The sequence below is a fragment of the Capricornis sumatraensis genome, chromosome 2, assembly GCF_032405125.1.
Source record: "Capricornis sumatraensis isolate serow.1 chromosome 2, serow.2, whole genome shotgun sequence".
NCBI lineage: Eukaryota > Metazoa > Chordata > Mammalia > Artiodactyla > Bovidae > Capricornis > Capricornis sumatraensis.
Window position 1 is genome coordinate 204,000,204 of NC_091070.1, and position 67,215 is coordinate 204,067,418.

General features: G+C 43.3%; 3 protein-coding genes and 1 pseudogene across 4 annotated transcripts in view; 1 reads left to right on the forward strand and 3 right to left on the reverse strand.

Moving 5' to 3' along the window:
• Positions 1 to 21,494: 21,494 nt before the first annotated feature.
• ZNF691 (zinc finger protein 691) lies at positions 21,495 to 22,996 on the reverse strand. Its single transcript, XM_068965981.1, has one exon. The coding sequence runs from the start codon at positions 22,905 to 22,907 to the stop codon at positions 22,059 to 22,061; it is 849 nt and encodes a 282-aa protein (XP_068822082.1). The 5' UTR covers positions 22,908 to 22,996; the 3' UTR covers positions 21,495 to 22,058.
• A 6,651-nt stretch (positions 22,997 to 29,647) lies between these two features.
• Positions 29,648 to 40,143, reverse strand: ERMAP (erythroblast membrane associated protein (Scianna blood group)). Its single transcript, XM_068961855.1, has 9 exons — positions 40,059 to 40,143; positions 37,683 to 37,835; positions 36,993 to 37,025; positions 35,970 to 36,002; positions 33,276 to 33,296; positions 32,509 to 32,529; positions 32,387 to 32,413; positions 32,234 to 32,260; positions 29,648 to 30,372 (listed from the first exon to the last, which is right to left on the reverse strand). The coding sequence occupies exons 1-9, from the start codon at positions 40,141 to 40,143 to the stop codon at positions 29,648 to 29,650; spliced, it is 1,125 nt and encodes a 374-aa protein (XP_068817956.1).
• A 3,352-nt stretch (positions 40,144 to 43,495) lies between these two features.
• LOC138070572 (peroxiredoxin-1 pseudogene) lies at positions 43,496 to 44,449 on the reverse strand (annotated as a pseudogene).
• Positions 44,450 to 62,419: 17,970 nt separating this feature from the next.
• Positions 62,420 to 67,215, forward strand: part of SVBP (small vasohibin binding protein) — a 6,272-nt gene continuing 1,476 nt past the window's right edge. The window contains exons 1-2 of one of the 2 annotated variants that reach the window (XM_068966035.1): positions 62,420 to 62,454; positions 63,129 to 63,278. In XM_068966035.1, the coding sequence (XP_068822136.1) occupies positions 63,165 to 63,278 (114 nt within the window). In that variant the 5' untranslated portion in view covers positions 62,420 to 62,454; positions 63,129 to 63,164. Of the gene's footprint in view, positions 62,455 to 62,615; positions 62,816 to 63,128; positions 63,279 to 67,215 lie in introns of those variants that run through there. The other variant, XM_068966034.1, reaches the window with a different exon arrangement.

Here is a 67,215-nt window from a genome sequence, read left to right on the forward strand (position 1 = left end):
GGCGATGTTATTAGAGGAGATGAAATAAGTTAGAGATGTTAACTCTACCTTGGGGGGAGATCTGGGGAGGCACCTACAGGGGATTTATGTAGAGACATGAGGTCCTGAAAGAAAACATAATCTTGAGCCTTTACACCCAGGAGAGCTTCTGGGTTCTGGATCCATAAGGCAGGTGTTTTTCCTGTTAACTTCAACCTAGTCAGTTTAAGCTAACAAGTCGTGCAGTTGCACATCTGTGTTATCTGTATGTTGAAATCATTAGCCTTGCTGTATGAATGAACCCCAGACATTCATTTTGTCATCCTCCATATAATTTGGTCTGAATCACAGTAAGTGTAGTGACCTACGGCTTGGATTGTTCTCCTTGCTTGTGCCATTTATTGCCTACAAAGTCATGGGACTAGGTTAGGGAGTCAAAAGCACTGATAGTCTCTAATTTTCAGAAATCCTTATATTTCTAGATTATGCTGTATTCTGATTCTGGTACATTATTTTGAAATTTACTGCTGGATTTAAATTTTAATATTTTATTTAAAATTTACACACCCATGTTTACAAATGAGATTGCCCTTAAATGGTCTTGGTATCTGTATTATATTAACCTCTTAAAAATAAGTTGGATAATTTCTCCCAATGAGCTGGATGATTTCACATGGAATAACAAGTAAAAGATAAGAATTATCTGTTCCTTTGAAAACTTAGTAAAGATTCATCAGTAAAACCGTCTGGCTTTAGTGCTTTTAATGAAGAGAGTAGTTAAATAAGTTGTGGCGTTCCCTAATACAATAGTATTCATACAGTACAGTGGTGAAAATCAAATACAGCTTCATGGAATAACATAGAAAAATCTTAAAACTATGAAGCCATCAGTTTTGTTATTATAGGCAATGCAGCTCTCAACACTCCTGTACGTGTCTCTTGGTGCCAAGCTGCAAGAGCTTCTCTAGGAAATATACCTCAGAGTAGAATTCCTAACTTGCAGAGGATATGCATGGTTCAGCTTATTAAGGTAATAACAGACTATTTCCCTAGGGAACTGCTCCAGTTTGCACCATTATCAGCAACATGTAAAAGTTCCCATTACTCCATATTCTAGCTAACATTTGGTATTATCTAACTTTTGCATTTAGTGGCTGTGTAATTGGATTTTATTACGATTTCAACTTACACTTCTCTGATATCAAATGAACCAGAAAATTTTTTCATATGTTTATGGATTATTTATGCTTTCTCCTAAGTGAAAATACCATTCATTTCTTTGTCCATTTTACTGATTGAACTGTCTTTTCTTATTGATGTATAGAAGTAATTTATATAGTCTAGATATTAAATCTTACTCAGTTTTATATGTTACACTTATTCTTTCAGTTTGTGGCCTATCTTTTCACTTTATGTGAATCTAAATGCTTAATATAAATGTAGTCAAGTTTATTGATTTTCTTCCTTTTGAACATTTTTTCATTTGAACATTAGGTTTTTTTCTTTTTGAACATTAGAGAATATTTTCCTATCTTGCAGTCACAAAGACAATTTCCGTATTTCTTCTCTGATAATTTTCTGTTCAGGTTAAGGCCTTTCATATTCTAGGCATTGACTTTTATGTATATTGTAAGATAGGGATCCAATTTTATTTCCTCCCTAAATATGATCAGTTGTTGAAGCACCATTTATTTTACAATGTCTGTGGGGTTTTTTTAAAAAATAATTTTAGATTCACAGATAGTTGCAAAAATAGTACAGAGGCCCCTTATACTCTTCACCCAGTTCCCCCGAATGGTTACTGAGTTAGAAAAACCCGGTCTTCCTCGTGTGTTTCCCTTTACTCTCCCACCACCGTCACACACGCCGTCTCACACTCACAACACTTCTGACACCAGATGTGGGGGTCAGGAGGTTCCTCACAAGCAGTTCTCTGCAACACCAGCTAGTGTCCTACAACCTAAGTCCATTTTAATACAATCTTCCTGGAGGAAGTATCAGATCCCAGAGGTTAAGGGATCAGTCCCACGACGCTTCCCCCCGACCGCACACACACAAGCCAATAGCAAACAGTAGGACCCAGATTAGCCGCAGCTTCTGTCCAACTTGGTTCCCATGACCTCCTCTCCCTTCAGTTATTTGCTAGAACAGCTCATAGAACTCAGGGGAACACTGACTGATGTTTAACAGTTAACAAAAAGATATGATGAATGACATAAATGAATAGCCAGATGAGCAGATAGATACAGACGGTGAGGGCTGGGAGGGTCCCAATTACAGGGGCTTCTAACCCTGTGAAGTCGGGTTGCATCACCCTCCCAGAATGTGGACATGTTCACCAACCTGGAAGCTCTGCAGATCCCTTCTGCTAAGATTTTTATGGAGGCTTCCTCAAGTTGGCATCATCAGTTATTAACTCCATTTTCAACCTCTCTGATGGGGGAGGGGTTATGCAGAGTGGAAGGGAGAATTCCAAGCTTCTAATCATGGCTTGGTCCTTCTGATGACCAGCCTCTATCTAAGAGCTATCCAGGAGTCCACCCGGAGTCACTTCATTAAAACAAAAGACCCTCCTATCACCTAGGAAATTCCAAGGGACTTAGCACCTTGTATCAGGGATGGTGTCAAAGGCCAGATACTGAAACCAAAGATGTTCTGAGTGCTCTAATCACTTTGGAAATTGCAAAGGTTTTAGGCGCTCTGTGCCAGGAATCAGGGGCAGAGACTAATATATATATTTTCTATTATCTAGCATTATATAATTATGATATACTATCAAAACCAGGAATATAACATTGATACTGTGTTATGTATTATTTATAATATGTACAATATTTGTGTAACCACACCACTATGAAGTTACAAAACTATTTCATTACCACAAAGATCTCCCTTGTTCTACCGTTTATAGTCGCACAACCCACCCGCACTGGTGTTTTTATTCTCTTAACAGTGTCTTCCAAAGGTTAGAAGTTTGGGGTTGAAAAAGAAAACAAAAAACCCAATGAAAAATGGGCAAATATTTGAAGAGACACTTCACCAAAGATGATAAATGGGTGACGAATAAGCTCATAAAAAGATTTTCAATATTATTAGTTATTGTGGAAACGAAAATTAAAACCACAATAGTACACTTTGTAAAACAGTTCAGCAGTTTCTTCAAAAGGTAGATAAATATATGTCTATCATCTGATCCAGCCATTCCTAGGGGGAAATGAAAAGCATGTGTCTACACAAAGAATTCTACAGGAATGTTCAGATAGCTTCATCTGTAATAGGCAAAAACTGGAAACAATCAAAATGTCCATTAATAGGTGAATGGACCCTTATGGCAGAAAGCGAAGAAGAACTAAAGAGCCTCTTGATGAAATTGAGAGTGAAAAAGCTGGCTTAAAACTCAACGTCCAGAAAACTCAGATCATGGCATCTGATCTCAATATTTCATGGCAAATGGGGAAACAGTGGAAACAGTGACAGACTTTATCTTTTGGGGCTCTAAAATCACTGCAGATGGTGACTGCTGCCATGAAATTAAAAGACACTTGCTCCTTGGAAGAAAAGCTATGACCAACCTAGACAGCAAATTAAAAAGCAGAGACATTACTTTGCCAACAAAGGTTCGTCTAGTCAAAGCTATGGTTTTTCCAGTAGTCATGTATGGATGTGAGAGTTGGACTATAAAGAAAGCTGAATGCTGAAAAATTGATGCTTTTGAACTGTGGTGTTGGAAAAGACTCTTGAGAGTCCCTTGGACTGCAAGGAGATCCAACCAGTCCATCCTAAAGGAAATCAGTCCTGAATATTCACTTGAAGGACTGATGCTGAAGCTGAAACTCCAATACTTTGGCCACCTGATGTGAAGAACTGAGTCATTTGAAAAGACCCTGATGCTGAGAAAGATTGAAGGTGGGAGGAGAAGGGGATGACAGAGGATGAGATGGTTGGATGGCATCACCGGCTCAATGGACATGAGTAAGCTCTGGGAGTTGGTGATGGACAGGGAGGCCTGTTGTGCTGCAGTCCATGGGGTCTCAAAGATTTGGACACGACTGAGTGACTGAACTGAACTGAGGTGAATGGATAAATATATAAATGTACAGCTATATGATGGGCTACAACTCAACAATAAGAATAGATGAACTATTTATGAACTCTTCATCATACGTGAATTTCAAAATAATTATGCCAAGTGAAAGACAAACAAAACAAGAGTACATAAAATAAAATAAAAATAAAAAATAAAATACAAAGTGCAAGTGATCTACAATGACCAAAGCAGATCCAGTGGTCACCTGGAACAAGCAAAGGCTGAAGATGAGAGGGAGGATCACACGGGACCTAAGGAAATTTGGGGATGACGTATGCATTCAGTATCTCGATTGTGGTGATGGCTTTACAGGTGCATATCTGTGTCAAAATTTAACAAACTATAGACTTAACTATGTGTAATTCATTGCATGTTTTTTAATATTTCCTTTTTTAATGTTTATTTTTATTTATTTATTTGATTGTTCCAGGTCTTAGCTGCAGCACCATTGCGTGTTGACTATACCTCAATAAAGCTGTCAAAAACAAACAGCCCAGGGACTTCCCTAATCCACCTGCCAATGTTCTGTCCCTGATACAGGAAGATTCTACACGCCATGGCGCAACTAAGCCCGTGCACCACAACTGTTGTGGCCACCTGATGAGAAGAGCTGACTCACTGGAAAAGACCCTGATGCTGGGAAAGATTGAGGGCAGGAGGAGAGCAGGGGTGTCAGAGGATGAGATGGTTGGATGGCATCACTGACTCAATGGACATATGTTTGAGCAAGCTCTGGGAAATAGTGAAAGACAGGGAAGCCTGGCGTGCTGCAGTCCATGGGGTCTCAAAGAGTCGGACACAACTTAGCAACTGAACAACAGCAACTAGAGCCCGCAAGTGGCAACTGCTGAAGCCTGCACACCCTAGCGCCCGTACTCCACAACAAGGGAAGCCAGCAGAGTGAGAAGCCTACACACGACACCTAGAGTGGTCTGCACTTGCTGCAACTAGAGAAAACCCACTGCTGCTGCTGCTGAGTCGCTTCAGTCGTGTCCGACTCTGTGCGGCCCCACAGACGGCAGCCCACGAGGCTCCCCCATCCCTGGGATTCTCCAGGCAAGAACACTGGAGTGGGTTGCCATTTTCTTCTCCAATGCATGAAAGTGAAAAGTGAAAGTGAAGTCGCTCAGTCGTCTCCGACTCTTAGCGACCCCATGGACTGCAGCCAGGCTCCTCCATCCATGGGATTTCCCAGGCAAGAGTATTGGAGTGGGGTGCCATTGCCTTCTCCGAGAGAAAACCCACAGGCAGCAGCAAGTACCCGGCGCAGCCAAAAACAACAAGAAGAGGAACACAAACAGCACAGGAAAGGGTTGCTGCTTAACTCATGCTCCGTGTGCATTGTGAACTGCTGGCCATGTTTTCATTTTCCTCACTCTGGGCCCCAGGCTGATGGAGAAGCTGCCGTCTGGACAGTCCTGATGGCCATGGTGGAGGGAACGCGCATGTGGCAACGCACATGCTAACTCTCAGAGCTTCCACCCGGGAGCAACAAGGCCACACCCAACTTCTGAGGTTCTACTAGATTCTTACAGCTTCAGGATCTTTATATGTTACTGATGAGTTACAGTTCATCATTATGTGACCCTTTTTAACCCTAGTAATGCATTTTCCCTTATAGTCTGGTTTCTTCATATTAAGGTAGCTACACACTGACTTACTTTTGATGAGTAATTGCCTGGGATATCTTTTAAATTCCTTTACTTTCTCTCTGTGTTCTTCAATCTTTATTTATGCATTTTTGATTATGGTAAGAAGATTTAACATGAGATTTACCCTCTTAAATTTTAAATGAACAGTGTTGTTCCTTTAAGCACTGTGTTTTACAGGTAACGCTATGTTGTACTATGGTTCCTATGGGCACTGTGTTGTCTTTAGAACTTGTTCATCTTGCAGGACTGAAACTTTATACTCATTGAACAGTACCTCCCATTTCCCTTGCACCTAGCAACCACCATTCTACTCTCTGTTTCTATGAGTGTGACTATTTTAGATAAGTGGAGTTATGCAATATTTGTCCTGCTGTGCCTGACTTATTTCACCTAGCATGTCTTCAAGTTTCATCCATATTATTGCACATGGCAAGATTTTCTTCTTTTTAAGGATGATCAGTATTTTAAGAATGATCAATATATATTGCATTTTCTTTATGTAGTCTACTTTAATGTATATTTACAAGAGGTTTCTGCATCTTGGCTATTATGAATAATGCTGCAGTGAACATGGAAGTGTAGAGTCTCTTTGAGCTCATTCTTTCAATTATTTTAGACATACGCCCAGAGATGGGATTGTTAATCATATGGTAGTTCAATTTTTAGTTTTTTGAGGAATCTCCATAGTACTTTCCATAGTGCCTGCACCAACTTATATTTCTACCAGCAGTGTACAAGGGTCCGATTTCTCTGCATCTCATCAACACTTGTTTTCTTTTTTTACAGTGGCCATTTTAACAGATGTGAGGTAACGTTTCACTATGGTTTTGATTTCCCTGATGATTTGTGCTCTTGAACACCTTTTCATATACCTGTTGGCCACTTGCATGTCTTCTTTGTAGAGATATCTATTCAAGTCTTACCCATTTTTTAATCAAATTTTTATTTTTTTAACTGGATTGTAGGGCTTTCTTGTTTATATATTGTGGATATTAACCCCTTAAGTATAATGTTCACAATATTTTCTTCCTACCAATAAGGGGTAAGTTACCTTTTATTTTGTTGATTGTGTCGTTTACTGTTCCAAAGCTTTTTAGTTTTATGTGCTTACAATTGTCTATTTTTGCTTTTGTTACCTGTGATTTTGGTGTCATATCCAAGAAATCACCAAGACCAATGCCAAGAAACTTTTCCCGTATTTTTTATTTTAGGAGTTTTACAGTTTCAGGTGTTATGTTTGAGTCTTCAGTTCATAAGGGTTCAATTTCATTATTTTTATATATGGATACCCAGTTTTCCAAAACCATTTGTTGAGGAAACTATCCTTCCCCCTGTGTATTCTTGGCTCTCTCTCTTTTTATTATTATCATTGACGTATAGTTGACTTATACAGTGTTGTTAGTTTCAGGTGCACAGCAGAGTGATTCATATACGTATTTATATCATATTCTTTTTCAGATTTTTCCCATTATAGGTTATTACAAGATACTGAACACAGTTCCCTGTGCAGTACAGTGGGACCTTGTTGCTTATCTCTTTTATATATAGTAGGGCATATCATTAATCTCAGACTCCTAATTCACCCCTCCCTCCTCCTGCCCTTTCCCCTTTGGTAACCGTGCCTTTGTCTTCAATGTCTGTGAGTCTATTCCTGTTTTATAAATAAGTTCATTTGTATCATTTCTTTATAAGTGGTATCATATGATATTTGCTGACATTTCACTTAGTGTGATCATCTCTAGGTCCATTGATGTTACTGTAATGGCATTATTTCATTTTTTATGGCTGAGTGATATTCCATCATGTATATCTATATCACGTCTTCTCTATCCATTCATCTGCTGGGGACATTAGGTTGCTTCCATGTCTTGGTATATAATAATACACCAAGTATATAATAATGGTACTGCTATGAGCATTGGGATACATGTATCTCTTCAAATTAGAGTTTTTGTCCTTTCCGGATACATACCCAGGAGTAGGATTGCCAGGTCATATGCTAACTCTATTTTTAGCTTTTTAAGGAACCTCCATACTGTTCTCCATAGTGGCTGCACAATTTACATTCCCACCAACACTGACGGAGGCTTTCCTTTCCCCCATATTCTCTCCAACATTTATTAGTTGTAGCCTTTTTGATGATGGCCATTTGGACTGGTATGAGGTGATAGAGCTACAATGATGTAGCTTTGATTTGCATTTCTCTAATAATTAGCAATGTTGAGCATCTTTTCATTGCCCATTGGCCATCTGTATGTTTTCTTTGAAAAAATGAAACATTGCTATTTAGGTCTTCCGCCCATTTTTTGATTGAATTGTTTTTTGTTTTTTTTGATATTAAGCTGTATAAGCTGTCTATATATTTTGGAAGTTAATCCCTTGTCTGATACATCATTTGCAAACATTTTCTCCTGCTGCGTAGGTATCTTTTTGTTTAGGTTTCCTTTGCTGTGCAAAATGAATTGTTTAATTATGTCCCATTTATTTTTGCTTTTATTTCCATCACAGTAAGTCTCCTACATTCACACCTTCAAGCTGCAAACTTTCAAAGAGGCAAATGTGCGTTTGCATGTCCATTCACCTTGTTAGTTCACATGTTTGACGTACATTGTTACATGAGTGCAAGTCGTGGAGAGTGATTCCTCCAGCTCTATTCTTCTTTCGCAAGATTATTTTGGCTATCTGGGGTCTTTTGCATTTCTGTACAGATTTTAAATTATTTGTTTTAATTATGTGAAAAATGCCATTCAGTTTGAAAAACCTGAATGAACTTTTTGGCTAACCCGATACCAACGGCATTTTCCACATAACTTAGATGTTATAGAAAACCCAAATGAACTTTTTGGCCAACCCAGTTATTTGATAGGATTGCATTGAATCCTAGATTGCCTTGGGTATGATTGCATTTTAATAATATTGATTATTCCAGTCCAAGAACATAGTAATTATCCTCCAATCTATTTCTGTTGCCTTCAGTTTCTTCCATCAGTACCTTAGAGTTTTGGGAGTAGTCTTTTGCCCACTTAGGTAGGTTTATTCCTTGGCATTTTATTCTTTTTGATACAATTGTAAATGGAATTGTTTCCTTAATTTCTCTTTCTGATATTGTTAGTGTATAGAAATGCAACAGATTTCTGTATATTAATTTTGTATTTGACAACTTTCCTGAATTCATTGATGAGTCTACTGGTAGTTTTCTGATGATGTCTTTAGGATTGTTTTTTAATTGAAGTATAGTTGATTTACAGTGTTGTGCCAATCTCTGCTATACAGCAAAGTGACTGAGTTATACATACATCCTTTTTTATATTCCCTTCCATCTGGTTTATCACAGGTTACTGAATATTGTTCCTTGTGCTATACATTAGGACCTTGTGATGGATCTATTCTATATGTAAGAGTTTGCCTCTGCCAACCCCCGAATCCCAGCCCCTCCCTCTCCCTCCCTCACCCCCCTTGGCCACCACAAGTCTGCTCTCTCTGTCCACGAATCTGTTTCTGTTTTGTAGGTAGGTTCATTTGCGCCACATTTTAGATTCCCCATATAGATGATGTCATATGGTATTTGCCTTTCCCTCTCTGACTGACTTCGCCTAGTATGATAATCTCTAGTTGCATTTAGGATTTTCTATGTACAGTATCATGTCATCTACAAAGAGTAACAATTTTACATCTTCCTTTTAAATTTGGATTCCTTCTATTTTCACCTCTGATTGCTGTGACTAAGACTTCCAAAACTCTGTAGAATAAAAGTGGTGAGTGTGGGCATCCTTGTCTTGTTCCTGATCTTAGAGGGAATGTTATCAGCTTTTCACCATTGAGAATGATGTTCGCTGTGGGTGTTATTGGCTCTCTTGTGAAAGATCAGGTGACTCTGTGTGTCAGTTTCTTTCTAGGCTCTTTATTCTGTTCCATTGTCCCATGTGTCTGTCTTTATACCGATACCTTACTATTTGATTACTGTAGCTTCATAATATAAAATATATTTTGAAATCAGAAAGTGTGATGCCTCCAGCTTTGTTCTTCTCTCTTAAGGTTGCTTTAAGAAACTTTGAGGGGGGAGCCTTTTGTGGTTCCGTGTGAATTTTAGGATTTTTTTCTATTTTTATTAATAATGTCAGGATATTGATGGGGATAGCATTGAAGAGTGAAGAAAGGCTAAGGGACCCAAGTTATACTTTGGGTAGTCTAGACATCTTTAAAGCACTGTCTCTCCAAGATGAACATGGGGTGCCTTTCCACTCATTTGCACCCAGTTTCTTTTATGTCTCTTGCCTCCTTGGTCAAGTTTATTCTTTCATATTTCATTCTTTTTGACGCTATTGTAAATGGGATTGTTTTCTTAATTTTCTTTTCAGCTAATTCATTATTAATATATAGGAGTGTTGTTAGAATGTGACTGATTTTTGTATGCTGATTTTTTTATTCTACAACTGTACTGAATTAGTTCTAACAGTTTTTTCATGAAGTCTTCGGGGTTTTCTACATGTAAGGTCAGTTCATTTGTAAATAGAGAAAAATTTACTTCTTCCGTTCCAGTGGATGCCTTTTATATCTTTATCTATCTACCTTTCTTATGCCACAGAAATAAGAAGACTCATAAGAGACTTCTGTGAAAAATTAAGTGCCAGCAAATTGGATAACCTAAAAGAAATGGATAAATTCTTGGAAACTTACAATATATCAAAGATGAATTACAAAGAAACAGAAAATCTGAACAGACCAATAACTCCTAAAGAAATTAAATCTGTAATCAAAATGCTCCCAACAACAAAAGGTCCAAGACCAGATGGCTTCATAGGAAAATTCTACCAAGTATTTAAAGAAGAATTAACACCAATCTTTCTCAGTTTGGGGAGATTTTTGACTATTATTTCTTCAAACATGCTGTCTGTCCTTTTCTCTCTCTTTTCTCTTTCTGGAACTCCCATAATGCATATATTGGTTTACTCTGTGTTATCCCATAAGTCCCTTAGCTTCTCTTCACTTTTCTTTTTTGTTGTTGATCCTCTGACTCTAAATAATTTCAGATGACCTTCTTTGAGTTTGCTGATTCTTTCTTCTGTTTGATCAAGTGTGCTGTTGAACCCCTCTAAAAAGATTTTAATTCGCTTAATTGCATTCTGTAGCTCTAGAACTTAGTTCTTTTTTTATAGTTTCTCTTTGTTGGTATCCTCCTTTTGTTCATGCATCATGTTCCTGATTTAATGGACTGGCTTCATTCAGGGGAAGACCTTTAATAGTTAGTCTCACTAGAGATTCTGGGGATCTCTGAAAACATTTTTGGTGGATACAACTTCTCTGAGCTTGTGTAGCAAATTTTCCAATTAGAAAGGGCTGCTGGTTTCTTTTTCATAATCTCTTGCTCCCTCTGGTGTCTGTCTGTGGCCACTGAAAGTTCTCTGGTGCTACAACATCAAGCCACCTCACCAAACGGGATCACGAAGTATGTTGATCCCTGAGTCAGGAAGATCCCCTGGAGAAGGGCATGGCAGGCCAATCCAGTATTCTTGCCTGGAGAATCCCATATACAGAGGAGCCTGGCAGGCTACAGTCCATAGGGTTGCAAAGAGTCGGACACAGCTAAAGCAACTTAGCACGCAGGCACATGCTGGTTTCTTTTCCAGTTTTTTCTTTTTTGCAATCTCTTGCTCCCTCTGGTGTCTGTCTGTGGTACTGAAAGTTCTCTGGTTCTACAGTCACAGCAGATGGTGACTGCAGCCATGAAATTAAAAGACGCTTGCTCCTTGGATGAAAAGTTATGACCAACCTAGACAGCATATTAAAAAGCAGAGACATTACTTTGCCAACAAAGATCCATCTAGTCAAAGCTATGCTTTTTCCAGTAGTCATGTATGGATGCGAGAGTTGGACTATAAAGATAAAGAAAGCTGAGCGCCGAAGAATTGATGTTGTGGTGTTGGAGAAGACTCTTGAGAGTCCCTTGGCCTGCAAGGACATCAAACCAGTCCATCCTAAAGGAGATCAGTCCTGGGTGTTCATTGGAATGACTGATGCTGAAGCGGAACCTCCAATACTTTGGCCACCTGATGTGAAGAACTGACTCATTGGAAAAGACACTGATGCTGGGAAAGATTGAAGGTGGGAGGAGAAGGGGACAACAGAGGATGAGATGGTTGGATGGCATCACTGACTCAAGGGACATGAGTTTTGAGTTAGCTCTGGGAGTTGGTGATGGACTGGGAGGCCCGGTGTGCTGCAGTCCATGGGGTCGCAGAGTCGGACACGACTGAGCGACTGAACTGAACTGAAGCCACCTCACCTAGCAGGGTCACAAAGTATGTTGTGCTCAGTGGCATCGCAAGTATTTTGGCTCCGCATCAGTATCACAAATCAAGGGAAACAGAAACTAGTCCCTTGGGCAACCCTCTGAAAAGCCAGAACATTGCATGCATATTCCACTCTTCTTCCCAGTCTCATCCCAACCCCAGAAAACCAACCCACGTTGAGCTGTGCTTGCTTGTGGGTTTCTGGAGTTCTCAAAAAAGGTATTTTGGTCTGTACATTGTTGTTAAGTTGGTGTTTCGGTTTAAGACTGATGCCTGGGACTTCCTATTCCACTATCTTGCTGAGATCATGGCCTCCTCTCTTTCTTATAATATGGTATTTTATCTAAAACATCCAATCAATTATTGGATGTATTTTAGCTTTAGAGATGCTAAAATGTGGAGGAGACATGACCAATGGCAAGAGTAAGACATCATACATAGTATGATGAGCCACAGTCTTATTATAGCAGAAACTCACCTGTAAATATCAGGATGAAAGATTAGGGTGCTGTAATAAAAGAGACCAAACAACACAGTGGTTTGGAGTACAAAAAAAAAAATGTGTTTCTGTCTCATTAACAGCTGTGAAATGTGCATCCAACTAAAAATGATACATTGTTTATCTGAAATTAAAATTTAACTTGGTGTCCTGTGCTTTATCTGGCAAATCCACACTAGGACATTGTACAGTCTGCAACCATCGAAGTTGGGTTCCTGCAGGTTACAGCTGGTGAAAAAGGGAAAGAAAATGATGTGAAGGCACGCCTGCTTTCCTGAGTGCCTTGGCTGAGGAACGTCCTGTATCATTTCTGCTCATTTTCCATTGGCAAGAACTTAAATGAGAGGATTACACCTAATGGCAAAGGAGACTGGGAAATGCTAGTTAAGTGCTCCAAACAAAATAGGTGGACAGATTTTGGAGAACAGTCAGCAGTCTTCATCATACGAAGCTGATCTTCTGTGTCACTTATTTCCTCTTTCCCTATCTCTGTATTTTTGCCTTACATTTTAGGGGCTTTTCTCGATGTTATCTTCCAAGTGGTTTCTTGAATATCTTATTTTATCTATCAAATGCTTAATACCCATAAGGGCTTCCCAGGTGGCGCTAGTGGTAAAGAACTCCTGCCAATGCAGGAGACATAAGAGACGCGGGTTTGATCTCAAGTTGGGAAGATCTCCTGCAGGAGAAAATGGAAATCCACCCCAGTATCTGCCTGGAGAATCCCTTGGACACAGCCTGGCAGGCTACAGTCCATGGGGTGCAAACAGTCAGACATGACCCAATCGACTTAACACACAATTTTAATATCCAAAAGCTGTTTCCGATTTCCAGTTGGTCTCTTTCCACTAGCAACCTTCTTGTTCTATAGAGGTAGTATCTTGCCAGACCTCCCTGAGGATATCTCTAGAGTTTTTAAAGATTCTATTGTGCCAGAGAGCCCAGAAATAAGCCCACACCTTTATGGTCAATTAAGTTCTAACAAAAGAAGTGAGGATATACAATAAGGGAAAGGCAGTCTCTTCAATAAGTGGTGCTGGGAAAACTGGACAGTAGCACGTAAAAGAATGAAATTAGCATATTTTCTTACATCATATGGAAAAGTAAACTCAAAATAAATTAAAGACCTAAATGTATAACCAGAAACCAAAAACTCCTAGAAGAAAGCATAAGCAGAAGTCACAGCAGTATTTTTTGGGATCTCCTAAGGCAAAGGAAATGAAAGAAAAAATAAAAGGGACCTAATTAAACTTAAAAGCTTTAGCACAGCAAAGGAAACCTCAACAAAAATGAAAAGTCAACCTAATGAATGGGCAAAAACATTGACAAATTATATGTCCAATAAGGGGTTAATATCCAAAATATATAAACAGCTCATACAACTCCACATCAAAACAATAAACAACTCAATTTCAAAATGTTCAGAAGAGTTAACACACTTTTCCAAAGAAAGTATAAAGATGGCCAATAGGCATATGAAAAGACGTTCAACACCACTAGTCATCAAAGAAATCAAAACCACAAGATATCACTTCATACCTGTCAGAATGGCTGTCATCAACAAGACCACAGATAACAAACGTTGGCGAGAATGTGGAGAATAAGGAAACTTGTACACTGTTGGTGGGAATGTAATTAGTGCTGCCACTATGGCAAACAGTAAGGTTTCTCAAAAAACTAAAAATAGAACTACCATATGACCCAGCAATTCTATCCTGGATATATAGCCAAAAAAAGACAAAAATACCAATTCAGAAAGATAAATGCATCTCAATGCTCATAGCAGCATTATTTACAATGGCCAAGATATGGAAACAAGTCAAGTGTCCCTCAACAGATGAATGAATAAAGAAGATGTGGTGTACATATATATATATATATATATATACACACACATGCACACACACACACATATATACATACAGTGGAATATTACTCAGCCATGAAAAGAATGAAATTTTACTATTTGCAATAACATGGATGGACCTGGAGGCATTATGCTTAGTGAAATGAATCAAATACTTTATGTTATCCCTTATATGTGAAATTTAAAAAGTAAAATGAATGAATATAACCAAACAGAAGCAGACTCACAGAAACAGAGAGCAAACTAGTGGTCACCAGTCGGGGAGAGGGAGGGACAAGATGGGGTTGGGGACTAAGTTACTAACTACTCTCTATAAAATGAAGTACAAGGATATATTGTACAGCACAGAGAATATAACCAATGTAATCATTTTAAATGGAGTATTAGTTATAAAAATTCCGAGTCACTATGTTGTATACCTGAAACCAACAGAGTATTACAAATGAACTATAATCAATTTTTTAAAAAATGATTCTACTGGACTTCCCTCGGGGCTCAGACGGTAAAGTGTCTGCCTACAATGCAGGAGACCCAGGTTCAATCCCTGAGTCGGGAAGATCTGGAGAAGGCAGTGGCACCCGACTCCAGTACTCTTGCCTGGAGAAGCCCATGGACGGAGAAGCCTGGTGGGCTGCAGCCCACGGGGTCACAGAGTCGGACACGGCTGAGCGACTCCACTCTGACTTTCACTGTCACTGTGCCATTATAACTTTGTTGTCTGGAGTCACCTACTCTGTTTACGTTGCCTCTCACGCTTCTAACTGCCTTTATAATTCTAGTGCTGCGGATTGTGTGTTCATAGAGTCACAGACCAACGATCTCAGTAATGGCGCTGGGTGCTCCTGTTGCTGTGTCCCTCCGCGGCCGTGTCTGCTTCCTGAGCAGGACCATGAAGGACGTTCAGCAGTAGAGTTTTCTGTCGGGAATTCCTACAGGGTGAGTGAGTGGGTGATTCTTGGTGGGGAAGGGTGGGGGGCTTATAAATGTCAGAATAACAAAAGTTTTATTCTGAGATGTCAACACCGCATTAAACACCCTAGATTTCTCCTAGGGACTCAGTGGATTTCCATAGAATGATTCTTGGTTTGGCTGTGTGTGTGTGTGTGTGTGGTGTGTTGCTTGTCTGAAAGTAAGTGCCAATCACTCTCCATTTTGAAGGTTGAGGGGTAGGGGACTGACTGGTACAAGCTTCTGCACAGAAAGAGCTCCTACCAGCGCCCTCATTTTTAGGTCCACTTTTCATGTCTGTCCTCGGACATGACATGAACTGGTTATGAACTCAGAGCCTCTGTGGGATCTTGCCAGGAAGACTGGCTGTCACGTCCATCACCTACCTTCTGGGCCATGGCTTCCTCCACTCTGCTGAACCACAAATGTGTTGGCATCCACTTCTAGAGAGGTGTTGACATTGCTTCACCTGCCACCCCCTCTCCCTGCCATTCTCTTTGCTATTAGGTGTTTATATTCTTATTCTGTCCTTTTAATGGGAGTCTCAGAAAGAAGTGGAAACCACTTGTGCTCACATGACCATCTTGAACCCTTAATATGTTCACGTGCTTTGCAAATCTTCCAGGATATTTGTCGTTTGGATTTTTTTTACAACTGCTTTTTGGAAAAGACTCTGATGCTGGGAGTGATTGGGGACAGGAGGAGAAGGGGACGACAGAGGATGAGATGGCTGGATGGCATCACTGACTCAATGGACGTGAGTCTGAGTGAACTCCGGGAGTTGGTGACGGACAGGGAGGCCTGGCGTGCTGCGATTCATGGGGTCGCAAAGAGTTGGACATGACTGAGCGACTGAACTGAACTGAATTGTACCACTGTCAAGAGTTGGACACAACTGAGCGACTGAACTGTACCACTGTTAAGTGGTGAGGCCTTTGTTCTGCTGAGTCCCTTGATGAGTTTGCATATACAAATTATCAGAAGTTGAGGACAGCTGAACAGCTTTTTTATAATAGAGTAAAATGACCTGGAGTTTCCACAGCAATCTGAGAGAGGAGTAAGGACAGTGATGGGAGGAAAGAAGAGCAAGTTAGTGCCACTCCCTGATGAGACCCCTCCGCAAGATTCCCAGTCTCTTGAAGGGATTCGAGCTGTACAAATGCCTAATATGACAGGACGTTCCAGGAACTCATAAAGGTGCTTAGTTCTGTGATTAAGCAAATGGAGACAAACAAGTGATGAAATAAAACTGATATTTTATGGTAAGACAAAATTTTAAATAAAATTTTTATTTCCTCCTCCTCTCTCCCCTTTACTGTGTTATGTGCCTGCACTGATCAGACCTCATTTGGAGATAACATTTCTTCTTAATCTCATCAAGGGTTATAACTTTCTGGGAGAAAACCCTTCTTCATCTTGGAAGGGGCCATGATGACCCATGGCCCACTGCTTGCTTTGTACACACAGATCTGGATTGTGTAAACTGTCAATAACACTTAATGTACAACCCTCTATCTCAAAAATTTATATAACTTTTCTTTGGCCTCTAATGGGTGGAACAGTTCTCAGAGCTTTCTGAGAGGCTGTTCCTGAGTCATAATCCTCAGTATGGCTCAAATAAAATTTTCCATTTCTTTCTTAGATCGCCTGATTAATTTTTTGTTGACACAGAGGATTACACAGACCACAGGAACCTCAGGCATGAATGTGATCATGCTATCTCTTGGCTTTAAAATTCTCTACCATCCACAACCTGAAATTCTTTATCCTGGCATCCAACATCCTTCAGAACCCAGTCTCCAACTACCTTACCAACCTCATCTTCTCACCCAGGACAACCTTCACTACCTCAAATATTTCACTGTTCCCTAAAACACTAAAGCCTCCCTTCCATCAGAAATAGCCTTCCTCTTCTTTAACTAGTAAACACTTACTTATTCTCCAAGACCAGATTCAATCCTCTCAGCCTTCTCCTCTCCTGTGAAGAGTTTAGGCATCCTGCCTGTGTTCCCCCAGCACCTTGTTCAGAAGGGAGTTTCCCTTCCTCTGAGTTCCCAGCAGGAAGGACTGTCCTATTCACTCCTGGGGGCCAGTGTCCAGTACAGGCCAGGTTAGGGCCCTCCCCGGGGCTGCTCCCACAGACCCCTGGGCACGACTGTGAATGACACCTATCATCCTGCCTTGGAACGCTGGGTTTAAGTGCCAGTCTCCCACAGTCAGAAGGAATGACTCAGAAAAACCGAGTAGGAATTACTTTTTTTGAAAGGCAAATTTACACTTATAAAGGAAATCTCTATTTGTGAGGGTGTCTCCCTCGCTGCACCAGGAGAAAACAACTAAATAGTAAGAGAATCTTATTGATGGGGAAGGCAGACACTTAATCCGCATAACAAACCTTAAGCTGTTTACCCTGCTCTTCCTGGCAACCTCCTGGAACTGGCTGGCTTCCTCACCCTCACCTTTATTTGTCTTTGGCTAAAGATGGTATTTAAACTGCTGGTTTAGGCCACGTAGGGCTTCCCAGGTGGCTCAGTGGTAAAGATCGCAGGAGATGTGAATTCGATCCCCGGGTTGGGAAGATCCCCTGGAGAAGGAAATGACAACCCACTCCAGTATTCTTGCCTGGGAAATCCCAGACATAGGAGCCTGGTGGGCTACATGGGGTGGCAGAGTTGGACACAACTGAACACATTAGACCACCTAGGTGAGTTCACTCATTTTCCCTGGGTGTCTCTCAGGTTTGTGAGATATACACATGAATAAACTTGTTTTTCTCCTGTTCATCTGTCTTTTGTGACATGGGTCTCAGGCAAGAACTCTGAAGGGTAAAGTGGTAGTTATTTTTCACCTCTTCCTGGAGGCTCCTCCCTCTCCCATCACTGGCCTGCTACTGCAGGTGAAGGAGCTCTGCAGGCTGTACCCTGGTCTGGTGTCTCACATTAGGGTTGGTGAAAACTAAACCCAGGGTGGGAGCCTCGGGGCAGTAAGCTGAGGCCCGGGGCAGTGTCCCAGAGCAGAGGAAAGAGTCAGTTTCTCAGTGTCCAATGAAGAGGAAGAGCAAGCCCTGGTTGTCCCAGGGTCCCAAATCACCCCGGGGACTAGAGCAAGATGTTGTGCTGCCCAGAAGACAACCTACTGGGGAGGGAGAACAAGGAGGAGCCTCACAGGGCTCCAGCTGATCCCTGTTCTTGTTCAGACCTCACCCGCAGCAGCCTGGCCTCAGCTCAGTACACCCCATCTTCTCCAGGAACATCGATCCCTAGGCCAGGCCAAATAACCATGACAGAGATGTGAAAGACCATCCTTCTGGGACAGGACCCCTCTAAGGAGTAGTGTCACCTGACAGGGAGTCAGGGTCCAGGGAGCAAGGCTCAATTACCATGTCATTAAGAAGGCCTTAGGATCAGGTCTGGGTTGGTTAAAATCCCAGGTGAGTCACCTAGTGGCCACAAGACCTTAAATGAGCAAATTACTTAATTGAACTGAACCTCAATTTCATCGTCGGCAAAATGGCAACAATAATTACCTTGCAGAACTATGAAGACTTAAAATTAGGATCAATAGTAAATGCTGTTATAATCACCATTTCCCAATACCCAAACCTGTGTAGGGCTGGTTCCAGGCCTATCTTCTGGGCTCCATCAAAAGCAATCCTGTAATTTGCCTGCACTATGGTGTTGTGAGACAGAATGGGAAAGAAGTATTGTTACCCAAATCGTAATGGGGTGACGTCTCTCTGTGGACTAGAGACCGGGAAAATGCCTTGATTCCAAGGAGTACTGGATGGTAGGTGGCAAGACCTGCAGGTAAAGGTACATGTGGGTCTCTCCTTTCATCTGGGATCTCATAGCAGAAGGAACCCAGAACTTTCAGAGCATAAGGAGACCAGGGGTGACTGCCTATCCCAACACAAGTCGGGACCCATGAGCTCTGGCTATGGCTGTGTTGATGTCCCTTAGATCTTTCCTATCATAGAGGAGAGTTCAGGGGTCAAGGTCCTCCAGTGCTGAAGGAAGAGAGAGAGGGCCTGTACATAGGCTATGTGTGCTCAGCTTTTCCCTTCTCCACACCTACCTACAACATCTCTTCCCTGCTCTGGATCCTCTCAGGAATCCAGTGAGAACTCCCTTAGGTGAGGCAGGGAGAATTCCCTGCTTCCTGACACGTAATAGCTGCTTCATAAATGTTGGTGGATGGAACTGAATTGCATGCATGCTGATGGGAGAGGAAGGGGCTTCATGTGAATTCAGTCCAGGGGCAGGGAGGCTGTGGGTGGCCACTACACGAGGATCAAGTGCCAGGTGTTGATGGGAGCCCCACCCTTCCAGGTTTGCCTGCTGTTGAAACCTAGCAGCCACCCCACACTAGAGAATACAGAAGCCATATCCTCACTGTCAGTACTCCTAGTAACTAGAAGGAAGCGAGAGGAACAGAATGGGGACGGAGGAGAGAAGGGGAAGGGAGAAGGAAGAGGAAAAAGGAATGAAGAAAAGGAAGTTAGCAAAAAAAAAAAAGAAATCAGAGAGTGAATGAATAGGCTAATCAGAACTCAATAGCCTGGACCAACACCAAAAGAAACGGGTAAATGAAATGGGCCAGCAAGCTCAAAGCAGGTCTTACTGGCAAGACTCCAAGTCATAGCAGTTGTCACTAAGGCTATGGGTCTGGAAGGTTAATGTTACCGAGCTCCCCAGACTGAGAGACCAGCAGACCTAGCTTGGTAATGAGCAAAAACGAAGAGCTGGCCTAACTGGAATCCTAGCTCAGCCATTAAGTCAGGTCATTCAAACCCTCAGAATTTCCTTATCTTCAAAATGGGAATACTGCTACTTTAAACACTAGTCATGCAAATCAGAAATAACTGGAGCTCAGTAGGTGTTAGATGGCAACTTCTAAGTTTTATTTTTGGCCACATGGCATGAGAGATTTTAGTTCCCCAGCCAGGATCAAACCCGCAGCCCCTGCAGTGGAAGCAGTCTTAAACCACTGTACAGCCAGGAAGTCCCTGGCAACTTCTATTATTAGGGAGCGTTATACATACAAGTTGGGTGACTGTATGTTTAAAATACTTTGTATGAAGATTTTCAAGGAGCAGTAAAATGTATACAAAACAAAAGTGCTTGGTAAACTAAAAAGGACCCTACAAATATCAGGGAATTGTTTGGAAATCATCTTTTATGGTTAGAAAAAATAAAGGCACATCCCCTCCTGGGTGGATGGCAGGATCCCGTTGTAGTCAGGTCATCAGCTGTGCCAGGCACATTCTGCCAGCTGGTGACAGATGAAGAAGGCCCCTCACTCTGGAAGAACAAAACCCGAGTGGCCAGAGACGGGGGTCTTTTGGATTTGTTGGAGGAAATCTGGGTGAACTCTATAAACTTTAATGCAGAAAACACTGAAAACTTGCCACATGGAGCCAAGCCTTCAAAAGGGCAGGAAGCCAGGCCTGACCTCTACCAAGCTGTCCCAACCTTAGGAACTAAACTGCTGCTACTAAGGGCAAAGACTAGGTTCATTTTGTCCCACCCCTCAGCCCCTATTCCAAGTTACTATCCTATTTCCTAGGCACAGAATAGTGTCAATCAACTATCAGTCTAAAGTTGAAAAGGTTCTCATGCTTGGCACTGACATCCCACAGAGCAAAGGGTCCGGGACTGTCTCAAGAGGCTGTGCGCTAGCTCCCGCTTCTAGGAAATCAGCTGGCCCCAGGCCAGCTCCCTGCGTGGCTCCTCCTTCGGAAGCCAGCAAGGTGAATGCAGTGAAAGAGCGTCAGCTCAGAAACAAGGGGGACCCAGGTGTGAACCCCGGCTCCACCAGCATTCCCATCCTGTGACCACAGCAGGCGATTTCGCCTCTCCTCACTCGTCTCCTGCACATGCGCCCCTGCAGCTGCTGCAGCACTAGATGAAGAATGGGAATGTGGCCTGTGGCCTCCAGGGCGCACAGCAGACGCGCAGTTACTACTACTCCCCCCTCTCCCCCTCCTCCTCACAGACCTCAGTCAGCTGCTTCCTTCCGCTTCTCAGAGCAGTGGCCCATTCTTTCTTGAAATTCAACTCCCTTCCAGAGTGGTGGCAGTGCGACCATCTCCCCACCTCTTTGATGCCCCCAAATAAGTACACAGGCCCTTTTCATTAAAGGGTTTTACTGCTAATCCTGGGGAAACAGATGCACGCTGGGCTGGGGTGACAAGTCACACACCGGAGGGAATGTGAAGGTGCCTGGATCATGGCTCCTTGAGGGTTTCCCTTTCATTCCTAAAGTAGGACCTCAGACCTCTTCTCCAGGCCTGGGAAGCCCCTTCCTCCCTGGCCAGCTGAGGCACAGTGGGCGCACCCCTGCAGTGCGCCCTAAGCTCAAGCAGTCCATATACAATACAGAGGCCCTCCAGACGGCGATGCTTATCGCACAGGAACTTCCTTAAAGGCCAGGGAAGGTCACCCTAAGGATATAAGCAAGTACTAAGCCTACCCTATTTCTCTTTCACCTCAAGGAGATGAAACTAAGATAGAGGCCTCTGACTATCTCTACCACAAGAAATTGGCCTGAAAAATGTAGATTTTTACTCAGAGTCCCTTCTCTGACTTCCTGGAGATCCTGGCTCAAGAGGCAACAGAAAACCCTTCTCCAAAGGGTTTGGGAGAAGGGCTTGAGGTCAAGCGGGCAGCAGCAGCTCCTAAAGACCCTTCTGCGCTAGGCTGGGGCCCCTTGCCCTGTCCTCGCTCCCTCGGCCTCTTCAGCTGGACTCTCTCCCGGCCTGCTCTCCCCGGTGTGTTTTCTGGTGGCGGATGAGGTTGGAGCTGCGGGAGAAGTGCTTCCCACACGCGGTGCACCGGTAGGGCTTCTCGCCCCTGTGGGTCCGCTGGTGCGCCCCGAAGTTGGAGATGTCGCTGAAGGTCCGCCCGCACTCGGAGCACTCGTAGGGCCGCTCACCCGTGTGGGTGCGGTGGTGCACGCCGAAGCTGGAGCTGTTGCTGAAGCTCTTCCCGCACTCGCAGCAGATGTAGGGCGCGGGCTCCAGGTGGGTCCGGTAGTGCACGGCCAGCGCCGCGCTCTGGCCGAAGCTCTTGCCACAGAGGTCGCAGCGGAAGGGCCGCCGGCCCAGGTGGTCCTGCTGGTGCGTGGTGAGGTCCGCGTGCCGCCGGAAGCTCTGCTCGCAGTTGGGGCACTTGTACTGCTTCTCCTCCAGGTGGATGCGCTCGTGCCGGATCCGGTTGGAGCTTCTGGAGAAGCTCTTACCACACTCGGAGCACTGGTAAGGCTTCTCGCCCGTGTGGATGCGCTGGTGTGTCCTCAGGTTGGAGGTGTTGTTGAAGGTTTTGCCACACTGGACACATACAAAGGGCTTCTCATCCACCTCGGGCCTCCGATGAGCAGAGAGGTCCTCTGGCTCTGCAGCAGAGACAGCGACTTCCTGCGTTGGCTCTTCTGGACGGGGCCCTTGTGGCCCCTCCGACGGGCTTGCTTGCCCAGGCTCTTTTTCCCCATCCAGTACCTTGGAGTCGTCCACTCTCCATGGCTTATTACCCCGTTCCCCTTCCTCGGGCAGGTGCTGTTCTGGGCTCTGCTCCTTCTCACTGCCCATCTCTGAACCCTGAGAATGAACACAAATGGCCAACACCTTTATTCCAAAGGTCAGGCCAGCCCCCAGCGAATCTTCTATCCTGGGTTGATTCTGTCCCAGTTCATGATCCCTATAGAAAGAACCATTTCATTCCATTAACTGGAATACTTGGAAGAATGCCTTTACTAACTTTCAAGTGACAAACCTCCACAGATACATAAAGTAACCCACCAGAGCAAAAGGAAGGCCCCCAGCTTTGTCTACCCCCAAAAGATGTTATTTGTAAAATTTGCATAATGTCACTTATCTTACTACCACACTAAACCAAGACAGTCTAGACTAATTCACCTGCAAGTACAGGACCTTCCATTAGGGGGTGAGTTTGATTTTTCGAACTAAGTTAACAGAAATTCCCATTCTGTTTAACCTTTTCTGGAAAACCTTCCTTACAAGTATCCCTCTATCTGCCTGCTTTCAAACTGAAAATAACAGAGCCTCTAAGTCCTGAGGCTCTCCTACCCACTCACAAGGCCCAGCTCTGCATCCTCTGAAGTGCTCTGCCACCCTCCCTTCCTCATCTCCCCACAGTCTAACGAATAAAGGGTGACATCTGGGTCCTCCAAGACCCCCTGCAGGGCCTGCACTGTGTCTGTTCTGCCTGGGCAGTGCCCACTTCCACTCACACACCCCAGAGAGCAGTGCCTACACACACAGTCTCACACCACACACACAGTCATACTCACCAAACACACACAGTCACTCTTACAACACACGTGCATATCATGCAGTCACACGTACACAGCCACACACGTACCAATCACACACACCATACACAGCCCTCCCATACACAGAACCACATACATGGCTACACAACCACACACCATACACACAGCCAGCTGTACTCTCACACCACACAGTCTCACAGGCACACACTGCCCCCTCTGCCCCCCTGCCCCCAACAAAGATGCTCGATAAGCCACACAGACTCCTTTAGAGTCCCTACAGGCACGGACGGCCAATGAGGGGGAGAAAGACTGACAAGAGGAGAGCGGTGTTTCCTCGGAACCTTGAGGAAATAACGGCACTTCAAAAGGCAGAGCGGACTGGTGGAAATACCGCAGAGTGACATGAGCAAGGGGATGAGGGAGGCGAGCCCAGGCTATGATGGGACACTGAGGACGGTGAGTGAAAGACTGGCAACTCTTCATCCTTTGTGGAAAACAACAACAAACAATAATGGAAGGGACACCAGCTACATTTAGGGCTGGATCCCAAAGGTGACATACACTGTCTTTACAACTCTGCAAATTACTCAACCACTCTGGGCCTCAACTCCTGTATCACTGAAATAGTGATGCCAACTGACACAGCAGGACTGTTAGAGGAAATGCCTATCATACGCTCAGTGTAAACTGTGGCACGTCCTAGTCATTCAGTACATGACAGCTGCGACTAACTGCTGAAGACACTATACGCTAGCCCTGTAAAGAAGGCAAGAATGAAAAAGATTCCTTACATGATCGTGTTAGGAAAGGAAAAAATTCAATTAAAAAATGGTACAGTGTATATAATCTAAAATGTGAAACATAGACAGTACATTAAATCTTTAAGGAGTGGGGTGGGGGGGGTGGTTAGTAAACTTTTTCTGTAAAGGACCAGCGAATATATATTTAGTAAATATTTGGGGTCATAGGATCTCTGTTGCAAATACTCGACTCTGCTGTTGTATCATAAAAGCAGGCATAGAAAATCCGTAAATGACTGGGTGTGGCTGTATCCTAACAAAACTTTATTTCAAACAAAAGAAAGCAAACTATAATCTACCAATCTGTTAAGAGTGTTTCTTTTTTCAAGAATCTAGATAAGTAATGTTTTTTTTTTTTAAAAAAAAGCTGCTTCACTTTCAAAACTGCAAAAAAAAAAGAATAAGAAAACTATTCCTTGATACTTAGTCACTATTTTCTGACCATCCCTTTAAAAATTACAACCCCTCCAAAACAAAAAGTTAAAAATAAAAATTACATGATCGTATTACACTCAGTTCCCCCTTGCCCGATAGCATTTCTCACCTTCTAATGATCTGTTCTTTATGTCTATTATTTAGTATAAGCCTCCCCCTGCAAAACATAAGTCCCATTAGGGCCAGGTTCTTTGCTTTATTCATTAATGTAAACCAAACTCCTAGAGCAGTGGCAGTCATACACAGAAGATCCTTAATAAATATTTGCTGAATAAACTGAATGAAGACCAGGCCTGTCTCCCAACCCATTTCATGCTTACTTGTGTCTATTCTCACCCACCATTCCTTAGCAATCTCTTAACTCCTGCTCACTTCCTCCTTTATGCACTCACAGAGTCTTGTACTGGCTTTTATGGTGTTTTGCAATTATCTGTTTACAAGTCTGTTCCCACTACTAGTTTATAAGCAATTTGTGGGCAGGGACTGGTCATTTTGGTAATGTCTCCAGCACAAGACCTTGTGCTCAAAATTTTTTAAGTATCAGTGAATGGATATGACCTTAATTTACCTCCTACTCCTGTCCATCCCAGCTAGGGCTCCAATATCTCTCTATGCAACAAGCTACACGGCCTCCACTCACTGCCAACCCTACTATACTGAGAATCCACAATATACCAAGCTCTGACTCTTCCCAGAGCTGAATGCTGGGTTGAATAAGAAGACTTAAGACTACAGTCACCACCCTAAAAGACTTTATGGTACAGTGCAGCGTCATGGGCCACTAACTCCAGAAACTCTCACACATGTGTAGAAGGTGAAGTTCCAGATGAAGCAGGAAACTTGTAGTTTGCCCAAGGGCAATGAGTGGCAGAACTGGGAGCCATGCCCATCGCTCCAAAGCCAGTGCTTTTAAGCGCTACACCAGTAATAAATACAGTCCCCTGGGAGTTCTGATGACACAGGCATATCTCCCTGAAGAGTTCAGGGATAAGCAGCTTCGTGGAAAAGGTCGTCTTTGACACAGGACTTGCAGGACGGATGAGCAAGGCTGACAGAGATGGAGAACCCACCATCTACTAAGACAGTGCCAGGTAAAGAAGCATTTCCGTATCACATTTCAGAGATTTGGGGAAAAAGGGACTAGGGGTTTGTCTTCCCAGGAGGTTCAGAGGTACAGGGACGGCCACAGGTGGAAGGGACTGAGACGGTGTGGAAAAGGATCCAGATCTAACAACCAAGAGCCAAGAAGATGGGGCTGGTGATCAGAGATGCTGAAGGCCAAGGGCCTGGGTTAGATGGAAGGGACCAAGCTGGAAAGTGGCCTGAGGAGCCTTTAGGGTCAAGTCAAGACTTGGAGGGAGCTTGAAAATATCAGGGGAAATGTGTGAAAGCACTGCGAACTGAACGGGGGTGAGGGGATGGATAAAGAGTCAGAGAGAGGAGAGGACCAAGAGAGTCAGAGGGTCCGAGGAGACTGGTCAGGGTGGGAACCCGACCCAAGAGGCTGGGTTGTGCGCAGCCGGGCGGAGTCTGAGGTTGGAGCGTTGTAGAGGAGCTAAGTTCAGAGCTGCCGGGCGGGCGTGGGGCCGGAGGGGTGGGAGAGAAGGAGAAGCTGACCCCGAAGATATGGTCAGTGGCAGCGGGACTGGGTACTCAAAGGCAAACAGAAGGGCGGGAAGGCAGGGGCTTGGAGCCAGACGCTGGCCGTGCAGGCCGGGGGAAGGGGCCAGGAGTTGGGACGAGGGACCACAGGGCCCCGTTTGTTCCCCAGTGGGTCCGCGGAACAAAGCCACAGCCCCAGCTGCCCGGTGTCAGGAAAGGGACTAAGCTGAGAGCTCCCCGCGAAACCACTAGCACCTCCCCACCGCGACCTCGGGCCCGACCCCAACCCACCTAGCTCCAGCGTCTCGCGGTCAGGAACAGTACCGCCTCACTGAGCCGGGGGGCGGAGCCGGAACCGGAACCCGGAAAGGATCCGCCCTACCTCTTCAGGATTGGTTCCTGAGGATTCCCTTTCCTTTCTACTGGCTGCCACAACGCTAGAATCCCTGGCGTGGCCTGCTGGGAGTTGTAGTCCTGTGGAAGATAGTAGGCTCGGAGAAAAAATTTGAGAAGTTTAGAATTTAGTGGTGGAGACTGGATTCCCTTTAAGGTCGAGGGCTTCCTGCTGCGCTCCGGCGTTAAAAGCCCAAAGTGCGGGCCACCAGTGTTGGAAGTAGTAGGCTACGTAGCGCTAACCTACCTGATCTGCTGCTGCTGCTGCTAGGTCGCTTCAGTTGTGTCCAACTCTATGCGATCCCATAGACGGTAGCCCACCAGGCACCCCCGTCCCTGGGATTCTCCAGGCAAGAACACTGGAGTGGGTTGCCATTTCCTTCTCCTAGGGGTCACGAATTCAGAATTTCTTCTTCATTCTAAATTTGACACCCTTGGCGGCCCTGTAGACATCCCCCGAACCCAGAATCCCGCGCCCCACTGGAGGTTTATAATTTAAAGTCAAAGGATTTGGGAACTGGAAAGGAGTCTATATATTTATTATGCAATATAGTTGGGGGCTTCCCTGGTGGCTCAGAGGTTAAAGCATCTGCCTGCAATGCGGGAGAGCTGGGTTCAATCCCTGGTTCGGGAAGATCGTCTAGAGATGGAAATGGCAACCCACTTCAGTATTCTTGCCTGGAGAATCCCAAGGACGGAGGAGCCATGGGCTACAGTCCACGGGGTCGCAAAGAGTCGGACACGACTGAGCGACTTCACCTTTCATAGTTGATTTACAATATTGTGTTAGTTTCAGGTGTGTAGCATAGTGATAAGGGGCTAGTTGTTGATTACAGATTATATTCCATGATAGGTTATTTCAAGACATTGTGTGTAATTGCCTGTGTGCTACAGTAAATACATGTTGCTTATCTATTTTATGGATACTAGTTTATATCTGTTAATTCCATACTCCTAATTTATGCCTCTCCCTGAAAGGGAGTTGAAAGATCAACTAATCCAATACCTTTATCGGAGAAGCTAAACATTCCCTGGCCAAGGAACCACCTCCAGTTTCCCGAAGTCCCTGCACAGAGATTTCTCTGAGTGCTACTTAGTTAAACTTGACTTTTGTTCATTGATTCAGACACAAGAAGACCACTATCCAGGATTAAGGGTTTTTTTCTTTCAGGTTTAATTTTTTTAAAATCTAATCAAATATGTAGGCTAAAATTCTACAAGCCTCTCACATCTTCAAGATATTTCAGGGCAAAGCGAAAAAAGAGTATTATCTTCAGAGACAGACACGCTAGATTTATAATCCCAGTTCTACCACCTTGCTTTATTTCCTTCCCCTGTAAAATCGCTGGCTGAATTACTGAAAGAATTAAATGACTTAACATATGTAATACTTTTGCCACCACAAACGTCAGTTCTCTTTCCGGTTGGTGAGTTTTCTTGGGTGCAACCAGTGTGAACAATGTGAATCCGTTTTAAGACTGGGATAGTCACAAATTACTTTTGAAACTAAATATGGATGAGTGAAATATAAATTGCCCACATACACTACAACTTTATAAATGGATATAAATGAAATACTGAGAAGGCAGACTCAGAAATAAAACTGTGGCTTTATTTTTAACTGTGGTTAAACTCGCATGGGTGGAATCAAGGCTCTTCAAAAGCAGTCCTGTAATGTGCCTTTTGCTTATCAGCCCAAAGCCTTTCCCCACAACTTCTCATTCCCAGTGAAAATAAGAGCATGCCAAATGACAAATACCAAGCTTTTATTTAAGGACTGTACAAAAGCAAACAAAAAATTCCTCTCTGAATCTCAGAGGGGATTCAAAAGGATCAGTGTAACACACGGCCTCACCCACAGCTGCCTTTTCAAGGCCACACACAGCTGGTCTACTCTGTATGAAGCCTTGCTTCCTATGTTCCTGATGGTGATCCTTAGGTTTTTCAAAATTAAGATTACGGCTACCATGTTTACAGTCCCCATACCTGGCTATCACCAAGTTAGCTTTGTAAACATTCTCTGGTGCTCAAATGGTAAAGAATCTGCCTGCAATGTGGGTGACCTAGGTTCCATCTCTGGATTGGGAAGATTTCCTGGAGGAGGTCATGGCAACCCACTCCAGTATTCTTGCCCGGAGAATCCCCATGGACGGAGGAGTCTGGTGGGCTGCAGTCTGTAGGGTCGCAAAGAGTCAGACACAACTGAGTGACTTAACACATCCACATATTAGTTCTGCATGTCACCAAACTATGTTGTAGATAGCGTCAAGGAAGTAGAAAACAGTGACTTTCTTTTTTTAAATCCCTCTGGCCCTCTGCTCTATATTCCAGAAGAAAGAAGGAAGAGTATGTGATCCAAAAAAGTTTACTTTTAAAAAGCTGTCCTTGGGGGTTAGAGGCCTGAACTGAGAAAAGGAGAAAAGCAATTCTTGATGTGATAAATAAGTCAGGACTGGGCATCCTAACTTCATAACTACAAGCCTGAGTGCAGGATGAGGCAGGATGAAGGCTTTTAAGAAGCCCCTTGAGTAGAGAGTCCCTATATCTCAGTGGCACACACTCCACACCATCACCTAAACCTAATCTGATTGTTCATCTGGTTTTCAAGAATTCTTCCAGGGCAATGGAAACTTCAAGTTCCCAGAAATTCTAAAACTGAGCCCTAGGAGAAAGTGGTGCAAGAGAAACCATAAAGGGGTTTGGGTTGGGTGAAAGGAGTGGAGATGGTCCAGAATCACTGGACCAGAAGACTGAAGTCCAGGGCACTGGGCTAGAGAGTCTGAGAATCAGGTGATGAGGCCCATCCCTAAAAAGAAGGAACCTTGAGCCCCTGAAGGGCTGGGCCAAGGTCAGAGGACCAGGGCAGGATCATATCTCTGAGTGGGACGAGCTCTGATGTCTGAGCAGGGAGCAAGAAAGGGTCCACCTGCAGAGGCACACCTCCATTAGCCTGGCCTTTTTCTTCTGTGTTGGGGTCAGTTGATTCCTCTGGTTTCTGGAGTTCAGAACAGATAATTAGAGGTGCCGTGTTTTTCCCTCCATCATGAAGGCAAGGTTCAAAGAAAGGGCGGAGGGGGCCGGAGAAACTGTGGGTGAAAGTAAAGATGTGGGACTGGTTGGTCACATCGTAGAAGGAGATGACTCCTGCTTCATAGTCCAGAAAAATCCCCACACACGTCGGGGGCTCTTTCAGGCGGAAAGAGGTCTGCGGGGATGTGAGGGCCTCGTACTCGTTCCCTTGATTCTGTCGCAGGAGCCAGTGTCCGTTGGCGGGCGAGGCGGTGACCTTCCCCTTCCTGCTCACTGACTCACTACACACCCCCAGGGCCCATTTGGTCTTGTCTGCCACAGACACCTCCCAGTAGTGACAGCCAGCTATGAAGTACTCGGAGCCCAGAACGCTGACAACGAAGTCAAATCGCCCGGGGTTGTCGGGCACAGGCTGCCTCGTGTCTCCAAGCTTCACACACTTGCGGTCCTCAGACAGGATGAGTTTGGGATGCGCTGTGTCTGGGTCCAGGGTCACAGTCACTGCAGAGAGTCACAGAGAGGTGAGGTTTTAGGAAGCTATGTCTCCAGCGATCTCTGAGTAGCTGTGGGGGGAATAATCATCTCTAGGTCTGCAACCATGGTGCCCTCATCCCCACATGTCCTGGAACTAAAAAAAATAGTTGTCCAGTCTCCTAGATCTACTGGTGGATTAAGTAAAAGAGGGAAACGTTTCTCATCTGTCTGTGAAGCTGTCTTAATCCTTAAGAAATACTGCTTTTGTCTTTGCTGGTCCAAAGGGCTCTCACGTATGATAATAAACAAGTTGTGATGTTAGACCCAGTAGCGTGATAGCATATTGGAGCCCCAGTTCTGTCTTACACTAGTTATGTGATACTGGGCTTGTTAATCATCTCTAAACCTTCATCTGTAAAGTGGGAATAATAGCAGCACCGATGTTGGAGAGCTGTTGTGCAGATTTGATGAGCTAATGCACTCGATAATGAGTGTGTGATGCTCATTTTCTTAACTAAAATTATTGCTTATAGTCATCATCTTAAAATGTGAATGTAGAGAGACAACTTCCTTAAAATTATGGATTATGAGGGTGACAATGAATCTCCTTCCTTCCCCAAGTCAAAAAACAGGCTCATTTCGTGGAGTTAAATCCACAAAATGCACACTCAGTCAAGTCGTGGGAATGAATCAGACTAGGAGAGGGAAAAGGGTTTGTGAGTTGCCAGAATGTCAATAGCAATGGCACCCCACTCCAGTACTCTTGCCTGGAAAATCCCATGGACAGAGGAGCCTGGTAAGCTGCAGTCCATGGGGTCGCTAAGAGTCGGGCACGACTGAGCGACTTCACTTTTGCGTTTCACTTTCATGCATTGGAGAAGGAAATGGCAACCCACTCCAGTATTCTTGCCTGGAGAATCCCAGAGACAGAGGAGCCTAGTGGGCTGCCATCTATGGGGTCGCACAGAGTCGGACACAACTGAAGTGACTTAGCAGCAGCAGCAGCAGCAGCAGCAGAATGTCAATAGAGGTAACCCGGTGTTTTCTCAATGGGCCGACTCATGGATTCTATTGTTCCTGCCTAAACAAAAACCTTCTGAATGGAAGGGGGATGAGCATCTTGGAAAACGCAGGAAGGGCAGAAAAGCAGTGAAAATAACAGGTCTCATTCAAACAGCAACAAAAATATGTGATGTAGGAAAAAAATTGAAGAGATGTGCAAATCTTTTCAAATAAAACTATGAAACCTTTTTGCAGTCTACATTGCTGGGGCTTCTGCCCAACTCACTCTCTTCTCTGAGAATCACCACTCACCAAGGAAACGGATCTTCAGAGAAAGAAGGCTGTGGCAGATGCGTAGAAAGAGACAGGAGCACTGACTAGCTGTCCAACAGTGGGAAAAGAAGGACTGCTCAACCTGAAAGCACAGCAGAGACTACACAGGAACAGATGAATAGATTTGACTACAGAAAAATAAAACACTCATGCTTCAAAAGAAATACATCGAGGACATTAACATGCAAATGAAAAACTCAGAAACGTACTGTGTGAAACATACGACCAAGGGTTAATATAGCAAAAAGTCCCCACAAATTGAAAAGTAGCCAGAATAGGACAGAAGCAGACAAGTCACAGAGATAAAACACAAATTTTAAGAAAAATCTCAAAAATCATCGAATACCCTTAAGAAGAGTAAACCTAATATTTATCAGTGTTTTAAAAGAAAGGAGACTTTCTAAATCTAAATTTGATCCTCCCAAAATAAAAGATTTTCAAAATTTGATTAACAGATAAACAGATCAGACTTAAAATTTGTTAAAATTACAATGTGCCTTCTAAAAGAGTCATGGGCTCTCAACTGTGGATCCATCTGACGGGTGTACCTTACCAAAGTGCAGTCGGGCCCTTTTCCAGCCTGAAAGACAGGAAAAAAAGGCATTGTTAAAGTGACAGAGAAATAAATGGAGACTTTCTGATACAGGGTGGAGGTGGGGAATGGTGGAAGGATGAGGGGGTGCTGGATGGGGAAAGTGCATCTCACCTGAGTTTGCTGCAGCTCTTTTTAACTCTACAAAAGAAGAAACACGGAGAATGAGTTTTCATTGGAAACAGAATCAACAGGAAAGAAGATGTTATGGAAGTTATAAAAGCAGGGGTACTCACTCAGTTCTCTCCGGAGTTTCTCTAGAGAATTAAAAGAATTTGACAAATCAGAATGAAGGCTTCTACATGCCTGTGATGCCCCAGTCCCATCCCAGCCACACTCCTAGAGCAGATCCTTCCCCCATGACCGTGTTTCAACAGCAATGACTCCCAGCCCGGGGTCCCAGTGATAATGCAGAGGGTCAGCAAGTTCCTATGGGAGCCAAAATGACCTGCAGACTGAATGTACAACACATCTCACATAAATGTATGCAATATTGTGGGAGAAAAATAAAATACAGATTCGTTTAAAACTGTCATTGAATTTCCATTAGATTTTCTAATGCATATTTTCTCAGTGTGAAATCGTGTAGATACGTCACGTGTTTGAGGATTTGGGATAGTTGTTATAACGAGGTTCTCACACATGAAAGGGTAGAGAAGCACTGCTCCATATATCCGGTTGAATGAGGATCCATCTACCTTGGATTCCACCTAACTGAACGTCATCCCTGAGTGATAGAAGTGTCTTCCTGATGACTTCACCTGTAGGAGGTACCCCTCTTCTTGCTAAAACATGTCCTTTTTAGAGACCAGATAACAATTGTGCAGGAAACAGGAGCAGGGAATATTTGAGAAAAAAAAAAAGAGGCCTTTATGAAGCCAAAAAATCCGCCCCCCATATGCTTGCCCCCTCTCTTCTGCCCCAGGAGGTGAATCTGGGACTCTCCTCCTAAAACAAAGATGTCTGCAGAAGGTTTGGAGCACAGATGAGAAGCGGAACTTACTGAGGGCTTTATGGAGTCGTCCTAGAAAACAGAGAAAGAAGCACAAGTGAGCAGGAGGGCTCATCATGCCAGTCACCCCCCCCCCAACTGCCGCTCCCCAGTGGAAAAGATGATGACGATCCCATCAGCCCCCAGTCCAGTCACATCTCCCTAAGGGCAGATGTGGAAATTCACTGGTGCCCGTTCCACTTTCCGGATGACCTGGACTACCCTGACTCTGGTTCCTCTTCCCTTCCCTGTGTCTGTCTGGTTTCCTTTCGCTGTCTGTATGAATTTTTCCATAGTTTTTAACCAGTGTCCATGAGTATATGCCTTGCTGTTCTTTTATAACTGTTGGGCTTCCCTGGTGGCTCAGATGGTAAAGAATCTGCCTGGAATGAAGGAGACCTGGGTTTGATCCGTGGATCAAGAAGATCCCCTGGAGAAGGGAATGGCTACCCACTCCAGTATTCTTTCCTGGAGAATTCCTTAGACAGATGAGCCTGGTGGGCCAGAGTCCATGGCGTTACAGAGTCAGACATGACTGAACATGCGCCACACTATGCTGTGCCATCATATTCATGGTGTAAAACTAGCTGAAGACCCACTGTTCACTTACTGACATGTTCTGTTATTCTCTACAGTGGCCCTCCCTGAAGAACTGTGACCCCAGGAGGTCTGGGACACGTGCATATGCTTCTGTGCTTTGGGGGAGCACCATCAGCTTCTCTGGAAGGGTCACCCGCTCACGTTTCCACTCAGCACTGGCCCCACCACAGAGTTGAAGTGATCCATCTGAGTTTACTGTCAGGCCCTGTGCTAAGGGCTGGGCATGCACTAGGTGCTGGGCATTGGGGTTGCTGCTGCTGCTAAGTCGCTTCAGTCATGTCCGACTCTATGCGACCCCATAGACAGCAGCCCACCAGGCTCCGCTGTCCCTGGGATTCTCTAGACAAGAACCCTGGAGTGGGTTGCCATTTCCTTCTCCAATGCATGAAAGTGAAAAGTAAAAGTGAAGTCACTCAGTAAGTGTCCAACTCTTCGTGACCCCGTGGACTGCAGCCCACCAGGCTCCTCCGTCCATGGGAGTTTCCAGGCAAGAGTACTGGCGTGGGTTGCCATTGCCTTCTCCGGGGCATTGGGGCAGTGAAGATGAATATGATACAGCCTCCCAATAAGACATTATTTTATCATTCTCACTACCAACAGCCTCCATTCATTGTGTCCTTTTCTTATGTAGGTCCTGAATCCTCTCAACAATGTGAGGCGCATATAATGATTATTCCCATTTTACAGAGTGGTGGCCTGGGGCTCAGAGGGACATGGAAATTTGTCCAGATTATCCAGCTAGTAAGTGGCCAAGGCGGAGAAGACAATGGCACCCCATTCCAGTACTCTTGCCTGGAAAATCCCATGGATGGAGGAGCCTGGTAGGCTGCAGTCCATGGGGTCACGAAGAGTCGGATACAACTGAGCAACTTCACTTTCACTTTTCACTTTCATGCATTGGAGAAGGAAATGGCAACCCACTTCAGTGTCCTTGCCTGGAGAATCCCAGGGACGGGGGAGCCTGGTGGGCTGCCGTCTATGGGGTCGCATAGAGTCGGACACGACTGAAGCGACTTAGCAGCAGCAGCAGCAAGTGGCCAAGGAGGCAGGATTCACACGCAAGTCTGTCTGACTCCTAGCTGGAGGCTTTCCTCCTATCCCACACTGTCCCTTCCCTTCTAGGACAGGATGGTCATTGCATGGTCATCGCATCCCTGAGGCTGCATCCCACACTTTAACCAGCCCAGAGGAGATGAGAGCGGGGAAGGGAGGAGATGCCGAAATCATCGCATGTGGAGCCATTTCTGAGCTAGAAGACAATGATTTGTCTTCCCAGATAGACTTTCAAAGGGCAGAGTCCCACCTGCTTTTTGAATCCAGGGTTCTATCTTTTACCCTCAGTGGCCCAGAGCAAGCATTTAATTAATGAAGACAAAATGGTAATAAGAGAAAGGTTTCAGGAATTGTAACAGGAGGGTGTTGTTTTTTTTTTAAGTTGTCTTTGATAATACTGAAAACAATCAGGTGAGAGGATTTATTATCACAATTTTACAGATGAGGAAACCAAACCTCAGAGTAGTAAAGTGACTTAGCCCAAGCCTGTAAGTGGCAGATCTGAACCAGCTGCTGCTGACTCCAGCACCTATGATCCTCCCACTGTATCGCACCACCTCTGTCAACGCAAAGTTTGTATGGGTCCTTGAGATTCTCGTACATCCTGTAATACCTTGTTTTAAAAAAAAAAATTGGGACCTGTACCACACAGCCTACAGGGTCTTAGTTCCCCAACCAAGGATCAAATCTGTGCCCCCTACATTGGAAGTTCAGATTCTTAACCAAAGGACCACGAGGGAAGTCCCCCATAATACCATTTTAATATATTTTTACATAGTGTATAGATCTTCTTTTTAGGTGATTGCTGGAAAAGCCAATGAATGGCCCAATGAATTCTGACCACAGGCGTCCCCTCACCCATAGCTAACAACCCTTGACAGTGGAAAGCAAAGCCCAATAATACTAACAGAGGAGATATGTGTGGGGAGTGTGTGCATGTGTACACATACACATATGTATATTGTACGTTTAACAAGTGACTGTCAGGATTTATGCAGAAGGAGAAAAAACATGCTATCTGTTCCCTGCCCCTTATGCTATACATGGAATTACCTTTTTCTTTTGCATGGTCGGAGAGAAGATTCTCTAGAGGAAGGAAAAGTAAAAGAAAATGAGACTCTATGCCATTTTCTTGAGGGTCCCTGCTTCTAACTGAGTTTATGGGCTCTTGAACATATCCTCGCCTATCTCATACCTCCTCCTCCCTGATCCAGGCCCTCATCACCTCCCATCAGGATGCCAGGAAGAGTGGCCCAAATTGCCCTCACATTCTGTCTCCTCCCTCTGGTCTCCTCTCAACACAGCAGCCAAAGAGAGCTTTCTGGAAGCATAGTTCTGGTCGGGATATCCCATGCACAGCTTCACCACTGCTCCAAGGAGAAAGATGAAGACCTTCCTGGGATCTCCAGGGCCTCACATGCTGGTCCCTGGCTCCCTCTGCAGCATCATCTGCTGCCGCCTTTCCCCTCATGCAGGCACCGCGTCTCTTTCTCAAGCTCTTCTGCTGCGGGTGGTTTTCTGAGCTCTCTTCCCCCTTGTCAGTCCATCCTCCAGGCCAAACATCACTTCCTTTGGAAAGTCCTCTTCTATCCCTGAAGTCAGGTTAGTTTCAACCAGTCACCATCTCTCCAGCCTTCAGAACTTCCATCTGTGGCATTTGTCTCACTATTAAATTCGCGTGTACCTCCCTGACTGGATCAAAGCTTCCAAGAAGGCAAAGACTGTGTCCACTTTCATCCACCATTGTGTCACAAGCATCTGGTATAGTCTGAACCACTTAGCGGAGAATTATCAATTATTTGTTGAATGGATAAACATGTCCCCTATGTTAGACCTACACGACTCTCCCAGAATCAGATCAAGCCATGAGTTCACAGACAAAACCGCCAAACACATTGGAAGGCAAGATATTACAAGAAAGAGGAAATGACAGGTGCTGATCCCCCTCCCCACTACTGTCACCACCTAGGACAGCAGATGCTGGGATCTGCAGGTCCAGACTTTAGATTAGTGGGTCCTGGGGACACAAAAATGAACAAAACAGAGAAACATCTCCACCCAGCCCAGGACACTTACCTACCTCCATCGCGTGTTCATAGAGAAGCCTCTCTGGAAGGGAGAGAGAGAGACGTCAGCTTAAGGAAGGGTCTTTTTTTTTTTTTTTAAAGGAAGGCCCTTTTCTAACACCCACTCCAGTGTTCTTGCCTGCAGAATCCCAGGGACGGAGGAGCCTGGTGGGCTGCCATCTATGGGGTTGCACAGAGTCCGACACGACTGACGTGACTTAGCAGCAGCAGCAGCTTTTCTAACAAGTAGAGCTGTCCACAGGCAGCCTGAGCAGGATTTTGTTCCATGTCACTATGAGTGTGTGACCATTAGGAAGGATTAGAGGGTCTTCAAACCATCTGATGCAGAAAGGAGTGTTGGATTATGTGATTTTCAAAGTCCTTTGCAACCCTGAGAGCCAGGAAATGCAAGCCTATTAAGGGTTTCATCCAGTGGATACAACTGGAGTTCTTAGTTAATTGGAAGATTGGCATGATGTGTTATGTGCTAATTTCTCTAAAGATAAGAATTCACAGCCCTGCCCAGGAGCTTCCTATTGATCCCCTCTGCAATGTGGACTCCAAGAGCATGGCTTTACCAGTTTTCTCCCAGACAACCTATGGATAACTGTTGAATCTATGTCGGCATCCTCCCAGCCTTTCCCTAGAGAGTCTGGAGTACTATTTCCTGCCAGTCTGGGCTCCCTTACCACTCAGTTACCTTTTGACCTTCTTTGCTTCCAGATGATGTAAAGGCCCACCACGATGAAAATCCCCAGAACAGGTAGGATCACAGTAAGAGCCACGGCTGATGGCGAGAAGCTATCTGGAGATTCGGCTGAAACAGAAACCACCTGTGACCACCCACTCAGAGCTGCTCCCGTGTCAAGGGAGCAGGTGTCTCAGGCACATCCCAACAGCCTTTGTCACCTCAAGAGACACCTTAAGCCAAGATGGTGAGGGTCTCTGCTTCTCTCAGCAACTCAAAGCCAAGATGACCAAGGGATGACTTTAAAGTGAGATGTTTATCTCTCAGGATTGGTTTCAATGACCCTGCGTGAGGACAATGAGTCAAACTCAGCAACTTGGACTTCCCTGGTGGTCCAGTGGTTAAGAATCCTCCTGCCAGTGCAGAGGACACAGGTTCCATCCCTGTTCCAGGAAGATTCCGCAGGCCATAGGACAGCTAAGCCCGTGCACCACAGCTACTGAGCCAGTACTCAGGAACCACTGAAGCCCACGCACTCTAGGGCCTGTGCTTTGCAACAACAGAAGCTGCCACGATGAAGAGCCCGAGCACGAAAACTAGAGAGCAGCCTCTGCTCACACAACTGCAGAAAGCTGATGGGCAGCAAAAAAACCCAGCACAGCCGACAATAAAGTAAATTTTAAAAAAACTCAGCATCTAGGGACTTCCCTGGTGGTCCAGCGGATAAGACTCTGTTTCCAGTGAAGGGGGCATGGGTTCAATTTCTTATTTGGAGCTAAGATCCCACATGTTGTGCAGCATGGTCAAATAAACTTAATTTAAAAAGAATAAAAGGTGTAAGACAAGACCAAAAAAAAAAAAGAGAGAAAAACTCAGCACCTAAACCACAATCTCACCCTACCCCATATGGAAAAACTACCTAGAGACTTTGGAGAACTGGAGCTGCACCCTCAGGAATCCCCTATCATCTTGTGAGCACCCACCTGCTTCCCCTTCAAGTCCTCACTCCAGGATAGAACAGCAGCCAGTGAACCCTTTACCCTGAGCCCTGTTGGCCAGGGCAAACCAATTTCTATAGAGCTACAGCAGCAAGCTGAATGTCTAGGCAGGAGAGAAAGGAGAAAGGAGAGACAAAGCGGAGCAGGAAATAACAGCAGAAGAGGCTCTATGACAAGCAGCGGAGAGCATAAGCTGGATGCGAGTCTTTTGCTCAGCACTGCGTGACCCCAGGCCAGAGACAGGCTCACCAAGCCTGGCCTGCCAATTCTATTCCATTGGGAGATTTAATGAGATCAGGCACTTAGCTCTTAGTGAGAGGCAGTGGCAGTAGTAAGAGAAGGGGGGGGCAGAGAGAAAAGACAAAAGGGACTGGCAGAGGTCCATGACTCCTCCCCACCTGGGACCCAAGACCACAGTCTTTCTTGGCTCTAAAACCACTCTGCTCTGCCACAGGGCTCCATGTTTCAAGAGTCTTTAAAAGAGTCATACCCTTTTGACCCATTAATTCTACTTCCAGAAGCACATTCTAAGAAAACAATCAGAATCACTTCCCAAAATATGTGCTAAGATGTGCATTGCACCGTTTATTATAATATAAGGAAAAAATGGAAACCTTCAGATGTCTAGAAATGGAGATCTGAATAATTGTGTCATGCTATAACCACACAATGAAATACTATGCAGCCCTTAAAAACCATGCTGCAGAGAATGACTTTAAGGACATGGGTGAACAATGTTTGTGGCGTTGTAAATGGAGGGAAAAAAATAAACCCGGGCAGAAGAATACATACACGTAAACACATGAACACTCAGAGATACAGACATACAAGAAAGTCTTCAAAGAAATCCCTCCACTGTATATATACATATAGACATATGTAGTGTGTATATATATAGTGTATAGACATATATATGTCTATACATATAGATCTATATAAAACTGAATCACTTTCCTATACATCTGAAACTAACACATTGTAAATTAACTATATTTCAGTTTTTTAATGGTAAAAAAAAAAAGAAATGCCCTCAAATGTTAGCAGTTGTTCTTTCCAATTTATGAGGTTCTAGGCCATTTAGGGTTTTCTTTAAAATGTTCTGTATTTTTTCAAATTGTCCACAATAAACACTTGTTATTGACAGAATTTAAAAAACCCCAAAATTGCTTTCTTAAGTTTCAGCTAGCATAGGAGTTTTCTCTGGAACCACCAGGGACTTCAGGCTTTTTTCCTGCCCTGCATTTATCTCCTAGGACCATGGCTGGTCTCCTCTTGGCCGAGGGCCATGCCGCAGATGGTGCAGTACACACTCCCCAGAGTGCTGTCCCTGGCTCTGTTGGACACCTTTGCCCAATGTCCTAGACAGGGAAAGAGGTTCAGAAGCTCTTACCTAACATGTGCAAAGGCAGCTGGAAGAAGACCAGTGTGGTGAAGCATCTAGAGAGCCAGGAGCCTGAGCAACTTGGCATCTTCATCCAAACTAGGAGGACAGACACAGGGAGACATCAAAAAGAGTCAGTGAGCTTGATGTGAGAAAGGGTACCGCCCAGCAGGTGAGGCGGAGATGGAGGTTGCGTAGAGTATGCTCTGGTGTCACAGAAACCAGGTGTCTAATCCCAGCTCTGCTGCTTAGCTCCATGTAAGCCAAGTCTCTGGGACTCAGTTTCTCCATCTTTGAAATGGGTATACTTACCGTGCCTCCTGGCAAGATTATTATGAAGACTGAAGGAGGCTAGCAACACAGAGGCTGGCATCATGGTTAAGTCTATAAATGCCTTTAGTGGGGACAGGAGGGTGAGACACCAACTGTGATATAGACAGCACAGGGAGGAGTCTGGAAGAATGAGAACTTATACCCAGAGCTAGCCAGATAAACATGGTAAGGACTGACTGTTTTTTGCATTTAGTGTCCCAGGTCAGGCTTGGAAAGTGCCTGTTGCAAGCCAATCATGAGCCCATGATGTAGCCTGAAGCACTTCCTGGACAGCTTTTCAAGTCTGACTGTTGGAAAACAAGAAACTAAGGCAGTGAGATCCCTTCATTTCATCGTGAAGGCACTAATTCTACAAGTTCAGCTAACTCCTTGGGGTTAGAAGGACCTGGGCTCAAGTCATAGCTCCACCCATGTCCTAGTTCTGTGTCCCTGGGAAAGTTGTCTCTTTTTTTGATAGTGCTGTGCTGCCATGGGGAATTTCTTCGTTTCCTAACCAGGAATCGAACCCATGTCCCCTGCAGTGTAGGCACTGAGTCTTAACCACTGGACCACCAGGGAAGTCCTGGGCCTTCAATTCTTAGCGTATAAAGGGGGGACCTTCTTCACTTGCCAATGTGAGGGTTCAAGGAAATGAAGCATGTAGAGCACCTGTCACCAATACCTGTTGTTATTATTTCTAAACTGAAAGAGACCAATCATCCCTGGGAGGTGTGGGTCACCATCTGCACTTGCTATTGTCTGAAATTCCTTGTTGTTGTCGCTAAGTTGCTAAGTCATGTCCAGTTCTTCGCGACTCCATGGACTACGTCACTCCAGGCTTCCCTGTCCTTCACTGTCTCCCAGAGTTTGCTCAAACTCATGTCCACTGAGTCAGTGATACCATTCAACCATCTCATCCTCTGTCTCCCCCGTTCTCCTCCTGCCCCCAGTCTTTCTCAGCATCAGGGTCTTTTCCAGTGAGTTAGCTCTTTGTATCAGGTGGCCAAAATATTGGAGCTTTAGCTTCAGCATCAGCCTTTCCAGTGAATATTCAGGGTTGATTTCCTTTAGGATTAACTAGTTTGATCTCTTTGCTGTCCAAGGGACTCTCAAGAGTCTTCTCCAGCACCGCAGTTTGAAAGCATCAGCTCTTCAGTGCTCGGCCTTCTTTATGGTCCAACTCTCACATCTGTAACATAACTACTGAAAAAAACCATAGCTGTAACTATACGGACCTTTGTCAGCAAAGCGATGTCTCTGCTTTTTAATACACTGTCTAGGTTTGTCACAGCTTTCCTTCCAAGGAGCAAGTGTCTGTTAATTTCATGTCTGCCATCCAGAAATTCCTTGGGCAGGAAACAAATCTTTCATGGCACCCCTGGAGTTGAAGTTCAAATGCAAACCCTCAAGAAAGAGAGAATCTATCTCTTACACTCTTACATTCTCTTCAAGATTTCAAGTCCTTTCCAGAAAGTCATAAGGCTGGATCCCTGCAGGTCTTGGAAGATGGCAAAACGGAGCTTGGAGTGGGTAGGATGGTCAAAGCAAGGTTGTGAAACTGGAGATGGACTCAAGATTTGAACACGTTTCCAGTTCTGTTTATCTCATGGCAAACAGCACACTGGTTTAGGGTTCTATTGTCAGTTTTTGTTTTAAAATTGTGATGCATGCGTATAACAACTATGCATAGGGACTTCCCTGGTAGTCCAGTGGCTAAGAGTCCACCTTGCAATGCCGGGGACACAGGTTCTATTCCTGGTCAGGGAATTAAGATCCCAACCGCAGCTGAGCAACTAAGCCTAAGTGCCACAACTAGAGAATCCGTGCACCGCAACTAAATCCCGATGCAGCCAAAGAAAATAAATATCTTTACAAAAATTATGCATAGTCTGATACAATTTAGGGAGAAGATGCTTACAGAAAAGGCAAGAATGTAGATATTAAGCAGTGGTTATTTCTAAGAGTGGGAGAGGAGAATAAAGATGATCTTTACAGTTTTCTCTGTGTGTTTTCTAAATTATCTACCTTGAATGTGTATAACTGTGATTATCAGGAAATAAATCTATTAAAAGAAGCAGTAGGAGGATGACCAGGAAGGAAAGGAGAAAAAAAGAGGAGAAATAGAGTTCACTTTGGGAAAGAGAACACACAGTCCAGGAGGAACCTCTCTCATTCTTGCTATTGGTAATTTATGTCTCTTTTTTCTTGATCAGTCTGACTAGAGGTTCATCAATTTCATTGATCTCAATGAATCATCTTTTGGTTTCATTTATTTTCTCTAATGTTTTTCTGTTTCTTATTGTATTAGTTTTTGCTCACATATTTATTAATGCCTTTCTTTTGCTTACTTCGGATTTAATTTGTTCTTCTTTCCGTGTTGCTTAGGTCAATGATCTGTGATCTTCTTTCCTAATATTGTCACTTAGTACAATACAGATGACTATATTTCTCATCTTTTCTAATATAGTCATTAGTCATTTATCACAAATTTCTCCTTTGGAATTGCTTTAGCAACATCCAACAAATCTTGATACGCAGTGGTTTTCATTTTCGTTACAGTCAAAATACATTCTATACTTCTGATTAAATTCAGGCATCCATGGACCCAGTATATATGGAAGAACTAAGTGGAGAGAGGCATTTTAGGGTAACAGGGAAGCACTAGCACTCTGAGCCTGAGTCACCACTTACCGACCAATTGTTTAAGCAGAACTTCTAAGCCTCAGTCTCTGTCTTTGTGAAATTGTGAATAAAGACAGTGTTCATTTCAACAACTAAAAAAAGAAAAATGTTCTAATTTCCTTTTAATTTCCTCTTTTAATTAAATGTATTATCTAGTTTCCAAATATTTGAACTTTTTTGAGATAACTTTCTATTAGTTTCTTTTTTCCCTTTAGCTCACGTTTCATAGAAACTACAAAAGATTAAAAGTGATACCCTACTACTTATACACCCTACTACGGTACACATCAGTTGGCCTGCCCCATAACGCAGCTCAGGTCATTCCCTCCAGAGGAAGAGAGGCTTGCCTCCCCAGCTCCTGCAGGAAAGGCCTGTCCTGTCCCACACCACATCTAGGATGAGTGTAAGGTCTTGGTTTTAAGCATGGCAGTAGGACAAAGGAGGCTTTATTCTCAAGGTCCTCTACTGCAGCCTGGCCCTAAAATGGCCCAGGGCCACTTGGAGAAATATTCTTTGCTCTTCTGAACATCAGACTTGATGGTATTACTGCCAGGCTTCCAGCCAGCTGGGCACACTATCCCATATGTGTCAATAAACTGAAAGGCCTGAACTAGTCTCAATGTCTCATCCACAGAGTGGCCAACAGGAAGGTCGTTGGTGGTGATCTTTCAAAGGATACCTTTATCATCAATAGTAAGAAGGGTCTGAATGAGATGCCTTCATCAGCCTTTAAGATCCCATAGTCCTGAGCAATGGTGCCCTTGGAGATATCAAGGGAATGTTCACGGGCCCCAGTCCTCCTTGTTTCTTGGGTGCATTAATCCACGCTGGGTGACAAGAAGTGAAAATCCACAGAAACATCCATCACTTGGCAGTTGAGTCTCTTTTTTAAAATTTATTTATTTTAGGCTGCACTGGGTCTTCATTGCTTCTCGACGGCTTTTGCTAGTTGCAGCGAGAAGGGGCTGTTTTCTGCTGTGGTCCCCAGGCCTCTCGTTACAGAGGCTTCTCTTGTTGAGGAGCACAGGCTCTGGGGTGCACAGGCTTCAGTAGCTGTGGCATGTGAGCTCAGTAGTTGTAGCACATAGACTTCATTTCCCCACAGCACATGGAATCTTCCCGGACCAGGGATCGAACCCGTGTCCCCTTCTTTGGCAGGCAGATTCTTAACCACTGCACCACCAAGAAAGACCGGCAATTGAGTTTTTTCAATTCTTCTGCCCTATCACTGAAAGCAATGATCTCCATGGGGTGCACAAAGGTGAAGTCAAGAGGGTAAAAGAAGACACAGCATATTTTTCTCTGTAGTCAGATAGGCTGATATCTTTGAACTGACCATCTGGCACAACAACTATTGCTTTGAACTGAGGGGCACGGTGCCCAATTTCGGCACTTCCTGAAGACATATTGCTATCAGCAGTTCTCAGGCGGGAACCACAGAGATCAGTCAGGAAGAAGACTGATGCTGCTAAGTCGCTTCAGTCGTGTCCGACTCTGTGCGACCCCATAGATGGCAGCCCACCGGACTCCCCCGTCCCTGGGATTCTCCAGGCAAGAACACTGGAGTGGGTTGCCATTTCCTTCTCCAGTGCATGAAAGTGAAAAGTGAAAGTGAAGTCGCTCAGTCGTGTCCAACTCTTAGTAACCCCATGGTCTGCAGCCCACCAGGCTCCTCCGTCCATGGGATTTTCCAGGCAAGAGTACTGGAGTGGGGTGCCATTGCCTTCTCCCAGGAAGAAGACACACCTCTCTTATTGATTTCTAGTTTAATCCTGTTGGGGCCAGAAACATACTTCGTGTGGCTTCAACCCTTTGAAATGTATTTACTTATTTTATGGGCTAGCATATGGTCTATTTTGGTAAACATTTCATGTGTATTTTGCTGTCATCGGGTAGAATGTGACTCACATAGCACAAGACTTGAGCATTTTGATTGAAGGTGTGAATTTTATTCCTCATAATCTCACGTGAGAAGAGCAGAGAGTAAGCTACTTGACAACATCTCCAAACATCTAAGGTTATATAAAACCAAGGGATAAAAGAGGGGCTTATGTCCCTAGCGAATTGAGGACTAGAGCCAGATGCTTGCTTTCAGTCTTGGCTTGGGCTCTCTATCTGTGTGACTGTAACTTGGAGCAAGTCACTTAAACTCTTAGGCCCTGATTTTTCATCTTTAAATTGGGAGATTCACTTACATTTGCTGAGTACACTGTCGATTGGGAAGTAACAAGAGGTAAGGAAATGTATTTGGCTTTTGATCCAGTAAGAAATATTCTGGAAATCTACTCTAAGGAAAGAATCTGAAATACAGAAGTTTACATGATATCAGTAGTATTTGTATAATAGTGAAAAACAGGACCATCTATAAGTACATCAATAAGGAAATGACTAAGTTAATTACAGTTCATCAAGCCTATGCTTCAAATGTAAACTAATGATGTGTTAAAAGCAAAAAAAGGAAGGCCTATAAAATATGAGTAGTCATTAATCATTAAGGTGGTTGGAAATATGGGCAATTTTTTCTCATCTCTATTTCTCAACTTTTTAATAAAGTATAATATATTGATGAACAAATGTGTAACATGAAACTAAATTTAGCAAAAATAAAATGCATTTAATTAAAGAATTTTGACTAGTTGAAGTTTTAAGTTCCTTTCCCCAGCTCCATTATGCTATAATCTCGCTTCCTAAAAGGAAAAACAACATAGCAAGAGTGTCTAACTTTCAGTTCTCCATTCAGTTCAGTTCAGTTCAGTCGCTCAGTCATGTCTGACTTTGCGACCCCAGTTCTCCTTTAGAAATATCCTAATTTGGAAATATGATACTTCAGATTACAAAATTACTGAGTTAAGAGGGGCATTATTCAAATTCTATTTTTGAGAGAGCCGTCAGTGGGCAGAGCAATGGTAAAGGAAAACCATGTTATTCAGTGGAAGTTTCCAAGCCAGATGGGAAGAAAAAAATCAAAGAAAGGGACTGGAAAGTAAAAGATGGTAGAGGGGAGACAAGGTAGAAGAAAAAGACTGAAAAAATAAAAGGGTGAACAGATGGTGAGGAAGAATTTGCCATCATCAGCTGTCTAGATGTTACCTTTGCTGTAAGTCACCAAGTCCCCAAATTGCTATATGTAAAAGAGTATTGTTTTCATTGCTATACATGTGATTTTAATTTTTTCTTGTATCCATCCTACTTTAAGGAACTAAAAGTCCTCTCTTCTTACTATCTCCCCTAGTTTTTTAAAAAAAAATGTTATTGGCGTATAGCTCATTTATAATGTTGTGCCATTTTCAGGTATACAGCAGTGAGTCAGATGTACATATACATATGTCCACTCTTTTTAAGATTCTTTTCCCCTGTAGGCCATTATAGAATATTGAGTAGAGTTCCCTATGTTATACAATAGGTCCTTATTAGTTGTCTATTTTATATACTGTAGTGTGTATATTGGAGAAGGCAATGGCACCCCACTCCAGTACTCTTGCCTGGAAAATCCCATGGACAGAGGAGCCTGGTAGGCTGCAGTCCATGGAGTTGCGAAGAGTCAGACACGACTGAGCGACTTCACTTTCTCTTTTCACCTTCATATATTGGAGAAGGAAATGGCAACCCACTCCAGTGTTCTTGCCTGGAGAATCCCAGGGACGGGGGAGCCTGGTGGGCTGCCGTCTATGGGGCTGCACAGAGTCAGACACGACTGAAGCGACTTAGCAGCAGCAGTGTGTATATGGGCTTCCTGATGGCTCAGACAGTCAAGAATCTACCTGCAATGCCGGAGACCCAGGTTTGTTCCCTGGGTTGGGAAGATCTCCTGGAGAAGGAAATGGTAACCTACTCCAGTGTCCTTGCCTAGAGAATCCCATGGACAGAGGAGCCTGGCGGGCTATAGTCCATGAGGTCACAAAGAGTCGGCCACGACGGGAGTGAATGAGCGCACACGCACGGTGTGTATGTATCAATTCCAGTCTACCTCTCCCCCATCCTTACTCTCTGGTACCTGTACGTTTGTTTCCTACATCTGTGACTCTATTCCTATTTTGTAAATAGATTTATTTGTGCCCCCCATAAGCAATATCATGTGATATTTGCCTTTCTCTGTCTGACTTACTTCACTCAGCATGACAATCTCCAGGTCCATCCACGTTGCTGCAAATGGCATTGTTTCATTCTTTTTAATGACCGAGTAATAGTCCAGTGTGCATGTGTGCAACTTTACCCATTTCTTTGTTGATGGATATTTAAGTTGCTTCCATATCCTGGCTACACTAAACACTGCTGCAGTGAACACTGGGGTGTATGCATCTTTTTGAATTATGGTTTTCTTCATGTATATGCTCAGGACTGGGATTGCTGGGTCATATGGCAGTTCTATTTTTAGTTTTTTAAGGAAACTCCTTACTGTTCTCCAGGCGGCTTTATCAATTTACCTTCCCGCCAGCAGTGTAGGAGGGTTCCTTTCCCTCCACATCCTTTCCAGCATGTATTGTTTGTACAAAAAATTTTGGATAATGGCCATTCTGACCAGTGTGAGGTGATACCTCATTGTAGTTTTGATTTGCATTTCTCTGACAATTACTGATGTTGAACATCTTTTCATGTGCTTTTTGACCATCTATAGTTCCCTTGCCTTTGGCCTCAAATTCACTCCGGCTCTGGGAACCCTTCACACTGCCTTCTGGAAATGGGTGGTCCCTGCCCTGCCAGGCACCCGTGGTCAGCCAGCTCTTCTCACCTCTAGCATAGCCCCATGATATTTCAGCTGTTTTACATTTTTTTATCAAATAAAATTTATTACTTTTTGTATCCTAGTTATTTTAGAAAATCTGGATATTACAAGGAAAAAAAAAAAAACTACCAAAACATGTGAAACTACCTGTAATTCCTTTACCTGAAGATAATATAGTTCTTCAAATATTTTTTCTGTGTAGGTGTATAACTTTTAAAGTAGGACTATAACCTCTGGAGGAGGGAATGGCAACCCATTCCAGTATTCTTGCCTGGAGAATTCCATAGACAGAGGAACCTGGTGGGCTGCAGTTCACGGGATTGTAAAGAGTCAGACACGACTGAGCAACTAAGCCCAGCACATACTGTATGTGTTCTTTTCATACCCAGCATTTTTACCAAGAACCACATTATGTAGTTTTTCCATGCCATCAAATATTCTTTTAATAATTTCAGTATTCCGTCATGAATGTGCAAGAGTTTTAAAAATAATATAATAATTTAAAATAATTTTAAAAATAATATTATAGAATATTCAGGTTTTCCCCAGTGCATTTCTATTATAAGCTTTGCTACAACTAACTGTGGATTAAAGCTCGGGTTATAAGGCTTAGTCCTAGTCTTAGTATGGTCTCTAACTAAGTGACTTTGTAACTTTAAGGAAATCACAAACTCTTAGGCCTTGATTTTCCCATCTTTAAAATGATGAGACTTTTAATTTGCACTGCCAAATTGCCCTCCATAGAGGTCATATCAATTTACCAAAGTGTACGGAATTGTTTTTCCACAATCTTGCCATTACTGGGTTTTATTTTTTTATTCTTTGTCATTTTAATAAGTAAGAAAATGGCATCTTATTAAAAATAATGATGTGTCATTTTAATTTGTACTTCTTTGATTACTCCTTTGTCATTTGAATTTTGTCAGCTACCTGTCTTTACACTTTGTCCATTTTTCTATTTGGACATTTGTGTCTTAAATGGTTTCTTTAAGCAACATAATTCTTCACAGAATAACAATTTTTTTTTTCTATTACACATTTTGGAAATATTTTCCCCCACAGGAAATCATTCACCCTTAAGTTTGAAACAGTTTAATTTCAAAAACTTCTAAATCAGAAAAAAATATGCAGCCAAAGCTCCCCTGACAAGTCAAAGCAGCTTAAGAAGAGCCTGCATATATACAGATGTTCAGTCTGAAAGCACACAGCCAGGACCTGACTAAGAGTAAGGGCTAAGCAAGTGTTAGCTGTCATACTTAACACCGATGACAGTAATACCTAAAGGAGAGTCTTTTGACAAAACCCGTTGGGTCCCCTTGTCACTTGCCCCCTTTTGTGTTCCTCATTTCCCCATTTTATCCTCTAAAATGTTCTTGTGAATATGGAGAAAGGAGAGAGTTTCTCCAACGAACCTGAGGATCCCGAGAAAGTCACAGAACTGAAAAGAATGAAGAGAGGGGAGAGGGAGGAGGACTCACCACCTTTGGCATTGGCCCTTTGTCCCTCACTGGCTGCACTGGAGTCTCTAAGCTGGAAACACCCTCCGCCCGTTCAGGGAGACCAGGCATCAGGCAGAGCAGCAGGAAGGACTCCGGAGATGGGTCTGGGAAAGGTTTGTCTTTTATTCCAAGGCCTGAGGCTCTCAGCCAGAGCTCCCTCAGCCACACAGACTCTCTTCCAGCTGTGCCTAAGCACCAACAAGCCACGCCCTGCCTGTCTGCCCCTGATAAAGGAACAGAGCAAAGAGAAGGTTCCTAAAAGCAGGGAAGCCTCCCAGTGCCGCCAGGTGCCAGGTAAGGAACAGGACCTCTGCCCCTCAGCTCCTTCTCCCATTCAAGCTAATGGCATGCTGATTGCTTTGATACGTTTTGCTCCTATCACACCCATGCTGAAAAGCTTGCTCCTCTTTACTTTCCAATTCAGAGTTAAATTCAAGACTGGTTGCAGACACCCAATTAGCCACCTTCTTTAACTCGCTACTTTTATCTCCAACTGCACTCTGACATGTGCTTTCTGACAACCCTGCTGACTGTCCCCCAATGTGTGATAAACCCTTTCCCGCCTATCTTGCTCCCAGAATATCCATAATTATATGTTCATAATATACATAATTGCATTCTTACCCATGCATTATATACTGTTATGTATTTTTGAACTTTACAAAGATGGAGCACATTGTACATGAGTTCCTGTGATTTCCTTTTTTCACTGCACATTAGTTTCTGAGTCTAGCAGCACCTATGGTTGCTCACACCATGTCCCCTCAGCCCACTCAATTTCAGGGTAGCTGAGTGAGACTTGCAGGCAAGCTGCCAGCATTCCACCTCACAGGCCATAGCAGTTCATTGCCTACCGAACTGGGAGTCTTTTCAAACTTGAGAAAGCTGTTCAGCCTGTGAGTAGCTTAGAAGTTCAGGAAAGTTAATGCCCCAGGGGGTCAAGGGGGCTTGGGCTATCAGGGATGGAAGTCAGTGGAAAATGGTCCAGCCCCACATCTCCAGAGGAACAGTTCTAAGCTGTATTCTGCACGATTCCTCAGGGAGTTCCCAGCAGGAATAAGGAAGATCCCCGCCATCATCAGTAACTCAGTAATGCACATTTCATCGGTTTGTCTTCCTTTTCTTCTCACTCACCATTTCTGATTCCTGGGATCACCACCTAAATACACTCTTGCACTGAAGAATTTATCTTGCACTCTGATTTTGTGGAGTACAAATTAAGAGAGTGAAATCGATCCCTACTGATTGATAGAGCTTTACTATATTCATCCAACACTGTGGTGTGTGTGTGGGGTGGGGGGGGGGGTGTGGTCAGTCATGTCTGATTCTTTGCAACCCCATGGACTGTAACCTGCCAGGCTCTTCTGTTCATGGAATTTTACAGGCAAGAATACTGGACTAGGTTGCCGTTTCTTTCTCCAGGAGATCTTCCCAACCTAGGAACTGACCCCAAGTCTCTTGCGTCTCCTGCATGGCAGGAGGATTCCTTAGCCACTACGTCACCTGGGAAGCCCCAGTGGGTGGTAGATCATTGTATTTAATATGAGTATACCAAGAGTCTGCCCATTTCCTCATTGATAACAGTGAGGGTTATTTCTGGGCTTTTGCTTTTACAAATAGCGCTGTTATGAACATTCTTGACCTGTGTTACCCAGTTTATATTTGCAACAGTTTCTCTGGGACAGCAGTTCTCAATGTGGATCCATTAATTCTGAGAGTCCCTGAGATCCTTTCAGGGGCCCCCTGTGCAATCATGTTCACTGAGCCATCATTTGTCTTTTTCAAAGTGTTGACATTTCCCCTGAACCAGCAAAAGCAATGATGGGTAAAACTGACAGCATCTTAGTATAATCAAGGAAGTGGCACCAAACTGTAGTAGAAGTTGCTGATTTTAATGAAGCTCAACCATTGAGCACATATCTTTTAAATATTCAGTGTGTCAAAATGGAAGTAGACCTAAGCAGTTCTGCTATGTATCAAGATACAATGACTTTCTCCAGGAAAAGCACATAAATGATGACTTGTGAGCTGAACTAGCTCTTTACTCATGAACTTCATTCCTACCAAAAAGTATAACCAACAGACAAAGTATGATTATTCAGACTTGGGGAGTCGGCAGTTGTTTTCTCTAAAAGGAACAAAGGGCACTTTGTCACTTCAAGGAAAACAACTGACAGTATTTGTTGCCAAAGAGATTTGATATTTTGGTTTGGAAAACTTTTATCTGCTACTGTGAGCTTAATGGTTTCCCACTAAAAGAAGATTTTCCCGATGAGATTGCTAGTGACTTTAATGAATATGAAATGTGTCAACATTTGAAAGATCTGCACAATTCAGTGAAGCAGTAAATTCAAATTGACTGATACATGCGTTGACAACCATGCACGAGTAAAATAAAATTCAAGATAAGCTAGTGTATTTTACTGTAACAGTATGAAAAGTTCATTGGTATATCATATATTTGAAAGTTGCTAAAAGAGTAGATCAAACCAGATAATCCTAAAGGAAATGAACCCTGGATATTCACTGGAAGGATTGATACTGAAGCTGCAGCTCCAATACTTTGGCCAGTTGATGCGAAGAGCCAACTCACTGGAAAAGACTCTGATGTTGGGAAAGGTTGAGGGTAGGAGGAGAAGGGGGCGATAGAGAATGAGATGGTTGGATGGCATCACTGACTCAATGAACATGAGTTTGAGCAAATTCAGAGAGATAGTGAAGGTCAGGGAAGCCCGAATGTCACATTCCTTGGAGTCTCAAAGAGTCAGACATGACTTAGTGATTGAACAACAAAAGAGTAGATCTTAAACACTCTCACCACGAAAGAGAAATGGTAATCTCACGTGATGTGCTGGTGGTGGTAGCTACATTTATGACGGTAATCAGATTGCAATCTGTAAGTGTGTCAAATCAACCTATTGTACACCTCAAACTTATACAATATTATAAACTTATACAATTATATCTCAATAAAAACAGGTGAGGAAAGATAGGAAAAGTTCACTGGTATCGTTTTAGATTCTATGTGGCAATAACTTTTAAGACAAGTGGCAACTTGTCAAGTTTCTTCTAGCATCAAAGAAAAAAAAATCCACAATTATAAGAGGTGATTGAAACGTTCCTTTTCCAGAGAACCCTCCTATACTGTTGGTGGGAATGTAAACTGGTGTAGCCACTATGAAAAACAGCCTGGAGTTTCCTTAAAAAGGTGAAAAATAAAGTTGCCATATGATCCAGCAATCCCACTCCTGGGCACATATCCAGAGAAAACTGTAATTCAAAAAGATATATGCACCTCAGTGTTCAAAGCAGCACTATTTACAACAGCCAAGACATAGAAGCAACCTAAATGTCCATCAACAGATGAATGGATAAAGTAGATGAACACACACACACACTCAATGGAATACTACTCACCCGTTAAAATGAATGACATGATGCCGCTTGCAGCAACAAGGATGGACCTATAGATGATCATACCAGATGAAGTGAGTCAGAAAGGGAAAGACAAATGCCATGTGTTGCTACTTATACGTGGAATCGGAAATGTGACACAAATGAGCTTATTTACAAAACACAAACAGAATCACAGACAGGGAGAACAAAGTTATGGTTAACGAAGGGAAAAGGGGGTAAGAAAGGAATAAATAAGGAGTTTGGAATTAGCAGATACAAAACACTATAATAAAATAGATAAACAACAAGGACTTACTATATAGCACAGGGGCCTAGAGTCAATATGCTGTAATAAATCATAGTGGAAAAAATATAGAAGAATAATAAATACATATTTCTATATATAACTGAATCATTCTGCTATATACTAGAAACTAATACAACCCTGGAAATCAACTACTTCAATTAAAAAAATTTTTTTTTAAGAAAAAGAAAAATATCCACATATAAGTGGACCTGGGCAATTCAAGCCATCGCCGTTCAAGGGTCAATTGCACGTGAACTTCCTGATTGAAAGCAGTAGCTTGTATGAGGATACAGCTGACTTCTACTAAGCCAGACACATAAAAAGATTTACAGAAACAGAAAACAAGTCCATCTTTCTCACTAACTTTTTGTTTCAGAAAATAATTGTTTTCATAAAATATGTCGTGCATGTTAACATGTAATGTGTTTATTATTTTTGTTTTCAAATGAAGCAATAATTGTAATTTAAGTATCTCCATTTTAATTTCTAATATGGTAAGTTTCAAAAAATATATCCCACAGAAACTGAAGCTCTTGGGAGTTCTCAGCAATTTTTAACACACACACACAACTACACCCTTCATGCCATCACTATACCTATCAAAACTGACAATCATTTCATTTCAGTCATTCAGTCCTATCCAACTCTTTGTGACCCCATGAATCGCAGCACACCAGGCCTCCCTGTCCATCACCAACTCCTGGAGTTCGCTCAGACTCACGTCCATTGAATCAGTGATGCCATCCAGCCATCTCATCCTCTGTCATCCCCTTCTCCTCCTGCCCCCAATCCCTTCCAGCATCACAGTCTTTTCCAATGAGTCTTCGCATGAGGTGGCCAGAATACTGGAGTTTCAGCTTTAGCATCATTCCTTCCAAAGAACACCCAGGGCTGATCTCCTTTAGAATGGACTGGTTGGATCTCCTTGCAGTCCAAGGGACTCTCAAGAGTCTTCTCCAACACCACAGTTCAAAAGCATCAATTCTTTGGCACTCAGCTTTCTTCACAGTCCAACTCTCACATCCATATATGACCACTGGAAAAACCATAGCCTTAACTAGATGGACCTTTGTTGGCAAAGTAATGTCTCTGCTTTTCAATATGCTATCTAGGTTGGTCATAATTTTCCTTCCAAGGAGTAAGCGTCTTTTAATTTCATGGCTGCAGTCACCATCTGCAGTAATTTTGGAGCCCCCAAAAATAAAGTCTGACACTGTTTCCACTGTTTTCCCATCTATTTGCCATGAAGTGATGGGACCAGATGCCATGATCTTCGTTGTCTGAATGTTGAGCTTTAAGCCAACTTTTTCACTCTCCTCTTTCACTTTCATCAAGAGGCTTTTTAGTTCCTCTTCACTTTCTGTCATAAGGGTGGTGTCATCTGCATATCTGAGGTCATTGATATTTCTCCCGGCAATCTTGATTCCAGCTTGTGCTTCTTCCAGCCCAGGGCTTTTCATGATGTACTCCGCATATAAGCTGGTTTTAGAAAAGGCAGAGGAACCAGAGATCAAATTGCCAACATCCACTGAATCATCTAAAAAGCAAGAGAGTTCCAGAAAAACATCTATTTCTGCTTCGTTGACTATGCCAAAGCCTTTGACTGTGTGGATCACAATAAACTGTGGAAAATTTTGAAAGAGATGGGAATACCAGACCACCTACCTGCCTCTTGAGAAATCTGTATGCAGGTCAGGAAGCAACAGTTAGAACTGGACATGGAACAAAAGACTGGTTCCAAATAGGAAAAGGAGTCCGTCAAGGCTGTATATTGTCACCCTGCTTATTTAACTTATATGCAGAGTACATCATGAGAAACACTGGGCTGGAAGAAGCACAAGCAATCCCTTAATATTATTTGGTGTCCAGTCTATGTTCATATGCTTTCAATAATGTCAAACATGTCTTTTTATAACAGGTTGTTCAAACTTGGATCCAAACAAGGAACACACATTGTATTTTGTGGTTAAATTTCTTAAGTGTCTTTATTCCATAATGATTCCTCTGCCCTACACACTTGATTGTTGGTAAATTGTCTTATACAAAGGGCCACATTGTGGATTTGGCCAATTACATTCCTGTGGTAACATTTAATGTATTTCTCTATTTCTCAGATTTCCTGAACTGGAAAGCTGGAAGTTTGATTACATTCAGGTTCACTTCTGAGCTGTGTGACCTGGGTGAGAGTCGTAACCTACTGTAGGTTCCCTACTAGTAAATTTCTTTTTCTGGCCTCACCACCCAGCATATGGGATCTTAGTTTCCCAGCCAGGGATGGCACCCGTGCCCCCAGCAGCGAAGGCTCAGAGCTCTAACCACTGGACTGCCAGGGAATTCTCCTTACTAGTAAAATCTTTTACATTTCTTTGTAATTTTTTCAGGAAAATCAACTTTTAAAAATTTTACCACACCCTCATACACCAGAACAGTAAATAAACCAAACACTTTTTTTTAAAGGTTATATTCCATTTATAGTTATTATAAAATATTGGCTATATTCCTTGTGTTGTACAATATATACTGTAGCTTATTTATTTTATAGGACTTCCAAGGTGGCACTAATGGTAAAGAACCTGCCTGTCAACGCAGGAGATTCAAGAGACAAAAGAGATACGAGTTGGATCCTTGGGCCAGGAAGATCCCCTGGAGAAGGAAATGGCAATCCACTCCAGTATTCTTGCCTGGAGAATCCCGAGGACTGAGGAGCCTGGTGAACTATCCACAGTAGTTTGTATCTTATTGGTAAATTGAGGATAAGAATGGTAACTCCTTCATTGGGTGTAAAGATTAAATTAGTTAAAACGTGTAAAATACTTAGAACTGTGCTTTATACCCAATGAAAGTGTTAGCCGCTCAGTCGTGTCTGACTCTTTTCGACACCATCAACGGTAGCCCACAAGGCTTCTCAGTCCATGGGATTTTCCAGGCAAGAATATTGGAGTGGTTGCCATTTCCTTCTCCAGGGGATCTTCCCGACTCAGGGATCGAACCTGGGTCTCCCGCATTGAAGGCAGAAGATGCTTTACTGTCTGAGCCACCAGGGAAGCCAACTTGAAAGCCAGGGACGAAAATAAACAGAGGCAGTCTAAGAAGTGGGAGGAAATGGCAGAAAACAACAACTGATACCCTCAGAAGCACGAAATAAGATCCTGAATTAACAACACAAAAGCAAGAGGCTACCAAAAAGAAAGCCAGGGAACCAGGAAAAACACCGGGAATTAAAATTTTATAGCAAAAAAATGAGCAAATTCAACAGAAAAACTAGAGGGTAAAGTTCAGAAAAATCTCTTATAGAGTTAGAATAAGCAAAGCCAGGAGATAGAAAATAAGAGAAAAAAATGATGGGAAAAACGAGGAAATCTAACACAATGAAAATTTCCCGGAATTGAAGACTGTATGTTTCCTGATTGAAAGGGGCCACTGAATACCCACTGTAATGCATGAAAAAGACTAACATTGTTATTACTTATCATCATAAAGGTTCAAAAGATCAAGCAGGGAAAATATGTGTCCTAAAAGCTTCTAGAAACAAGTGAACAAACAAAACAGAAATCAGAATAAATCAGACTTCTCAAGAGTCGGCATGCGTGCAAAGCTGCTTCAGTCATGTCTGACTCTTTGCAACCCCATGGACTGTAGCCCGCCAGGCCCCTCTGTCCATGGGATTCTCCAGGCAAGAATGCTGCAGTGGGTTGCCATGCCCTCCTCCAGGGCATCTTCCTGACATGGGGATCAAACCCGCATCTCTTACACCTCCTGCATTGGCAAATGCGTTCCTTACTTCTAGTGCCACGTGGGGAGCCTTCTCAGAGTCTAGCCACATGAAAAGCTAGACAACAATGGATCAATGCCTTTAAAATTCTGAGGGAAAATGATTTCCAATCTGTACCACGCCAAACTGTCGATCAAGTGTGAGAGCAAAATAAAGCCATTTTTAGACAAGCAAGATTTCAAAAATTTACCTCCCGTGGAACTGTCCTGGGGAAATTACTGGGGAATGAACTCCTCCAAAGTGAGAGGATAAACCATAAATAGTAAGATCCAGGAGACAGGGGATTTGGCAAGAAGAGGAGATGGAAGTCCCCAAATGCGGTTAAGGGAAGTCTCAGGACTACAGTGGGACAGCAAAGCCAAGAGTACAGCTTGGAGTGCGAAGAGGATAAGCCTAAGGAATGTTTTTTTTTTCTCCAAGGGAAAAAAACAGTTGAAATATATTGGATTTTTGTGACCAGATTAAAAGATTTTACAGTCCTGATGGAGAATTTATGGAATGATTACCAGTAGATGCATAGATAATTACACAAAGGAAAAAAAAAAAAACTGACAATTTTTGACTCCAAGGTAAAAAAAAAGTTGCTTAATAAAATGAATGAAATATTAATAAAATATACACTGTAAAAATATTCTACAGTTATATTCATGTAAACACTGACTCAAGCAACCAGGGAATCAGTAGACTGGCCAAGACTCTGTTGATAGTTGAGAGACAGAGAGAGAGAGAAATTATAAATTCATGGTTGAAGAACAGAGAGGGGACTTTCACTCCCTCCTGGGTCCAGCCTTCACCTTCCTGATGAAGAATCCCAAACCAGTACCTCCACACCTATGACTCTCTGGAGCCCTGTGCTTAGTGGACACCTCTTGCCTATCGCCATCTGTAAGTGTAAACTAGCTGTCCCTCTCTCTCTGTATTTCTCTCTCTCTGTCTGTCTCTCTCTCTCACACACACATACACACACACACACACACACACCTCTGATTTATCTTCTTCCTCATCCCTTCCCAAGCCAACTCATCATACCTTCACTTTTTATCACTGGTCCACTGTTTCTCCAACCTTCCAGTTTAGCTTTTCCACTCCTTAATACTGTATATATCCAGTCTGTTTCCATTGGCTTTATTAAGCCTTCCAAAGGTCCCTGCCCTGCCTCCAGCTATAATCTAATCCAGAGTTTATATGAGTTTATAAACTGTACAATGTGATAAAAGTGTAAAAAAATATATAAATCTTGCTGAAGTTTAAATGTTCATTGAAAAAGATTTGGAAAATACAGAAAAGCACAGAGAAGATAAAATAATCGCCACTCAAAGTAATTTGAATATGCAATTTAATGTGTTTCTATCCAGCCTCTTTTTCATAAAATGAAATGATAAAACAAATATTGTGACTGTTATATATTTAATATACTAAATTTATATTTAATATACTTGTCATATTTAATATACTAAAAACATTTTTTAAATATTCTTCTATGTCACTATAATGGCTGCATACAATCCCATTTTAGTTATCCTGTGATTTACTTAATCAATCTCTATTTATAAATATTTTGGTTGTTTTGGTTTTTTACTCTTAGGAATAGCACCCACTCTGATTATTTAGTTAAGATAACTTAAAAGTGCAGTTGTTGAGTCAAAGATTGTGTTATTTTTTTGTTGTGATTTTAAAAACCCACGTAACATAAAACTTACCATCTTAAATCTTTCCAAAAATTTTTAAATTGAAGTATAGTTGATATAGAATATTACATGTTACAGGTGAAAAATGTTTAAAGGTTATATTCCATTTATAATTTCTACAACATACTAGCTATATTCCCTGTGTTGTACAATATATCCATGTAGCTTATTTATAATTTATACCTCTTAATCCCTTACCTCTGTTTGCCCCCTCCCCACTGATTACCACTAGTTTGTTTTAAATACTTGTGAGTCTGTTCCTTTTTTTGTTATGGTCACTACACTGCTGCTGCTGCTGCTAAGTCGCTTCAGTCGTGTCCGACTCTGTGCGACCCCAAAGACGGCGGCCCACCAGGCTCCCCCGTCCCTAGGATTCTCCAGGCAAGAACACTGGAGTGGGTTGCCATTTCCTTCTCCAATGCATGAAAGTGAAAAGTGAAAGAAAAGTCGCTCAGTCGTGTTTGACTCTTAGCAGCCCTATGGACTGCAGCGTACCAGGCTCCTCCATCCATGTGATCTTCCAGGCAAGAGTACTGGAGTGGAGTGCCACTGCCTTCTTAGGTTGTGTCCAAATCCAAATTGGCAATTGTAGACAATTACACTGTGAACACTGGGGTGCATGTCTCTTTTTTAATTAGTGTTTTCATTTTCTTGGAATATGTATATCCAGGAGTGGAATTGCTGGGTCAGGTGGTGGTTTTATTTTTAGCTTTTTGAGAAACTTCCGTATTGTTTTCCACAGTGGTTGCACCAAGTTACATTTCTACAAACAGTGTACAAAGGTGCCTTTAGCTCTACATCCTCAATAACATTTGTGTCTTTTTGATGATAGGCATTCTGACAGATGTGAGATGCTATCTCATTGTCATTTTAATTTGCACTTGATGAAAATGAAAGAGGAGAGCGAAAAAGCTGGCTTAAAACTCAACATTCAGAAAACGAAGATCATGGCATCTGGTCCCATCGCTTCATGGCAAATAGATGGGGAAACAGTGGAAACAGTGTCAGACTTTATTTTGGGGGGCTCCAAAATCACTGCAGATGGTGACTGTGGCCATAAAATTAAAAGATGCTTACTCCTTGGAAGAAAAGCCATGACCCACCTAGACAGTATATTAAAAAGCAGAGACATTACTTTGCCAACAAAGGTCCATCTAGTCAAAGCTATGGTTTTTCCAGTAGTCATGTATGGATGGGAGAGCTGGACTATAAAGAAAACTAAGTGCCAAAGGATTGATGCTTTTGAACTGTGGTTGAAGACTCTTGAGAGTCCCTTGGACTGCAAGGAGATCCAACCAGTCCATCCTAAAGGAAATCAGTCCTCAATATTCATTGGAAGGACTGATGCTGAAGCTGAAGCTCAATACTTTGGCCACCCGATGCAAAGAACTGACTCATTTGAAAAGACCCTGATGCTGGGAAAGATTGAAGGCAGGAGGAGAAGGAGACAACAGAGGATGAGAGGGTTGGATGACATCACCTACTCAACGGACATGAGTTTGAGCAGACTGTGGGAGCTGGTGATAGACAGGGAAGCCTGGAGTGCTACAGTCCATGGAGTCTCAAAGAGTTGGAAATGACCGAGCAACTGAATCGAACTGAACTTATGATTAACGATGTTGAGCATCTTTTCATGTGCCTGGTGGTCATCTGTGTATCTTCTTTGGAAAAATGTCTATTCAGGTATTCTGCCCATTTTTCAACTGGATTGTTTGGTTTTTTGATACTGAGTACATGAACTGTTTGTATATTTTTTATATTAACCTTTTATTGAACATGTCATTTGCAAATATTTTCTCCTATGTCTTTTGTTGTTGTTGTTGTTTTATTTTTTTTTAATTTTTTTAATTTTAAAATCTTTAATTCTTCTCCTATGTCTTTTGATTTTGTTGATGATTTCCTTTGCTATGCAAAAGATTTTAATAATTTTCCACTTTTGTGTTACTTTCATTTCCTTTGCTTTAGGAGACAGATCAAAAAAGTTGTTACAATTTATGTCAAACTTGTTATGCTCATGTTTTCTTCTAGGAGTTTTAAGGATTTTGGTCTTATATTTAGGCATTTAATCCATTTTGAGTTTATTTTTGTGTATAGTGTTAGGGAGTGTTCTAATTTCATTGTTTTACATGTAGCCGTCCAGTATTCCCAGCATAAATTATTGAAGACACTGTCCTTCCTCCATTGTATATTCTTATCTCCTTTGTTGTAGATTAATTGGCCATAAGTGCATGGGTTTGTTTCTGGGCTCTGTATGCTGTTCTATTGATCCATGTGTGTATTTTTGTGCCTATACCATACTATTTTGATTACTGCAGCTTTGTAGTGTAGTCTAAAGTCAGAGAGCATGATTCCTCCAGGTCTGTTCTCCTTTCTCAATATTGTTCTCACTATTCAGGCTCTTTTTTGTATTCATGCAAATTTTAAAATTACTTGTTCTAGTTCTGTGGGAAATGCTCTTGGTATTGTGATAGGGGTTGCACTGGATCTAGATTGCCTTTGACAGTATGGTCATTTTCATAACAATAATCCTTCCAGTCCGTGAACATGGTTCATCTTTCCATTTGTTTGTGTCTTCAATTTCTTTCATCAGTGTTCTATGATTTTCCAAGGGCAGGTCTTTACCTCCTTAGGTGGGTTTATCATTTTAACTATTTTCTAAGTGTGCAGTGCTGTGGTATTAACTATTTACACACTGTTGTGCAGCTGATCTCTAGGACTTTTTCATCTTGCAAAACTGAAATTCTATACCCATTGAACAGCTTCCCTTTCCCCCACCCCAGTCTGTGGCAATAACCCTTCTACTTTTTTTAAGAATTTGACTACTTTCAGTTCAGTTCAGTTCAGTTCAGTTCAGTCGCTCAGTCGTGTCGACTCTTTGCGACCCCATGAATCGCAGCACGCCAGGCCTCCCTGTCCATCACCAACTCCTGGAGTTCACTCAGACTCACGTCCATCGAATCAGTGATGCCATCCAGCCATCTCATCCTCTGTCGTCCCCTTCTCCTCCTGCCCCCAATCCCTCCCAGCATCAGAGTCTTTTCCAATGAGTCAACTCTTTGCACGAGGTGGCCAAAAGTACTGGAGTTTCAGCTTTAGCATCATTCCTTCCAAAGAAATCCCAGGGCTGATCTCCTTCAGAATGGACTGGTTGGATCTCCTTGCAGTCCAACTTTAGATATCTCACAAAAACAGAATCGAGCATTATTTGTCCTTTTGAGGGGTTATGCTCATTATCAAGGCTTTTGCTGTGCAGTGATAAACTGGCTTCTCAAAAGGTTGTGATAATTTACATTTTGATTGAAAGTGTATGAGTGTCCATCAGGCTATACTTTCACTGCTGCTTAGAATCCCCCTTTTGTTTCGATTCTTGCCTAGTCCTTGAAGGAACAACAGGAGTGGACATGCCTGGGATTTCCCAGGCAAGAATACTGGAGTGGATTGCCATTTCCTTCTCCAGGGGATCTCCCTGACCCAGAGATGGAACCTGCAACTCCCGCATTGCAGGCCGATTCTTTACTGCTGAGCCACCATCGAAACCCAAAGTTACTGTATATAGTTATAAAAATGTAATTTTAACAAAAGTAACTAAAATTATCGATTGTCAGTGAACTTGAGCGTTTCTCGTTTATATTGGCTACTTAGACTGTTGTCAGGATTTCATTTCTTCAAAGCATCCTAGTAAACGGGGTCTCACTTGATCTTCCTAACAAATTTCCGAATCCAGAAGACAGCAATCACCATCCCTCAGCGAGTTACAATTCCAGCCCCAGGTTTCAGATCTCTCCCTTCAAAGCCTAGTAGCTGTCCCAGGAAAAATCCCCCAGGAAAAGTTTCAGCTACAGGTACCCACCCGCCCCAGCCCCAGCTCCAACTCCAACTCCGACTCCTGAGGTTTCTGCGCCCGCGCAAGCTGGCCTGTGGGCGGGGCCTAGGGCCGCCGGCCCGCCCTTCGTTTCGTTGCCCCGCCCCCAGACCCCGCCCCATCCGAGGCGCGGCGGTCTAAGCTAGGCCGGGAGGTAGGGGAAGGTGAGGGTCCACGCGTGGGGCCTTGTCTGCGCCGCGGCGGGGCCGGAGTCCTGAGGCCGGGGAGGAAAGGCGCCGAGTCCCGAGCGCCACCCATCCCGCCTCCCGCCGCCATTTTGTACCGGGAGAGGGCGGTGGCGGCGGGAGGAGGGCTCCCCTGGGGCCGGGCTTGGGCCCCGGGCGGGGCGGTGGCGGAGGGCGGGCCCGGCCGGCTGTTACCGTCTGGGAGCACAGAGTGGGGGTCCCGAGGTTGGCGGCCGCGTGATGCTCGGGCTCCCCGCCGCCCCGCTTCGAGACTTCGGCTGGCCGGTCCCTCTGGGCCGCGGTGTCCTGCAGTGCCACGCTGGATGCAGCCCGCGACAGTGTAGGAAACCGTTCACTGGGCTCTTCGCGTTTGGTGCTCATACCGCAGCTGGTGGGAGGGGCCAGGGAATGGACCGTTGTTCTCTTGTGCAGATGGGGAAAACTAAGGCTCGGAGTGGGGATGATATTCGCCTAGAGACACTCAGTGAGGTGGTGGCAGTAGGACTCAGGTCTTATTCCGCCAATGCAGCGCCCTTTCCTCCGGGCCCTTCTGCCTCACCTGCCAAAGGAAGGAGCTGAGGTAGGGCCTAAGTTTCTGGAAGTTCGTTCGTTCGTTCTTTGTTTTTAGATCAGCCTTCCTCTGTACCATCCAGGTTAGAGCTGACTAAGAAGTATACGGAAATCAAGTCATGGATCCACCTGCACGTAAAGAAAAGCCCAAAGTTAAAGAGCCTGTCAGCAGAATCGAGAAGGCCAAGCAGAAATCAGCCCAGCAGGAGCTGAAGCAGAGACAGAGAGCAGAGGTGAGAGCGAGGAGGGCCCTTGTACCTGTAGTTTGCTGGAGGTGCTGCTGGAATAGGGAGAGCAGAGAATGGTTTAGGAGAGCCCCGCCTGCCTCCAGCCAAAAACAGGGTTCTCCTAGGTGTCCAGAGGAGATCACTGAGGACCAGAAGGTGAGGTGGCAGGCCAGAGTCACATGCCAAGTGTCAGGAACCCCACCCCGACCCCAACCAGTCCCAGGTGGTCTCCTGATGACCCCGGTGCAGAGCTTTTGTGGTAGGGTCCTGAGGGAAGGAAGAAAGGAGAAAGAGAAGGGCCGTGTGAGGGAGGGTCCTGTAAGGGAGTCCAAGAACAAGTGTCAGACACCCTAGCGCAGATGTCCTGGATTTGGCCTGGAGAGTAGCTGCTCCTAATTCAGAAGTAGAGGCCCAAGCTCTGCACCCACCACTGTGTTCCTTTGTTCAGCCTGCCCTTAAAAGTCTATTTGACTGTTTACATGAATATTTTACTTTAGTATTTAATATCAGGAAAAAGCTTACTCTGGTCTTTTCCCTCTTTCTCTTTTCTTTTTTTTTTTTTTTTTGAAATTTCAAAATACAGAAAAACAGAATATTATAACAAACACCTGGGTACTCAGCACCCCAGATGGGCAGTGTTTAACATTTTGTCATATTTGCATGTAGTCTTTTTTAAGATAAATAAAAATTACCTGTAAATTTGAAATCCCCTCTCTCCATTTCCTGTCTTATGCCATTTTTCCCCTCTTTATGGACAACCATGATTTTTTAAATACTTTTACACTCAAGTATATTAGTAGATATTCTTGAATAATATGAAATTTTTTGTTTTAAGATCTTATATTAAACTAACTGCATATGTTCTATTTTGTATTACATTTTTTAGAATTATTCATGTTAATATAAGAATCTAGTTTATTCCTCATCACTGTTTATAGTAATCTACTTTGTGAATCCACTTAGTATATTTGCCCTGTCTTCCAGTGATGAATGTTTAAATGATTTATAGGGGTTTTTTTTTGCTGTTACAAACAGTGCTGTAGTGAAAACCCTTTAGATGTCTCCTTTGACTCCTGTACTGGAATTCCTATAGGGCCAATATAACTAGAATTAGAATTATGGGGTACATTTTCAAATTTATTAGATGTTGCCAAATTGTTTTCAAAGAGATTATACAAATTTGTACCCATATTAGCAGAGTAAGAGGGTTCTCATCCCTCAGTTCTTTTTCAGTGCTTAATAGTGTCAGACCTTAAATTTTTGTTAATCTGATCCAGTCACTAACAATATGGAACTGCGACTACATGCTAGGCACTGCTGTGGACATGGAGGAGTCCCTGCCTTTGTGGAGCTTGCATTCAGTGAGAAAGGCCATCGTGATGAGTAAATTTAATAGTGTGTTTGAAGTTAATCTATAAACTGAAATCTGCCTTTGGATTAAGTCAGACTGTCTGAGAGCTGTGGACCTGGCTTCCAGCAGATTGTTCCCACTTTACTTCACCTCTGCATCCCCACCTGGACCCAGGCCCCCAGATGATTTTACTGCATTGCCCTTTGGTGAAAGTTGGAGAACTGCTATAAGAAACAGCCCTAGGAAACTGTCCCTTGTGCACACTGCAGCGGTAGATGTTATTGAGGACATTGTTCATGCACTCATTGACACCCTGCTGGTGAGGTTTCATGGGTGACACTTACTTGTCTGACCTCAGATCCCAGCTCCTCCATAAGTTCCAGTTCTTCCCAGGTCAACTTGGGCAAGATACCTAACCTCTCTGAACCTCGGTTCTTCAGTTCCTCCTTGGTAGAATGAGGATGATGACATCAGTCACATGAGTTTGTTGTGAGCAGAAATGCTGTATCTGAAGCATGTAGTGCAGTGCCTGCCCCAGAAAAGGCACTCGAAAATGGCAATGATGGTTACCACGAGTCTCTGTGCTTTTATTGTGCTCAGTCTAAGCTGAATTGTGCTGACTTGCTAAGCTGTCATATTGGACTTGCACTGTTGTAGCAGCTGGCACTTGTTGAGCTCCTCAGATGTGCCAGGCACGTGCCTGACCACATGTAATCTTCATACTGGTGTGTATTACTGTTGCTCCCACTTTGCCCTTTGTAAATCCATCCTGGAATAAAGATGGGAGATATAACATACGTGACCTTGTGAGGTAGGAGGCATTATCATCATTTAAAGTGAAGTATGGTGACCAGAATCCCCAGGTGGTGATGGACTGAGGGGCAGGGCTGCCATCTAAACAGGTCTCTTGACATTCTTCCCTGCTTCCAGCTTTGCCCCACAGCTGCTCGTCCATCTGTGTGGCCTGGAATGCAGCCTCCTAAGATAGGAACGTGGCAGGGGCCCATGTAGGGAGGCAGAAACACAGTTTCCATCCAGTTTTGCATCGAGGCCACATTCCAGGAGGCGAGGTGAGCGGGGAGAAGGGACTCAGAGGCCACATTCCAGGTGGCGGGGTGAGCGGGGAGAAGGGACTCAGAGGCCACATTCCAGGAGGCGAGGTGAGTGGGGAGAACGGACTCAGAAGCCACATTCCAGGAGGCGAGGTGAGCAGGGAGAACGGACTCAGAGGCCACATTCCAGGAGGTGAGGTGAGCGGGGAGAACGGACTCAGAGGCCCATTTGGCAGTTGAAGCAACATTTGGAACTTTTGATGACCCTTTCTTTCTTGAAAGTCTTTCATTCCTTGGCTTGGACCCTTGACCCATTTTAAGTCTTCTTTCTCTGCTTAGTGTAAATATACACTGAATACATAATAATATATATAATACATATAAATAATATATATAAAATGTATTTGTACTCTTAAAGAAGGTGAATAAAACAAACACCCTACCACCCAACTACAGAAATAGAACATGACCGTACATGAGCAGGCCTCACTCTGGCCGTGTCTCCAGCCTTCCCACGAGCAGTACCTGTACCCTCAGTCCTTAGCTTATGCTGTTCTGTATTAATTTACTGCTTCTGTGTGTACTCCTAAATGATACTGTATAGCATAACAGTGTATCATCTAGTTTGCATGTTGCTAAACTTTATGTATGCTACCATATTCCATGACTGGCCCTGTTCACTGAGCATTTTTTTTAGCCATTCAAATTTACTTATTTGTGTTTGTTAAACATACATAAAACATGACCATTTTAACCATACATTTTGAGAATCATTTCAGTTGTTTGAAAGTGTTTTCATCATTGTGTGGAGTTCTGTTTTCCTTGAAGGTTATAGAATCTTACCACAATTTTTAAAAATTGGGGGGAAAAAGATTGTAGGATTATTCAAGCTTTCTGTTTAGTCAGTTTTGATCATTTTACTCTTCCTCGGAATTTGTATCATTTAACTTTTCAAACTTATTGACACAAAGTTCATAAATTTTAATTTCTACTCTGGCTTCCCTGGGTGTGAAGAATCTTCCTGCAGTGCAGGAGACCCAGCTTTGATCCCTGAGTCGGGAGGATCCCCTGGAGAAGGGAATAGCTACTCACTCCAGTATTCTTGTCTGGAGAGTTCCATGGTCAAAGGAACCTGGCAGGCTACAGTTCATGGGGTTGCAAAGAGTTGGATACAACTGAGCAACTAACACACATGTATCAATAATTATGACTTCTTTTTAATTCTGATGATATTCATGGAGCCTCCCTTTTATGTCAACAAGTCTCAGAGGTTTGCAGTTTTCTTTAGAATTTTCAAAGAACCACCTTACAGTTTCAGTGATCCTCTCTCTTGTACATTTGGTTGCCTTTCCATTAATTTCTGCTCTTATTCTATATTTTTTGTCTCACTTTAATTTCTGCTCTTATTCTATATTTTTTCCCTTCTCTTCTTTTTGATTATTCACATTTTATCCCCTACACACAAACATGGCCCTTTTCTTCTTCTATACAAATTTGGAGGTTTTATGTTGTCTCTGCTTCTTTGGTGGACTGATGAATT

Coding starts and splice junctions, on each gene's coding strand:
- ZNF691 (XM_068965981.1), bottom strand. CDS start 22,907: ATGGGCAGTGAGAAGGAGCAGAGCCCAGAACAGCACCTGCCCGAGGAA.
- ERMAP (XM_068961855.1), bottom strand. CDS start 40,143: ATGAAGATGCCAAGTTGCTCAGGCTCCTGGCTCTCTAGATGCTTCACC. Junction 36,003..36,992: donor TGAACACGCGATGGAGGTAG/GTAAGTGTCCTG, acceptor TCCTTCCTCTAG/AGAATCTTCTCTCCGACCAT. Junction 32,261..32,386: donor AAGAGCTGCAGCAAACTCAG/GTGAGATGCACT, acceptor CCTGTCTTTCAG/GCTGGAAAAGGGCCCGACTG.